This window comes from Sinohyriopsis cumingii, chromosome 9 (genome assembly GCF_028554795.1).
Source record: "Sinohyriopsis cumingii isolate HCF-2022 chromosome 9, ASM2855479v2, whole genome shotgun sequence".
NCBI classification, from domain to species: Eukaryota; Metazoa; Mollusca; class Bivalvia; order Unionida; family Unionidae; genus Sinohyriopsis; species Sinohyriopsis cumingii.
Genome location: NC_142969.1, coordinates 45,598,414 through 45,670,502, shown reverse-complemented (window position 1 = coordinate 45,670,502; position 72,089 = coordinate 45,598,414). Strand labels below are relative to the sequence as shown.

General features: G+C 37.9%; 1 protein-coding gene across 2 annotated transcripts; it reads left to right on the top strand.

Moving 5' to 3' along the window:
- Window positions 1-23,378: 23,378 nt before the first annotated feature.
- Window positions 23,379-62,292, top strand: LOC149791729 (uncharacterized). Of its 2 annotated transcripts, XM_089969245.1 has the most exons (6): window positions 23,379-23,975; window positions 24,424-24,624; window positions 26,794-26,946; window positions 32,441-32,584; window positions 59,868-59,967; window positions 60,781-62,292. In XM_089969245.1, the coding sequence occupies exons 3-6, from the start codon at window positions 26,833-26,835 to the stop codon at window positions 60,843-60,845; spliced, it is 423 nt and encodes a 140-aa protein (XP_089825371.1). In that variant the 5' UTR covers window positions 23,379-23,975; window positions 24,424-24,624; window positions 26,794-26,832; the 3' UTR covers window positions 60,846-62,292. The 2 variants fall into 2 exon arrangements, with proteins under 2 accessions (XP_089825371.1, XP_089825370.1); XM_089969244.1 differs by lacking the exon at window positions 24,424-24,624.
- The last annotated feature ends 9,797 nt before the right edge of the window (window positions 62,293-72,089 follow it).

Here is a 72,089-nt window from a genome sequence, read left to right as displayed (position 1 = left end):
CCATCCAGTTAGATCACGAAGCCCATTGGGAAGTGGCTTTAGTAGAAATGATTCACCCGACCCAAGTCCTCAATGTCCTTCCCAATCAAAATTTTTTGATGTGGAAGTTCATGACGAGCAAATGCAACAGTGGATGGATAGCAATGTCAAATATGACAAGAAAACCCGTACACAAAAGTACACCACCTATCACTTGTTCATTCCCCCAGGCTATTATTTTAGTGGTCAACATTTGGTCAGCACCATAGCCTCCAGGTTTAATGTCGTGTTTCTGAAAGCTTTGGAGCATGTCAACAAAAGTGTCACCATGGAATACCACAAAGCAGCTCGTCGCTTCTTGATGAAATTTGAACGGAGTAAAATCCTGTCCATTTTATTTTGTCCTGAATTGTTTGACATGTTGGGCGGAGACATGGACATGAGAAAGACCATGCTCAAGAAAAACGAATTACCCATCGTTTACGACAACGAGTCTTTTAGCAAGTTATTTCGTGCCCCGGTAGAACTGAACCAAGGACTGAATTTGATGCTCGTGTATTCCGATGTGGTGGAGTACAACGTGGTGGGACACACCTCCGTACCGTTACTGCGTGTCATTCCTTTCAAAGTGGATTCTGCCACGAACACTGACGAGAAAGGTGGAAACACTTACCACGTCCACCGCGAATTTGTCCATCCTCACTATTTGCCGGTCAGCAAGTTGTATTTGGACACGGTCAACATTGCTATAAAAGGAGATTTGGGACAAAATATTTCATTCACCAAAGGAAAAGTCACGGTGAAACTCCATTTTCGAAAACGGTTCTCTCACGACTCTTAAGTCATGTATCCAGTGTACCGAGGGGTTGCTCGACAGCGAGGACACGGCTTAGGAGACATGTTAAAATCGGCCTTTCGTTCGGTGGCCCCGGTGTTGAAACCGATGGTGACACGCGGATTGCACGCCTTGAAAGATGCGGCACTGACGCAAGGCAAAGAATTTCTCCAAAATGTCATCATCGACAAACAAAACCCTAAAGAAGCCTTCATGAGGGCAGGCAAAAATGTCTTGCTGCAAACGGGCAAAGACATTTTAGGCCAACGAGAAACACCTATAAATGCCCTGCACGCTACCGAGTCAGGCATTCAGCAAGGACAAGGCAGAAAGAGACGACGAAGAAAACACCATTTCACCAGACTTCAAGCGAGAAAGGCCAAGAAAAGAAGAACCGTTCGAGACTTAGACGTTTTCGATTATTGAGAAAAGAGACAAAAAAATGATGCACCGAGAATCTTGCGCTTGTTCCAAGACGGAACTGGATCTGTTTGCCATGCCCCCTACCATGATGACCATGCAAGAATCCCAGTGGGTGGAATTTCACCCCGTCTCCTCACTGACCGATTCCGCTCCCATCGAGTTTGAAATCAAAGGACAGCCCGAAGATTACATCGATCTGAATAGCAGTTACTTGTACCTGAAAGTCAAAATTCTAGATAAGACTGGAGGTGCTATAGACGATGAAGCAGTAGCTCCCGTCAACAATTTCATGCATTCCTTGTTCAGTGGAGTGGACTTGTACTTGAATAACAAACTGGTCAGTAGCAGCATGGATACTTACCCTTATCGTGCCTACCTGGAAAATCTCTTGACGTACGGAATAGATGCCAAGAACACTCATCTCAATGCCTGTGTGGTATGGGAAGCTGACGAACCTACCAAGTTTGAAATATTGGAAACTGATGAAAAGAAAGACAACAATGATGGATTTGTAGAACGAAGAAAGAGAATCACGGGAGCCGACACAAGTTTAGAACTGATGGATCGTTTGCATTTGGACATGTGGTTGCAAGAAAAGTATTTGCTGAACGGGGTGGATGTCCGCCTGAGACTGAATCGTAGCAGTGCCGCTTTCCATTTGATGGCTGATAGTGACGGTTACAAAACCAAAATCCTAGAAGCCAGACTCTACGTACGCCGTGTGGAAGTGTTACCTAAAGTGGGAAACGACATCAGTCAGACGTTGAGCAGAACGACCGCCAAGTATCCCATACGACGCGTGGAAGTGAAAACCTTCACCATTCCCAAGGGACAGCGATCCATGATCGAAGATCATCTGTTCCAAGGACAGTTACCCAAACGTTTGATCGTTGGTATCGTCGAGAATACAGCCTTCAACGGAGCTGCCGAAAAAAATCCTTTCTACTTTCAACACTTTGGCGTGTCCAAAATCGAAGTCAGTCGCGATGGCAAGACCTTGTGTACCAGACCTTTCGAACCTGACTTTACCAAGAAGAATTACTTGAGATCGTACTTGTCCCTGTACGAAGCCACCGGACAGTTAGGAACCAATACCAGTCACGGCATTACGTACGAGGATTATGCAGGAGGCTACGCTTTGTGGGCTTTCGATTTCACTCCAGACCAAGGCAGCGACGAGGGACATTTCCACCCTATAAAATCCGGCCAGATTCGTGTGGAAATTCAGTTTAAAGACCGAGACCCTGATGAAACGGTGAACGTCATCCTGTATGCAGAATTCGATAATACCATAGAAATCAACAGTTTGAGAGAAGTCATCCTAGATTACTAGAAACCATGGAAGACTGTTATCCCTCTTTACCTAGTGGAGAAACTTTTAGTGTTGCATTGTTGTTAAAAAATGTTAGAGTTGTTGTTTAGTGTTAAGTGATTTTTGAATAAAAAATGTTGTGTTTTGAAAAAATTGTTTGATGTTATATTGTTGGATTATTGTTAAAAATGTTAGAGTTGTTGTTTAGTGTTAAGTGATTTTTGAATAAAAAATGTTGTGTTTTGAAACAAATGCCTTTGTCTTTTGTTTAGCTATAAGAATGTTGGATTGATGCTCTTTCATTTCTTACTATCCCTCTCATGACACTCACTAAACGTTGCGACTCAAAAACCGTGTGGGGGATGTTTTCCTTCACGTCCGCGCTTTGACTTTAAGAACCGGGTTGTTTCCAGTCTAACTATCCATTGTCGACTCATCCTCCTAAAGAAGATGTGCTCCAAACTAGCTAAACTCAACGAAGCCTACGTGAATTTGCATAGGGTCAGACACAGTCTGATACCGAAGCCAGAAGAAATAGAGAATGTGAGAATGTTAAAAATCACTGAAGACCTGATAGAAGAGCTCTTCAGAGAAAAAATGAACAGGGAGAAAGAAGAATGGACAGAGAAGTACAGACTTCAGAGACAGCAGCAACAGCAGCAACAACAGCAGCAGCAGCAGCAACCTGAACCTGACAGAGGCTTTGTCGATTGCCGTATCGACACCAAAGAGTTCTTCTTTTCTTTCCGAAGAAGCAGACCTATCGCCAGAAAGTCTATCCTCAGAGGACATCGCATTCTTAGAAACTAAAAAAAGAATGCCATAGCAAACAAAAAAAAACAGCCCTTTTCAGGGCTACCCCAATACTCTAGAAAAGAAATAACGATCGATTTGCCAATGTGTGTAGGTAGAGTAGTGTGAAAATAAACACTAACTCTTTTTTAAAAAATGTGAGGGTATGTGTTTGTGTGTTAGTAAGTGCTTAAGTAAGTTGGTATGAATAGTAGATTAAAATCATGTTTTTTTGTGTTTGAGGTGTATATTTGGAGTTAGATTGGATTGCTTTGCGTATGTGGATTGTCTATTGAAGTGATTTATAAAAAAATTTAAAATAGTGATGGGTAGCATAAAAAAGTGAGTGAGTGTTTCTTTTAGGTCCGCGCGTTGTTGTTTTTGGTCATGATGTAGGTAACATCAATTTTATGTTTTTTTAGGGGGATGTTTTCCTTCACGTCCGCGCTTTCACTATAAATTGAAACTCGCTGGGCAGTCTAGCTACCCTTGTTGATTGATCAACACCAAAAATGAACACGAGACTGTCTAAACTGTTGGAACTTCATGTGCATCTGGAATATGCCAGGCGCCTGTTGAATGAACTGGCCGCGGAAGCCATTGTGGAGGAGGGAAGGATAAGAGAGGAGGAGGAAAGAAGAAAAAAAGAAGAGGAGGAGAGAAGATATAAAGAAGAAGAAGAGGAAAGAAGATACAAAGAGGAGGAGAGAAGAAACAAAGAAGAGGAGGAGCAGAAGGAAAAGAAGAGAAGAAGAATAAATTTCAGAATCCCAGAGAGCGAAAATTGGGATTCTGAAGCGACATATCCTGCCTCTGCTCTCTCCCCCAAAAAAGTAAAAAGTAACTGGGGGATAAGATGTGTATGTGGCGCCAGGCCTGGAAGGTGCCACCATTAACCAGGTGTCCATGAAGTTCCAAAAAAACAGCCCTTTTCAGGGATACCCAATACTCTAGAAAAGAAATAACCATCAATTTGCCAATGTGTAGGTAGAGTAGTGTGAATATAAAAAATAACTCTTTTTTAAGATAGTGTGAGGGTATGTGTTTGTGTGTTTGTGTTTGTGTGTTTGTGTTTGTACCCGCTCACGTACGATTGTGTGGATAGTAGATTATGGATTTGTTTATCGTTTCTTAGCGTATGTGTTTGTGTGTTTGTGTTTGTACCCGCTCACGTAAGATTGTGTGGATAGTAGATTATGGATTTGTTTATTGTTTCTTAGCGTATGTGTTTGTGTATTTGTGTTTGTGTGTTTGTGTTTGTGTGTTTGTGTTTGTACCCGCTCACGTACAATTGTGTGGATAGTAGATTATGGATTTGTTTATTGTTTCTTAGCGTATGTGTTTGTGTGTTTGTGTTTGTGTGTTTGTGTTTGTACCCGCTCACGTACAATTGTGTGGATAGTAGATTATGGATTTGTTTATTGTTTCTTAGCGTATGTGTTTGTGTGTTTGTGTTTGTGTGTTTGTGTTTGTACCCGCTCACGTACGATTGTGTGGATAGTAGATTATGGATTTGTTTATTGTTTCTTAGCGTATGTGTTTGTGTGTTTGTGTTTGTGTGTTTGTGTTTGTACCCGCTCACGTACGATTGTGTGGATAGTAGATTATGGATTTGTTTATTGTTTCTTAGCGTATGTGTTTGTGTGTTTGTGTTTGTGTGTTTGTGTTTGTACCCGCTCACGTACGATTGTGTGGACAGTAGATTATGGATTTGTTTATTGTTTCTTAGCGTATGTGTTTGTGTGTTTGTGTTTGTGTGTTTGTGTTTGTACCCGCTCACGTACGATTGTGTGGATAGTAGATTATGGATTTGTTTATTGTTTCTTAGCGTATGTGTTTGTGTGTTTGTGTTTGTGTGTTTGTGTTTGTACCCGCTCACGTACGATTGTGTGGATAGTAGATTATGGATTTGTTTATTGTTTCTTAGCGTATGTGTTTGTGTGTTTGTGTTTGTGTGTTTGTGTTTGTACCCGCTCACGTACGATTGTGTGGATAGTAGATTATGGATTTGTTTATTGTTTCTTAGCGTATGTGTTTGTGTATTTGTGTTTGTGTGTTTGTGTTTGTGTGTTTGTGTTTGTACCCGCTCACGTACGATTGTGTGGATAGTAGATTATGGATTTATTTATTGTTTCTTAGCGTATGTGTTTGTGTATTTGTGTTTGCGTGTTTGTGTTTGTGTGTTTGTGTTTGTGTGTTTGTGTTTGTACCCGCTCACGTACGATTGTGTGGATAGTAGATTATGGATTTGTTTATTGTTTCTTAGCGTATGTGTTTGTGTATTTGTGTTTGTGTGTTTGTGTTTGTGTGTTTGTGTTTGTACCCGCTCATTGAGTCATCCACCCTTGTGTCTTCCATGATGTTTAGGACGGACATGCTCATGTATGTCAGGTCCAAGTGGACTGTTGTTGATAGGACAGATACTAGTCAATGGATGAGGAGAGTTTACATAGAAAGACAAGGATGTCTCAAGAGGGTACTTGTGTATGGACCGGTAGTTAGAAGGAGTTTAAGAAGAAGAAGAAGAAGATGTGACAGATGCCATCTATGTTAATATTAATATTAACATAAACCCAAAGGCCCTTTTCAGGGCCAGCCATATTTCTCGAAAAGAGATAGCCTTTCCATTGCCTACCCCTTTTCTAAATTTAAATTTAAATTTAAATTTAAAAAAAACTTTTAAAAAAAAAAAAAATCCCATATTTAATTCCCCTTGTCCCTAGACAAACCCAAACTCTATTCCCATGTTAATTTCCCTTGTCCCTAGACAGACCCAAACTCTATGTTAAAATCCCATTGTCCCTAAAGTGGCCCAGCGTTTTTCTCCATGTTAAATTTCCATTGTCCCTAGAGTTGCCCAGGGGTGTTTTTAATGCTAAGTCCCATTGTCCCTATGGTGGCCCACTTAACTACTTATATATATATATATATATATATATATATATATATATATATATATATATATATATATATATATATATATATATATATATATATATATATATATATATATATATATATATATATATATATATATATATATATAAACTTGATGAAAGCCTTGAAACTGAACTTGCACCAAATCACCTACAAAAACCTTGGTCGTTGTAACGGTATATAGACTACACGTTCCATGGCATTTATCTACAGTGTTCACATACCAATGATACAAAGTTGCAGTAAGACAATCGATACTGTTCAGTACATTTTTTTTAGTGTGTTGTTCGCGTGTTTTAGATTTTTAACGTAGCTTTAACAATTTTTTACGATGTCTACAGTTAGTAGGCACACACATACTGTGTTCTATTTAGGAATGATTTTATTTTTCATTTTATATTTTAAAACCTATAATACGGTTCAAATAACATTTTTTTTTTTGCACTGCGTTGGTTGGTCAGGCAGCTGACTGATCGACCAATGGAGAAACATACGGATGGATAATATATATAATAAACTCAAGTCTCCCCAAACCCAACCAACATTCGTCTTAGCACCTCTCGATCTCGATCTCGATCTTCATCTCAGTCTCGACCATCGTAGCAAAAGTCCTTGAGGAAGCTAACGTAGTGTATTTTAGCCCATGTCAATGCGACCATCGTTCTGGACCTATGAATGATGGCATAATTTATAGACAAAGAGACCAACGGAACGGGAAGTAGCAGATTCAAGAATAGAAACAATATTGTGGTCAATAGCAATGTTACTTAAACACAATAATGATTTTGATCAAATGAAGATACATTTAAATGTTTGAATTTCATCTTGGTGGTTCTCCATTACCCTTAGTTAATATTCCTCACTCGTTTGCATATACTCGCCGGTAAATGAATGGCTGAGCGTTCAGTGTTCAAGAAGCTAACCATAATGTGTTTGTAGTGCGATATTTCATTTAAACCCTTTTTTCATAATGAAATAATAAGTGTCTTATATATATTTAATCAATACAAATAAAAAATAGACGTTCAAACAAATGAAGCAAATTATCAATTTGAAAAGAGGAAAGTAATCGCGGCAAAAAGTACATAACTATGTTTTGCAGCGGATACACTAGGCAGAGATGTGCAGAGTTCACTAACTCCAATACATAGTAGCCGATAGTCAATCTAACCACGGTTGTAAATGCTAGTATGTGTATCCGTATGTGATAAATAATATATTGTTATGCATATTTGATTTAATTAAACACAACATGTTGACCTAGATCCTGACCTTGATTTAAAATTAGTCGCAGCCACGTAAATATAAGTTTTAGTTTTATTTTAAAATGATTGGTTGTTGTCTATGTCATTATGGGACTACACTGTTTAAAATGTAAACAATTTTTTTTATTGTATTTCTTAGAGTAAAATGACTGGTTTTCGTCAAGGTCATGTTAGGCGTACGTGATATAAACACGGGATTTTCGAAATTGCGTTTTAGAATACGATATAACCTTTGTTTTAGAGAAATACTCTTAGTTGGGCATTTTAATTATTTAGATTCAAAAGGACTAATTCTTTTTTTCTGGAAAAATACGTGTGCTCATTCGAAATTCTTGAGCAAAGACAGCTCTTATAAACATTTATTCAGATTTCTAAAACCGGAGTGATATTTCGTGTTTCCACAAGGAACTGTAGACTTCAGCACTACAGGTTGCATCATACGTTATAGTCTTCCATCTTGGATTCTTCGTCGGGACTTGAACTTGAAATCATTAGAACATTTTATTATTAGGACTTCTAAAATTCGTGGATTATTCTTGGATTATTTTTGTACTCGATTCATAAACCCGTAAGTTAATATTTATTTTTCAATTTTACAGATTTTTTCCAGGGAAATAAATTATTATATTCTTCAAAGCTAGTTGTTTTTACTCTTTCGTGTGTTACTGTTTATTTGAGCCTAAACACGTCACATTATATATATATATATATATATATATATATATATATATATATATATATATATATATATATATATATATATATATATATATATATATATATATCATTTGTACCTTTTCCTTTGTGTTTAGGTCCCTAGATGATTCAGCTAAACACATTGGACCTCACTATTAATAGCTAACTGGAGACCTGGAGTCGGAATGGAAGAGTTCAGAATCAAATATATCAGCCTGGATACAGTGGTTGTCAGAATAATTATTATGCATAAAACTGCTCGCGCTTCATCTGTCATATATATATATATTATTTTATTATTAGGACTATATATATGAGAGAGAGAGAGAATTGTCATCTTGTGGAAATACAGTAAAAATAGTGGCAATGATAATTTAATTCTTTCCAATATAACTTATGCAGCAGACATATCAGCAAGGGAAAACACACAATAATATAGATTTATTAATTTACTACAGATATTTTTAATTTATTTGTGTCGACCGATACATGATAACAAAAATCAATGATAGAAAAATGTGTAATTATGACAGCTTTTTCTGCATGCTTTCCTCCCAACCAACGTCCTTCAAGTAAATCACCACTCGGACGAAATTATTATCACGTCATTTTTATCTGCCAGGAAGTATAGCTTACAATGTACTAGTAATGGCTAAATCGAAGGCAGAGATGGTGCAGTGACAACAACCGAAACTATAGTTAAATCGTTGTTATCTGCATCGAATCGTACTTTGTAACTTCCTGGTACCGGCGAACTCGACAAAGGAGATTGTAAATGTGTGAAAATCTAAATAGTACTTACATGAAGTAGACTGATATATCTCACGTTTGCTCTGCGCGATTTTTTTTTTATGCGGCGCTCGATTTTTTAATCATCACGTGATGCGAGTACCCTTTCTTCCTAGTATGTCCTATTTTTGTGTTTTATATGCATGTACAGTAACATACGTTTTAAAAAGAAACAACAAGAGAAAGGAAGCAACGCTTGCTTAGTTGATAGAGTTTCTAACTATTCATCCAAGGGTAGCGATCTCGATACCTGCCCAGGTCAGCCCTGTTCGGCTGACTCGGCGTGTCCTTGTGAAAGACTTGGTACCATTCCCATAACACGATATGGTCAATCATTTGCTTAAATGTGCCTTTGGAAACAACAAAAGCAAACCGAAGTGAGGAAAGCATTATTGCTGTCCGAATGTATAGGATATTTGACAATTTGTTATAGAATTGTGGGAGTAGAGGTTCATTGAGAGGGTTATATTAGTTCGATCGTATTTCCAGATTTTCTTTCATTTTTGACTATACCGGAAAAATCAAAGAAATACTTCAAAAGTTACATTTCAATGAAGAATTTGACAGCACTTCTCAAACAAGCCTTCTACTGTGCAATGTTGGAAACTTCACAGAGGAAGTCTTCTACATTTTAGTAAATCCCCATTATTCGCTTGGAGAGCAACCAAAACTTCACTAGTAGAAGATGTTGTTCTACATTATTGGGTATTAACAACAAGGATATAACAACGCGTCAGCACACGGTTACTAGCAAAATTAAACCTCAAACATATAATCACCAGTAGTTCAGCTTTATAACAGGAGATGAAATTACTTTAGATCCCATACAACAGGATTGTTATATATATACAATATTCATGTGGCAACGTGACCAACTAACCCATCACACCACGTTCAACAATCCCACCTCTGCATATAATATCTATCCAGTTTACACAACAATAACCGATCCAGACAGGTGTTCGACTTGACGTCTATCAATTTACATGGCATCATCAGTTTCCATTACCTGTACAAGTAGAATTAGGACGGTGGAATTCATGCATTCCCAGTAACGAAAAGTAAGGTGAAAAATAAAAGCTTGTGAAAGATCTCAAACGTTATAATGTAATGATTTTTCTATGTGCGGTGCAAGCTTGTATAAAACTTGATTAAAAATGAAGGTGAAATACGCGTAGTGAGCAGTAACATCAGACATCGGCGTAAGTTACTTTCAACCTTTGGACGCTCCATAAGCATATTGATTACTTTTGAGCCAAACTTTACAGTACTGGATGCAAAATGCAACCCCGTGTAATGATAGCTATATCTGAAAATGTGCATGCCGCTTGAAGCATATATTTAGCCTGCAAAAACTATTTCATTTCCGTTTTCCAGTTATTAACTCCCGCGTGCGATTTACTAATTGATTAAGCTATTATTTCACTTGTGCAATTGAATATTAATTCCTGCAGGCGCGTTATTTATTTTAAACGCATTTGATCCCAACGATTGCATATGACAAGGAGATTGGACTCAAAACTCTACTAGCTTAGTGAAGTAATTCCTTAAATTACACCTAACACACAAAAATGGCATCCTAATGTAATTAATGTAACATATATAAAGTTGGTATCTATCTATCTATATATCTATAGGGTGGTCGTGGGTTCTATCCCCGGCCGAATCATACCAAAGACTTACAAAATGGTACTAACAGCTGCCTCGCTAGGCGCTCAACCTAAAAGGTTATTATTAGGATTGGTCGGCCTGGTGTGAAGACTATGTGACTGGGTGGGATATCATGCTACATGTCTGCGGCATGATGCCCCAGTGCTAGACATCACTATAAACTGCCACACATATGACTGACAAATTGTTAAAGCTACGTTAGAAATCCAAGTCACACACACACACACTCACTCTCTCTCTCTCTCTCTCTCTCTCTCTCTCTCTCTCTCTCTCTCTCTATATATATATATATATATATATATATATATATATATATATATATATATATATATATATATATATATATATATATTCCGGTAACAACTATTGTGATGAAACAGGAAGTAAATGAATACATTAGTTTGTATTTATATATTGGGCACGGAAAATGATTTATTTCCGCTCTCGTGTTATCAATCTCCTCAGTGGAACTGGTACTATTTAATGCGTCATTGATTATTTGATCTATTGTTCTACTTTCGATGAACAATTATTTTTGGAATACACAAAATATTCAGGTCTTTATCTGAATCTGAGGCAGTTTAATTGCGCACGAACAAGCTGATAAAGGTCACTAAAAGCGAGACACTGGTTTGACGACTACGACATGAGAACAGCTTTATCCATGAAAATTAAATCCAGGTGCGATGGCAACTAGATCGTAAGGATTTTATCATTTCAGACTGATAATTGCAATGATGGTGAATATCAAGATTTTATATTTGAATGCACTTGTATATCGTATATTAAAATTGCATTCATATCAGCACAATATCTCCGTTTTAATAAGCTGTGACGTAGAGTTTACGTCCCTCGTGTGCAAAGTCCTGGAAAACGGCATGCTGTGTAGCACGAGAGTGATACCTTGCAACAAGGTCGTCAAATATCTTCAAAATCGTGGGCCACATGGACCAATTATGTAAAGTTCGTAGGACACATGGACCGTTCATGTAAAGTTCGAGGGCCACATGGATCATTTATGTAAAGTCCGTGGGCCACATGGACCATTCTTGTCAAGTTCGTGGGTCACATGGACCAATCATGTAAAGTTCGTGTGCCACATTGACCAATCATGTAAAGTTCGTGTGCCACATTGACCAATTATGTAAAGTTCGTGGGTCACATTGACCAATTATGTAAAGCTCGTGGGCCACATGGGCCAATTATGTAAAGTTCAGGGGCCACATGGACCATTTATGTACAGTTCGTGGGCCATATGGACCAATTATGTAAAGTTCGTGGGCCACATGGACCAATTATGTAAAGTTCGTGGGCCACATGGATCATTTATGTAAAGTTCGTGGACCACACGGACCAATTATGTAATGTTCGTGGGCCACACATGCTATATGTTATACTAATTACACCATAATTATAGAACTGACTTCATGTACGAGCTCGGGTCACACAAAAAACAATAGCCCGAAGGCCTTTAGTCGACCACTCTGCCTTACAATGATTTCTCCAGTTTAACGGTAACAGTAGATCCTAAAAGAAATTAAATTTGTTGTTGTTTACCTTTGTCAGTTCTTTTGAAGAGACAGAATTGAACACTTTTTGGTAGTGAAAAATTATCAATATCACTGACAACTAGCGTAAACTATATTGCGCGCAAATAATAAGCACGAGTCAGCCCTATTGTGTATCTACATTATATTGTCACATCTGTAGATGTATGTAACGTTTGGCATCGTTTTAACAAATTACAGTATGGCCTGTATCCAATCACAAGATTCGTACTTACCGTTATATGTTCAGGTGACTTTAACGCACATTTCCATAGAGATTACACGCTTAAAATGGCAGGTCATACGAAATATGGACCTATCCAAGCCGCAAGAACGTAACAAATTCGGTTGAAGCTCGTTATCTTGGGGCCTGGACTTACGACACACCGGGGTATCTGTTCATTGATAATCGATTCATTTAACCAATTAAATAACTGAGTACCTTTATTTTCGAGTCAATGCACTTGACACTGTCATCACTAATTCGTTTCTTCCGTGTTTCAAACTAAAGACGCAATCATATATTGCAAGCGGCAAAGGTTTGCATTTCTTTTTATTGATGAGCTGTTTTTAAGGTAAGATTTTAATTGTTGTCAATAACCTTTCCTTTAAATATGCAACACGATTTCATCAGACATTTCCTAAATTATACTTTTGGACCTATTAATGTATCTTAAAAATGCAAATACGCTGAGATGGGGTTGTGGGAGTGAGTAGTGTCAGATATTCATCACAACATCTAGGTGCTTAGTCAGACAATAACTTGGTAACTGTGCATGTCCCTCTTTCCCCCTATTGTAGAAAAAGTCAGATTTTTGTGGGGTGGGTGGTGCCAGGTAATCGTAATGACATCTCAGTTTCGGTCTCGAGTTAGGCGGTAACAGTAACTTCGTAGCTTCGTCCCTCTCCCACCCCACCCCCTTAACTGCACGTATAAATAGAGTTGTGTGGGCTAAGTGGTACTAGATAATAATCATAGTATTTATATGTAGCGTTAGAGAATGGCTGTGTAGTTGTGCTGAGCAGCTTTTGTTAAATACCACATTTCGTTGGCACTTTATACCTATAGTACATGTATCATGTAAGAAAAATACTGATAATATACGTCTTACTGTGTTATAATATCTGAAAATAGATAGAGAACTTTGGCTCATTTATACTCCAACAAATTGCACTACCTTTATTAGTAACTTACGCCTCACCGTTTTGCTTTCCTACCATGAATGCTGAATGGGACTGTTGTAGTTGTTTTAAAACAAGATGATGAAATCAAACTAAATGTAAAAATGAAATATTCATCTTTAGTATGGGAAGAAGAAAGAACTTACAATGGATGGATCGATAAGTACAGATATGGAAAATACATGGATGATTTTTAAAAAAAACACTTAAATTACAAAGAAAATATCAAATTCCGTTTACATATAGAAAACATTAACATGACACGATATCATCATCGAAACCGCACATCACTACAGCTAGGTACCAAAACAGACATCGAATAGTCAGTCCTTACTGTTGAAAATATCCTTAAAATGCAAAATATCTTTATATACGAAAGCTTTGTTATTTCCCAATTTTAAGAAATAATATTAAATTTCTGAACTAAGCAGCATGCAACTATTCATTAATCAAGCGATGATGTAACTATAAATTATAGTTATCCTATGTATTCATCCAGGGTAACCTTATATTGCTAGCAGCTGCATGCTTCTCTCTCATATTTTCTGTTTTCTCTACATACTCCATATATATATATATATATATATATATATATATATATATATATATATATATATATATATATATATATATATATATATATATATATATATATATATGTGTGTGTGTGTGTGTGTGTGTGTGTGTGTGTGTGTGTGTGTGTGTGTGAGTGTGTGTGTTTAGTATATAGACAAAATAGAGAAAATATTATATATATATATATATATATATATATATATATATATATATATATATATATATATATATATATATAACGTCATTACAATAAGTAACTTCCAAGAAACGAACAGACAAAATAAAAGACATACAGATGAACAACAAACAAAGTGATGTTGATGATGTAGTGGGGTTTAACGCCATTTTTCAGCACACGATAGGCTATGCATGGCGGCCAGTATTAATGGTGGAGGAAGAACCCGGGAAAACCCCAGGAAGAACCACCGACCCACGAGAAGCTACTGGCAGGCTTTCTCACATACCCACATTGGCCGAATCCTAGACTCGAACCCACGCAGACAGAGGTGAGATGGCATTGATCCGTAACGGAGAGCGCTTTAGACCACTCGGGGCCCCCAAACAAAGTGAAAACAGACTTTCTCTTTTTATTCAGTTATTTATTGCATCAATGAATTTGAAATACTTATATACGGATTACTTTATTCAGAACTTCAAACAATTAGGCATTTTAATGAATTGCAATCTCTTGAACTCCGAAATTGCAAACAACAATACTATTGATGTTAGTTTACAATTAACTTTAAGAGAATGTAAAGTACGTAAATACTGACTAAAGCGTTGGGCATCTTACTGTCTACGCCATTATAATAAAATATGAAATTCCATTCTCAAATACGAGAGAAACATCTATTTAGAAATATGAACCTAAATCCAGACAATCTACTGCACATACCAATTTACATACCTTTCATGTCAACTTGGTTTCCAGTGTTTCAGGGTTTTTTTCTGTATAGGATTAGTTTACCTGTGAGTAAGCATGGGCAGAATCAACCAGTCCATACACAAATTTATGTTATGTGATCTGTTCCTAAAACAAAACAATCAGTTTCTCTTGTTTTGTCGTGGGTGACTGACTAATTGACCTATTACGTCCAGGGTTAGTCTTTAGAGGTCAGTAATACAGGTTAAACAGTTGCATGTAAAAATGGTGTTCTCCATCGGGTATATACAGAATTCAATAAAAACATTTGGCAGTTATGGTTTAAGTGGTGGACAAACAGTGTAACTCCCGTGTCTCATCTTTTTGGGGGATATATCGCACAAATGGCACAAAAGTACACAGTAGATAATAAAAGTTATTCACTCAAGTGGTATTGCTGTTTAGTTTAAACCATATTTATTTGAGAAACTTTGTCGAATGCAATTAAAAACATAGGATTTGGAGGATTTAGTAGAATGCATAGGCTTATTAACACTATCTTCGTAACAAGAAAGAAAATATAACATCCGAGATCGCTATGCCGGTATCAATGGTTTTACAGAAAATTTGCATACACTTAACATACAAAGCATAACAATGAATAAAAACTAATTAAACGCAACTCAAATGGTTGTGATTGCGGTCAATTAATTATTGTTGTTCTATACTGCAATAAAACAAATTATGGTGCTTAGTCAAGGTCGACACTATAAGTGCCAAAGTTTTTACTACGATGTTGTCCCTTGCCAGCAAAATTTTTTGTTTTCTAAATTCATTGTAAAAGCATGATTAAGAAGACTTAGTTCATTCATCACTATCTCTTTAAGGCTGAACTATAAAAACATAAAGTGTATGACACAAACTAGAGATAAAATAGCTATTAAACCTGAATAATTAAAATGGAGATTTAATAATATCCACTTTTAGATGCACATTTTTTGTACCTGCTACTAAAAGAGTAAATATCAAACCTTCCTTTCAATGCGTTATTTTTTTAAAATTCTGTATAGATTTGGTGTTTAAATTTAGGGAAATCGTCAGTGAGACTTATAACCAACCATGATTATTCTTATTTTGGAAACAAAAATAAAGTCACCTTTTTTTTTTGAAAAGCTGATATTTGTTGATTTCATAGTTGCCACAAACTACCATTCAAAAGCATAATGATCTCACTGTATAAATTATAATGCACCATTATTAATACATCAATTTAAAAAGAAATCAAACCAGGAAAAGTGTGGCATTGAAAATACATAGATGATGATGATGATGATGATGATGATGATATAACCATAATGATAACGATTTGATCGATGACTACAATGAACTGAAAGGTTGAAATTTCTTAACATGAAACATCTGAGACTTCATGTACATAATAAGGTACTAAACAGGCCATGTATCTGCCTTCACTGAAGTGGAGAGTCAGAAGGGAGATGATAAAAATTCATTATCACAGACATGTAAACGCATGGCTAAATCCATGGAAGTCAAAAAGATCAGTAAAAGTGATACTTAAATCTGAAGATTGCAAATGCGGGTATCGATCGGCGCTGGATATATATATAGATTGTTTGGTAGTTTATATTTTAGCTTAGTGGTTTGGAATTTTCAACCTGCCTAACTCCTTTTTAAGACGGAATCAAAGCGGTTGAAATATTCTTATCCATCCTCACTAAGCACAAGATTCCCATTGTTAGAAACTTTAGGACATAAAACAATCAACATTAACAGTATGCGCGCTATTTATTGGCTACTCATGCATGGCCACTGAAAAATGAATTCAAAAGTATTCACACATGGATGCGTTTTGAAAGCAGCAGTATGGATATGTACCCACGGTTTCCACCAACCCAACAGCGGAAATAGGCAACACTAAAATGAAAAAGAAATAATAAGATGTACGTTATGGTGTTGGAGAAATGTGTGTGTGTGTATGTGAATATATCCATCCATTCAACAGGAATAGCGATAACACGATTTTTAAGATGGCGGCCAAGGTGGCAATACTGGATCTCAAATCATCACTATTTTCGTTTAGGACCCGCTTAAGTTAATAAGAAGTGTTTTGGTAAAAACCATATGTCGATATTACCTAGCATTTTGGGAGCAGTAGTTTTAAGATGGCTACTGTGTCGCCTTCACTAGATGTCGAAATGGAACCATTTTAATGTAAGACCAATTTGACATGCGAAGAAGCCTCTGATAAAATCGATATGACGATACAACTGTCCGTTCCTGAGAAGTAGAGGTAAAACGATTTTCAAGATGTATGTAGGTCAGGAAGGTTTTCATTAAGAAAACATCACAATCAATGAGAAAAAGGAGAGAGTGTTAGAGAATTGAATGATTTTCCTTGCTTGAAAACACATCTCTCCGTCTCTGTCTGTCTACGTGATTCTCTAACTCTCTCGTTCTCTTATATGTTATACAGATATGTGGCAAACTTGATATCATTGTGGTTAAAATCCAATATCGATATGGCTACCCATCTTGGAAGCATTGCACATATAAGATTTTCAAAATGGCCTCATGGTGGCCATATTTTAGACAATATTAGTATCTTTTTATACTACAACTTCCATAGGTCTTGTATGTGCCCTAAGTAACTTTTTGCAGCTATATGTGTCATTTTGGATAATCTGATTACACATACCTCCTAATGGCGTCTATTCGCTTTATTTCGCACCTTGTCCATCCGATTTCCAATGAAGATTATTGTATATATGCCTCGAGAAATGCTTAACGGCAAATTCAGTGATAACGTACATCGAAATATTCTGACGCAATCACTAAGCAGGGTGGTCCTGTTTAATCCGGTTTCTGGCGCGCTGTGATGTAAAGGGGAACGCGCCTGTCACTGTCGAGAAGTTGTACTATAAATATAAACAGAGATGTTACAAAGCTTGTGGAAAACCCCAGCAGGAAACAGACGACACACGTCCAATAAATTGTAGGTAATTAAGTAACTTCTATCATATCGTATGTATGTAATGTCCTGTTGTATTTCAATTCGTACATAATGCTTATTTTTTTCCCTGCACAAATATCTTCCTTCATACACGTAGTTAGCGGCTGTCAATATAGATTTATTTTAGTTAAATTTTGAATAATGCTCAATTATAATTTTGAAGATATGTCATATGCACAGTTCAAACCTTAAACGTACTTACAAACAAACTGAGTGTTACACCTTTGTCCCATTCATAGCTGAACATCCATCAAGGAGATGAATGAAAATGTGAGTGACTTCTTGCTTACATGCCCCACCTTGATTCCCCCTTACTAGTTCAATCCCACATCAACTTTTTTGACCTAGTCTGCCATTGTAAAAGTCCCTAGAGATCGATAATTTTCGTCTAGTAATTTTGTTATGACAATTATTGAGGGGATAAATAAAAAATCATGATTGAATAAACTTTGTTATAACTATGTTATTATTGAATTTTAAAACTAAAATTAATTTTTACATTTATGCCAGTAAATGAGCTTACATGACCCGTGTGGCGTTTACTATAATTTAGGACCAACTCAACGTCATGTGTACAAGTCAAAACTCCCACAAGCTCTTCTAGATCGCTGCCATGGAAACTGTACAGAAATTGATGGAAGAAGGTCCAGATCCTAAGTATTTTTATCCTAAACCAACTGTAGAGAAATTTGTTAAGTTGAAGGAAACGATTAATGTAGTATTATGAAATGTTGCTTAAAAATGAATTGAAAAATATTGAATGAAATATAATAATTTGTTTCTTCTTCCAGTGTCGCAGTAAATTTATCGACTTGGAATGGAACTAAACAGAAAACAAAGTGTAATCTCTTCCTTATCGCGTTGAATCCTTTTCTGGCCCGAAATTGGGCAGTTCATTTGATAGAGAGTCATCCTCACCTCGTAGTAGACATGAAAGGGATAAAACATTTGCTCTTCCGCTGATAACCTGATAACCCTGTTGTTTCAGGCGTTGAATGAGCGGGCATCAGTTAAATGTGAACTCGAATGCTGCTACCAGTGGTCGTTTACTTTTTTTGCTGGAAAATCATTTCATTGTCTGCATTCCATGAGCTCCAGTGATTGTGTACCGATTTTGTTTCAACATAGGGCAGAGCTCGTTTTCAAACATGTCGATGAATGTGTCGTTCCTGAATGAGATGTCATCCCACACGTACAGGGTTGAGCAACATCTCTCTCTCTCTCTCTCTCTCTCTCTCTCTCTCTCTTATTGCGCTACACTATTAAAGCTATGTGCCAGCGCTCGCGATATCAAATAAATGTAGCATTCACCAATTATCTAGTGGCTCTATGACCGATGATATGCATCAACCCAATTACCAGCGTGAGATTACTTTATTATTTCAATTGGTTTGCAGGCTGTGGAGGAAAGCAAGCGCATCACATTCTTGATGGGCATTGCGACGTAGATACTATCGAACAAAACAGTACAGGCTTACACACCTAACTTTACCCTATACTATAATGTGGCAGCTTGGAATATTATCAACACATGTATTGCAGATCCTTCAGGGTTCGTTCCCTGTTTCATTGTTCCTTCTCTGGGGTTAGTCAAAACTGGACTTTTGATCAACATATGAACATTGCGCACAATCAGCCATTATTCATCAACATCCCGCTTCCATGTGTCCATGCAATCAAATAAAATATTAAGATATTAAAGAAACTTACTTGTTTTTTTTTCAAGGGACTAAACGCTTTTGCTGTTGGATCAAAATCCAACAGAAACGAGCCCAGGTGTGGGTGGTCGCGGTTATTACAATAGTGATGGTATGGTATATGACGATACATCCTTGGCGACAACTTTATCTTCGGGGTATGCAGCGACCTTTGGGACAGCATTCTTTCACCTCAAAGCCTCAAAAAGTGTGATCTATGTTATGTATATTTGATTTAATTTAGTTGTCTGTATGTAAGTTTTAATTTTTTCTTTATTTCATTGCATGTTAGAGTAATGTAACTTTGTGTACTGGAATTTGACATTTTCCAGAAATTAGTTTGATCTGAACTTTCGTCGTAAACCCTAAAGCTGACCTAGTTCCCGACCTTGATTCAGAAACCAGTGAGTCGAGTAAACAATGTTCTATTTGTATCTTATTCTTAGAGTAAAATGATTGGTTTTTGTCAAGGTTTTACTGGGAATACATGACTTTAAATGTAAACAGCCTCTTTTTCGAAATTCTGGTTTTACCGGAATTGCTCAGTAGTCATGTTTAATACCGATATTATAGATAATTTAGTCAGTTTTGGGCTTAAAAACACTTGATGTCAAGGTGTTTGTTCTATTGTGACGAGTTTGGAGTTACATTTTAATTTGTATTCAAATTATTCGGATTCTAAAAGAATACTTCTTTTTTTCTGAAAATGTTTGAGTGCTCATACAGAATTCTTGGACAAAGACATTTCTTTAAATTTTATTCGGAATTCAAATACCGGAATATATTGTATGTGGAAAAACAAAGAACTGTAGACACAACAGCACTATATTAGCTAAAGTATATGTCATCGCCTTCCAGTTTGGATTTTCGTCGGAACTCGAAGTCAAATTTATTATTAGAAATTTTAATTTAATAATTCTTTGATTATTTTTTGATTATTTTTGGATTTGATTCTTAAAACCGTAAGTTCTTTTCCTCAATTTTGCATTGTTTTTCCGGCTGGGGGAATTATTTATTAAATTTTACAAAGCTTGTAGTATTTTTTTTTTCTTTGTTACTGTTTATGAGAGCCTAAACACGTGACATTTCTAAAACAAGATGTGCTCTGCTGCGTCTAGTAGTCGGCTAAGAAAACAATCAGTAGGCAGAACGATGAACAGACGTCACGTATGGTTGTGGTTCTTGGCAAGCATATAGCCAACGTGTTGAAGGCTGTGTAATGTTAGCTAAATATATTAAAGAAACTAGCATTATATTTTCAAATCATTGCCTTCTTTCCATTACATCACGGTGACATGTCAAAAGTCTTTTCTTTCAGAGAAACTAACATACACCGTACTGAACAATTAAGCTATTATATCACGCTCCTAATAAAGGAAATGTTATGTTCTTAATGCCAAAGAGTGCTTTTCCAGTTTCCCATCGGAATCATAATATTTCGTCCAACAATGATCTGTGAAACAGAAATGTCCTTACTGTCTTGTCCAAGCAGTGTCGCTCGCTATTCAAAAGTCAATGTCTTGTGTCAACGCGGTGGCTGACGTTGACACCACATCGACGGCTGTATCTGTGGACACTAGCGTGGTGGTGATAAGCATAGTGTCGATCATCATGGTTTCCACTGAGATCACAGCTTTGGACTACAGGCTGGTTTCCTTGACTGGAAGTTTGATTAAATGACGATCAACCATAACAGCTACGAAGAACGATGAAATTCTTGTCTTGGCCGAAATAAAATTCAGTTAATCTCTGACCATGTGTCAAAGGCGTTTCGTGTTAAATGCTTCTCTGAGAAACGTGGAAGTATATGTGGCCGAAAAATTATGTGATGTGATGTGATTTTGATTTTTAACGTAGCTTTAACAATTTTTCAGTCATATCGCTACGATGTCTGCAATGTGGCAGTTTATAGTGATGTCTAGCACTGGGGCATCATGCCGCAGACATGTAGCATGATGTCCCACCCAGTCACATTATACTGACACCAGGCCGACCAGTCCTAACACTAACCTCTTAATGCTGAACGCCAAGCGAGGCAGCTGTTAGTACCATTTTTTAAGTCTCTGGTATGGCCGAAAAATGAAATAATGGCTGTGTTGCATAATGCATACACGTCGACTGTAATTTGCAAAGTGGCAAGAAGCAAGCTGTCTTACTGGAAACTGTATGCAACTGCAAGCTGCGTGGTGTCAGCTGAAGCGGAAAGAACAGAACAGTGGTAATGACAGAAAAAGAAACGCCGACACAGACTGAGTAGCGACCAATTTCAAACGCTCATCCAACCTAGGATATTTAACAGGCACACATGCACAACAAATATACCACACTCGTCTGCTTTTAGGCTCACGTCACTTTTATACGCTATAGGCTGCTAAGTCAATAGCAGACGCTCGTGAAATTACAGTGTCAATATTTGTTGGAGCAGCTACCTGCTTTAAAGTATAAATTCAAAATCGAACCTCATCTAAGGATATTGTAGTTGACATTAATAATAGTACAAAGACCTCAAAAAGAAAGCAAGCCGTACACAATTTAGCTAATGTACATTAAATACCGTTGGGGCCCCGTGCGGCCGAGTGGTCTAAAGCGCTCACCATTACGGATCACTGCTATCTCACCTCTGTCTGCGTGTGTTCGAGTCTCAGCCTCGGCTAACGTTGGTACGTGAGAAAGCCTGCCAGTAGCTTCTCGTGGGTCGATGGTTCTTCCCGGGGGTTTTCCAGGGTTCTTCCTCCACCAATTATACTGGCCGCCATGTATAGCCTATCTTGTGATGAAAAATGGCGTTAAACCCTACAATAACAACAAAAATTAAATACCGTTAAATGAACGTCGCTAAAATCATAATATAAAGATACCAAAAGGACATCTGGTAACCTGTATATATCAAGCCTAGGGCTGTCCCACTGGTTAACGCACTTAGACCGTCCTGAAACAGAAATCATTCCTTTTCTTACAATTTAGGTGTTTGTTACTACCTCTGGTTATATACATGTTTGAATTATCTCCCATGGAGGTCCTATGGTGAAACCTTGACATTCTGGAAGTAATTCAAACTTAAACGCAATAGCACGTGTTAGAACTGAATCCCCACTAACCTCTTGGGTCGAAATTAAACCTAGAACCTTTAGAGATGTACTCAAGCTATACTTTGAAATGATACCCCCAGAGAACAAAATGCACTGGTATGCATGTATGTATGTATGTATGTATGTATGTATGTTTTGAAGTCAAGGCTAGCACGCAATCAACTTTCATGCTGTAAAATGGATTAAGAAGGACTCTCTAAGTCGCCTCTGTGAAATACAAAGAAAGAAACATTTCGGCCTACCGCGGTTCTGGGCCACATCGTAAATTGCCTAAAAGGATTACTGCTAAGGGTCTCACTTACGAACTATTGTTTTAACATTGACAAAAGTTATTGCGACTAACAAGCCACATTTCTTTACAATATAAGATTAAATTAAAGCCGTCCAGCATATAAGACACTTCAATTTTACATGCAAAAAGAAATTTTGAACCAAATTTGTCTGCAATATCATTTATTAGTCCCGATATTTATTCATTTATTGTTGTGGGGTGGGCAAACCTAAAACACAAGATGTGTTTTCCCCAAATACCAGGGTGAATATCTATATATATTTATATTGAACAAGTGCAATATATATGTGAAATACCTTTGATGTGTACAATTCAACACGATGTATTGCACATACTCACCGTTCTGAATTGACGTAATGATACGGCAGCTCCAAAATTATCTAGTAATAACTTTTCTTATGAACAGTCTTATATGACACTGCCATTGAAATTGTCTACGCTATGAGGCTTCGTCGAAATTCTTTTTAATCATATTGCTTTTATATTGCATCACGTATAAATGCTTCAATACTTTCCTGTAATAATAATACATTGTTTTCAATTAGTCGCGGGGCCCCGAGTGGCCGAGTAGTCTAAGCGCTCACCGTTACGGATCACTGCAATCTCACCTGTCTTCGTGGGTTCGAGTCTCGGGCTCGGCGATGTGGGTACGTGAGAAAGCTTGCCATTAGATTCTCGTGTGTCGGTGATTCTTTCCAGGGTTTTCCCGAGTTTTTCTCCGCCATGTATAGCCTGTCTTGTGCTGAAAAATTGTGTTTAATCCTATAACAACAACATCATTATCAGTTTGTCGCTCTTTATAGGCTAAGCTTATTTATCTACCTTTGAGTGCAGTGAACCAAATATGGTTTATTGACATTTGCGAAATTCAGATACATGTACAGGCCTGGTGAATGTAAGTGCTTTTCCCAGCCTACTATCGTGAGGAGTTTAAACGGGTTCTGGAGATCGGAATATTTTTGGGTCTAGCCTGGCCCTCTGGAGTGGAGTTGGAAATAAGGTAAGAGGGTTCATAACCGTCGAACTCTTGGTCTCTTCGCTTTCCTTCGCGTAGCTGATGTGAACTTAATTTGTTAGAATATAAATATTGTGTAATTTTTTTTATATGGCTCTTTATGCCGTAGACAATTCATATCCATTCGTAAGCTTTACGTAATACCTGCTATCTGTTTAGTATTGCCCAAAACATCACTTTAAATTCGATGGCTTTTTTATGCAATAAATTCCTGCCAATACTGGTTTCCTGTCATTTTCTAGATCAGGGGTGGGCAAACTACGGCCCGCGGGTTTTCATGCGGCCTAGGAACAAGTCGTCATTCGCACTGACTCTGTTTATGTTACTCTGTTTATCAAATAAATGTGCTTCTTTTGAAGTTTAAGTTTTCAAATATTAACAACATATTAACAACTGAAAATTAATTAGATGTTATTTTTTTTTGCTATTTCAGATATTAATTATTTTACCTAATGAACTATGCGGCCCGCGACAAGGTGTAAATTTGTGTATGCGGCACTTGCACTGAAAAGTTTGCCCACCTCTGGTCTAGATGTATAGAAAGAAAAGTTGGAAAATTTATACGTAGCTCCTATTCACACGCACGAGTATCTAGCTGACTCAACATTCCTCTGAAAGAGAGGCGGCACCTGAGGTATTGATTTCTTTAGAAATAGTGCAGCAATCTCCCTTACTGTTGTTTACATAAGCCAAATTACTCGTTCTATAAGTATTATCATATTATAATATGTTTTATGAAAACAACATGAACAATTTTCAGTTGGTACATTGACGATTGTCCGGAATAGAACAATGAGTCACATTTAAATATGATAGTAACTTCTATCTCAGAGTCAGAATTCTTAAGTATCATTAGGATCAAAGTGGATATGAGAAAGCGACGATTTTCATCCGGTAAATGCAAAAAAGGAAACTATTTCACATAAACAGCATTAATATTTTATACTTCGATGAAGGATTGAGAGCATTGAACATTTCTGAGATTAAAATTCCCAAACAAATATATATCTATATCTCGTTATCTATTTATATATCTCTCATTATCTATCTATCTACATACCTACCCTCCTTTCTATCTATCGATCTATCTACATACCTACCCTCCTATCTATCTATCGATCTATCTATCTATATATCGATCTATCTATCTATCGATCGATCTATCTATCTATCTATCCATCTATCTATCTATATATATATATATATATATATATATATATATATATATATATATATATATATATATATATATATACCTACCCTCCTATCTATCTATCTAATTACAGTGTATCCCCTAGGGGTGTAAAATTGAGGGTACAAAAAAACCCTTTGGTGTCAAAACTGGGAGTCAAATAAAAAATGTGGGGGTCAAAAATGTACTGACACATTTTCATACGATTCACTGCACTACTCTCTCTCTCTCTCTCTCTCTCTCTCTCTCTCTCAGAACATACAAATACACCAACATGCACACTTAACAAACAAATGCATTGTCCATTCAAAGAACAATTTTATTAGTTCATTTTTCTTTTAAAGTCGTACTTTTAACAGACTCCTCAACAACATTATAGCCAAACACATTACATATAAGCCAATACAAAAAGTCAAATAAATATTTTTAACCAAATGGGAGTTAATTTGCTGCCTTTAATCAAATGTGTACTATCATAGGTCTCATCGTACTTCGTCCTAGAACACATTTAACCAAAGATCAAGGAGGATACTGATTCATCTTCTTTCTAATAAGTTACACTTGAACTTCAAGATCTTTCTCAGTAAAAGTTAAAAACCAACCAAATCTGCAATGACCCGCTGACTTTGTAATCCAAATAAAGCATTTGTCTCTGCAAGTTTACTGATTTCTATGTTGTGAAATAATGTCTTAGGTTATAATGTGTTCTCCAGATATCTTATGGCAAACGAGGGCCTATTTTTAAAAACTCTAAAATCCTGTCACGAAAGGATTACTCACTTTTGCAGTCTTTGCAATCACGCGATCAGAAGTCACACCGGTAATCATAATGAATATTCCAGTCAAGGGAATAATTTTCTCAATTTTTCATTAAAGTTAGATCCACGGTTACTCTTTTGTGTTCTGCTTCGTTCACTTTCTTCGCTAATGCTTTTTAGTGCATGACGTTTTAATCTGGCGATCACTTTCTAGTGCAACGAGCCTTGATGTTAAATATCTAGAACAGCTTGCTGAGCTCGATGAAAATCGCGAGAAGCTCGCGAGATTAGGGGAAGCTACTCCGTCATAACATTCGCTATGCTAGTCTGATTCATTGTTTTGTATGTTCCCTTTGCTATACGAATAGGGGAGAGCAAGGCAGGGAGCAAGCAAAGCGGGAAACCAGTCATTGCCTATACGCGAAGTATATACAATGTCATTCATCGACCAATGCATTGGGTATTAAATAAATCCTGATCATACTATGAAAATCCTTTGCGTCACAAAAACGCACGGTAACAAAATGTGTGCGTCAATTTTCTCCAGCGTGCGTCCCTGACGCACAAATGTGGGTAAAGGGAAACACTGATTTAATTAATAATATTATCTATCTATCTAATCTATCTATTTCTCTATATCTCTATCTATCTATCGTTCTATCTATCTATCTATATATCTATCTACCTCTCGATTTCCATCTATCTATCTCTCGCTCTCTATCTATCTATATATATATATATATATATATATATATATATATATATATATATATATATATATATATATATATATATATATATATATATATATATATATATATCTGTCTATCTGTCTATCTATCTATCACTTTAGATTGATCAGACAGGAGACGCTCTTGACAAACAACAATTTATGGCTGGGACTGACCAAGATTCCAGTAAAAAGCTTAAACTTTATGATATCCGCCGACAGTCTGATTTAGGAACAACTCTTCGCAGGAAAACAACAGAAGAAAGAAATGATAAGGTAATAATGAGACAGAAAGAGAGCAGCCAGTACCCATTTAGGTAATTACGTTTCATTAGGGATGACTGTATCATTTATGTCTATTGCTATATGCATTAACACTTTTCAGTGATGGTCGTTGCTTTCATGCGCCAATCTGTTACAGAATCTAACTAAAATCTGTACACTGCATTAAGTGTTTATACATAGTTGCAAGTACATCTTGTGTAGTCTTCAATCTCTCCGGAATTATAAAGCATACAATATATTTTCAAGAAAGTGTAGGTAAGCAGTAAAACTAAATATACTGAAAATCTCGTTACTTACTCTGTGTGTGTGTGTGTGTGTGTGTGTGTGTGTGTGTGTGTGTGATTTGGATTTTTAACGTAGCTTTAACAATTTTTCAGTCATATCGCTACGATGTCTGCAGAGTGGCAGTTTATAGCGATATCTAAGCACAAGGGCATCAACCCGCAGACATGTAGCATGATGTCCCACCCAGTCACATTATCCTGACACCAGGATTAGCTATCCTAACACCAACGTCTTAATGCTGAGCGCCAAGCGAGGCAGATGCTATTACCATTTTTATAAGTCTTTGGTATGACTCGGCCAGGGTTCGAACCCACGACCTCGTGCATCTGAGCCGGACGCTCAAACCACTTAGGCCACCGGAATGGTTAGTTATTGTAGAGAGATGCTTTGTTCCTTATCTAGTGTTGTGATCACGTTGGCAGGGGTCATCGGAAGTGTTGATAGGTAGGATAGGGACAGTCATTAAGCGCAAGACGATGCATATATTTCAACGAGGAACGATTGGATTCAGTTTCCAAGCGGAATATCTGTCATAGGCTGGAAGTATGGGGTTTTATACACGTTACAACTCCATATGGTTATTACTGGTGCAACGTCTTCAAGTTCTTATTTATTAACACGCTATCTTAATTTTTTCTTTTATTTATGACAAGAAGTACTACGCATTTTTCAATTCTGTTTTCTACATCACAATAATAAAGACTCTGCTTTCTTCTCCTTTTAACGGTACGTATTTAAAGTTGAGGACACAGGGAGAATTTGACACATTGGTCATGGGGAAATGGAAATTTAAAATTGGGGACTCTCTGGGAACCTCTGGTAATTTAGCACTGAATGGACACTTTGAGGAATTTTACAACTTTTAACATTGTCGGCCACTCAGGGAATCTATGGGAATTTAACATTTAATCTAACACACGTTCTTACTGACCATCACCTTCACCAACCGACCACAGCCACATATCATGAGAAACAGACTCTTCTTTACCAAACCCCATACACTGACAAAATGGGGAATTGCTGATGGCTATTGACATATAGTCATACTGTCCAGAAGACAAACATAGGCGTGGTAACATCCGAACATACTGCCCAACACTCACAAATACTGCCTAATGCAGTCTTCCTAACTCTTCATAAGTAACACTGAATTTCCGAACCTGACTACATTCAGAGACAAAACAAGCCCTATATACAGTGCTAAAATGTTCGAGATAAAATCCAACAATGAAATTACAAAGTTGAACCGGAAATTAGTGCGAATAAAATGGAGCCACCAAATAATTATTAAAATGGCCTAGACTAAAGGACATCCTAGAATAACGAAACAGACGATGGATTTTATGTAAGACTAAATCATGATAGAAAAGTTTCAATTCAATAATATCGGAAAATTGCAAAACCATTAAAAATACTAAACGCCATTAAAATTGTAATAATGTTAACAATTTTAAAAATGAAATGGAAACGTTTCTAAAGTGTAATAAAATTTTTTAAATAATTTAAGAAATCTTTAAAAAGTTAAATATTTAAATTAAGAGATACAAAATGGTAATAACTAAGACATCTTTCAGCAAAAACTCAAAAGATGAAAGGTTCCATAAATATATTTGCAAAATTGCAAATGTTATCTTTTTCAAAAGTCAGGATTTAATAAACAGATATGATTAATAGGAACATCCACCTTCAAAAGAAGATAAAAAGCGAAAATAAAAAACCATTATAGAATTAAAACTATGATTCATAAAACCAGACGTATAAACTAAAACAAGATTTATACACAAATTATTTAGAAGAAAAGATAAAAAGTAAAACCAAAAACCCAAAAAGTTAAAAATAAATTTAAAAAAGTAAACATAAAATTTAAAAATTACAGAACAAATTCAACCAAATAATGATAAAGAAGATGTTAGGTAAAGAAACGAGCATTTACATACATACATACATACATACATACATACATACATACATACATACATGCGTGATGCGTGCGTGCGTGCGTATTACAGGATTTAAAAATGAATGACAAAAAATTAAAAACAAAGTGTAATTCAATTTTTAACATAGAAGATTTAGTTAAAGACAATATAAATCAAAAATTATAACACAATTTAAGTAAATAAGAACAAATCTGAAAAAATAATAAAAACCAAGCAAAACTTTCAACAATGCAAACAAAATTTAAAATCATTCGTGAAAAATTGGGGGGGTCTTAAAAAAACAAAACTTACTAACGAATAAGCATCCTTGCCGACCGACATGGTCTTATTAACCAAATACACGGCTTCACTCGCAACATCACCATTACCGACCAACACACAGCCTTACTTACCAACACTCAGAAGCATATTGTCTCATCTAACGCACAACCTAACTGACGAATACTCAGTCATACTGACCAACACTCATACACCTACAATATCAATTTTTAAGGGCAATGTATAGCATGTGTATAGTTATGCTTATTAACAACAATTCTTACAGACATAAATCATTCCTGAAACAATCACTGATATATACAAAGAAACTGATGAGGAAAGGAAGGGTTATGTGATGGTCACTAACACGCGTAATTACATCCAACACCCACCTTTACCATCTAATACTTCTTATATACAAAACGGACGCAGAAGTTGAGAGTTTTCTAATGATATGATTAATAACACACGAAATAACAATTCATCACCCATCATAACTTTCCAATACACACGTTTAAGAAAAACGACGATTGAAAGAGAAATAAAATTGGAAGAGTGGTAAATGATAGTTAAGGTCACTAATAATTCTATTAACCATTCAATATAAACGTATGCAAAGGAAATAAAAGAGAAAACGAGGATTAATATGATGAGTACTAATTCACATAATTACAACCCATCACCAACCCTTACAAATCGAAGGATGATAAATGAGGGTATCTCACACCTACCTATCGACAAAAAAGTCATTATTATTAACAAGCAAACAAGTGTATATTCTTACTAGCAAAGAAATAGACCACTCCGGTGGCCTGGTAGTTAGAGCGTCCACCTCAGATGCGGGAGGTCGTGGGTTCGATCCCCGGCCGAGTCATACCAAAGACTTACAAACATTTTACCAACAGCTGCCTCGCTTGGCGCTCAGCATTAAGAGGTTAGTGTTAAGACTGGACGGCCTGGTGTCGGGATAATGTGACTGGGTGGGACATCATGCTACATGTCTGCGGCATGATGCCCCAGTGCTAGACATCACTATAAACTGTCACACTGCAGGCATCGTAGCCATATGACTGAAACATTGTTAAAGCTACGTTAAAAATCCAAATCACACACGCACAAAAAAATAACTAAAAACAAACACACACCCTTATGAACAATCAAAAACTAACCCTTACATTCAAAACCGACAAGGGCTAGTTTCTTAGTTCGTGTTTGTTTTTGTTTTGCTTTGTTTCGTATTTCCTTTGTTTTCTTTCTATAATCCATACATATATGCAAACACTTTTTTATATTAAACGGTGTAAACGAGCAGGTATGGGCACTAACGCATGCATGCACACACCCATATATATACAGACATGCATATACAAGCCATTTGAGGGAACTAAGTCAATGGATGAAATATGGATTTTTTAAAGAAATTTTGGAATTCTAAACGTATACTATCTTTCAAGAAATCATCAAAAGTAATGAAGAAATACAGTTTGATAAGCAATACATCCTTATTACTAAAATAGGTTACTGTGGCCTATATTTCATTTTTCAATCACAATGTCCAACTGATGCTTCAAAGATTATTTTATTTGTACTATGTTTACATCTTACAATCAATGCTTTACTATCACAGGTTCAGTTTCCCTATTAAGTACTATATATTGTATATGGTGACAGGATATCAGCTGGCTAAGTGTATATTATTCGTGTGAAAGAGTAGTGGACTTTATAATCATGTGATACTTCAGCTATAGTGGTTAATCAAGGTAATTACTGATGCATCAACTATGTTTCTAAAAGTGATGATACCTTCTGTCACTCTAATGTTACCCATAAGTCGTAACTTCCTTGGAATACAATCTGGCTTCTATAATTAGTCAATAATGATATTCTAAAGTAAACTGTAAGATTACCAATAAGAAAAAGTATTCTGTTGTTTTATGAAATAAGTATAGAACATCTATTTCGAAAATATATATTTTTGAAAAAAATTCTCTTTCATTGTTTTATTCTTTTATGTCCCTTCACAGTTCCAGCATGTCGCAGGTAAATATTATTTCAATCTGCATGTATTTTCTGCGTCATGATCAATGTTTACCCTAGCTACCAGAGACTTAAATGTTTTGTAAAGGTGAGTAATGTAACCATTGATTATGTTCTAATTTGTTCTGTTTTAAAACTGAGTGATCACTATAAATAGTATTGCACGTCCACTTGAAAAGAAAACTACGTGATCAAGAAAGTAAATTCGCAGAAGTTTTTTAAAAGTTAAACTCACAAATGCAAAATCACATATCGTACTAGTCTGACCTGTCCAGACTGTGTACCGATCAAACCCAAAGCCGCATAACCCTGGCTAACATAATGCTTGAGGCATCTCATTATTGCAGAAATGTTGGTCACTGTATAACAATGAAGCAAAGCCGATATGTTCGTTATTCCATCCTCAAACCGAAAGGAGATTTAGAACTTCAAAGTTACGACAGTTGAACATAAGTTCATCTTCCTTCTTTTCGTTTGCTTTGTTTTGTTTGTTTTGTTTTTAGCGGTTATTTTGTTGTTTTTAGGGTGGGTGGGTTCGTCTCTTTTGTGTATTTCCTAAGACAGTTTCATGACTAGGGGGTTAATTACCTACTTTCACGTGGGATTCTGTTCTTAATAAGGAAATATTTTACCTCATTACTGAATGTCACATGCATTTTTTCTGTTCTTGTCTTTTTTGCTTTGTAATACGGTTGACTGAATAAACAATGAACTTGAAAAGGAAAGCGGTAACTCGCTTTCATTACGCCTCATTGATTTTGAATTAGATCACATGTTCGGACAACAAACAAAATTAATTTCAACATCTTTTAATTCCATATTTCGACACTTTCTTTCCATATGAAAATACGTTGAATTCTGTTTCATTAAACTTGCCACTCAATTCCCTTTCAGCAAAAGCATTCCTGTTAGCTGACGGAAAATTTTGTTAAACGTAAAGCCTTTTGTTTTATTTTTCTTTTCAGGGATTTACTGGACTGTCCTCGTCTGAATCTGAAAGCAGTGTTCAAGAGAAAAGTGACCGCCTGAGTACAGGCGTTCCTAAGATATACTCAGTTCAAAGAAATAGGATCAGCACTTTATATCCACAACAACTGGATAATACACAGGTAGACAGATAGCAATAAGTTGTTTTAATGTTGTATATATGTATACATAACTGTAAAAGTAACCCCAGTATGCAAATGATACAAGCAGGCATGAGACTAAATATTTTCTTGTTCGTTTTGTCTTTCCGACTTCCTTCCATCTCTGTGTGAATAAGTTGGTTCTGTTTTTTTTACTTGTGTCAATTGTGTAGGTGGGGGCTGTGCCAATAAATGAGTAAATATCCAGTAATTGTCACATTTATTGAAGCTTAAATCTTCCGTTCATTACCGATAGTTTCCAGTGATTATTGATCGTGTAGAATGAAAAGATTGTAAAGTGTGTTCATTGATTTATTCATGGAAATACATTTTAAACTGAATTACGCTTGACCTTTTATTCATTGAACTCAGCTAGCGAATAGATATGGCCATTCAAAATTTCACGAAGAACGTCATAATAATGCACTTTCTAAAATATTACCTAACCTTTTTAGAGACGATAACGTGCTTAAGAGCCCAAATAAAGACAAGTAACTCCTCATATGTGATAACTTAATAAAAAGTTTTCTCGTTTTTATTGTCTCTGATGTATCAAAGTCTTGCTCAAAATATGTATTCATTATAATCACGTTCTTCATCATCATCGTCATTTCTTTCCGTAGAAGATTACATGATATGATAATGTGACTGGGTGGGACATGCTGTCACATGTCTTCGGCATGATGCCTCAGTGGTAGACATCACTGTAAAGTGCCACACTGCATACAATGTTGCAGAATAGAAACCGAGTGGGTTTTGGATTAAATGAATAACACAAACACAATGTGTGAAAAATGGAAATTTATAAAATGAATTAATAAAGAAAAATATATGGTGCATAAATACACTGATACAATGATTCTCTCACGCTCTCAACATACGATTGATCCAATCACTCTACACAAACATTCACACATTGAAAATAAACCAAAAGTATGAATTCAATATGAAATACAGATTCAAGAAACCTCATGGACTGCAGATACGTTTCAAATAATAGTATGCACTGTAAGAGAGATTCACATAATCTCACGTATGGACTTATTAAGATTCAAATAATCTTAAGGAATTCAAATGTGTTTCAAATAATAGTATGCACTGTAAGTAAGATTCACATAATCTCCTGGAATACAACTAAGATTCAAAATAATCTCATGAACATGAAAATGTACCCAACTGAAACAACGATTGGAACAAACGTATGCTTCTTGACCCTTTTACAGTCGTACGATTCATAAACTGATGAACCGCCCAGTTTCACCGAGTCCTTGGGTTGGCCCACACTTTAATCGGCCGCTCGCACCCTTCACGGATCCACCACATGTACAGTCATACGTATACACACGTACAGACAGCATCCAGCACCCTTGAATTAGCTACGTCTACATTCGTGGCTCCACCACATGTACATACATACTTACATACATACATACGTATCAAAAGCACGCAGCCCTAAATACTCTGGAAACTCCAGACAGCTCTAATCAGCTCGAGTCAAGCTCTAGTCAGCTCCAGTCAAGCTCTAGTCAGCTACAATAAAACCAAACTGGTCATAATAATGGGTTCTGAAAAATCTCTTGATATATGCTGATACGTTTAACTCGTATAGCAACTTGTAATTCATAGTTCACAACGTTTCAAATCTGCGTTGTAATAAATGCATCATTACACGATATGACATTACACACTGAATAAGCTTCGAATATCAAATGAAATATAAATTTAATACTTACCCCTATGGCTGGAGAACACAATGGAGAGCGTACACTCCTTGACGAGATCCAAAACGACCAGTGTGTCGGTTAGAAATTGATCTTCCTTAAATCCATTGGAGAGTGAATAATAGTCAGGGTAAAATACCCGTACATATCATGTTTTTAATGTCCCTCGTCGCAAGTAATTTCCGGCGAGGTACATGTTAGTACAGTCGCTTACCTGGAAAAACACTTATTCACCCTAGATAACGTTGTACGCATGTACAACGAAAAATAGTCAATTAGTTCTATGGCAAAACCAAGTTATTTTTATGCCTAATTCTGTGACAGACATCGTAGCGACATGACAGAAACATTGTTAAAACTACGTCAGAAATCCAAATCACACACACACGCACACACAAAATCATTAAACTTTAATGAGGTTACAAACTAAATTAATAAATTAACAATTAATTAAATAATCATTTTTCAAAACTGCCATTTTAAAGCCTCTGCTGATTTAAATAACTACCGCCCAGTTTCTAATCTCCCATTCATGTTAAAAATCTTAGAAAAGGTTGTTCTATCCCAGCTTGTATATCATCTGAATTCAAACAGTCTTTGTAGCCATATACAATCTGCATATCGCCCTTGCCACAGTAATGAAACTATTCTTCTAAAAGTAGTTAATGACATTCTTTCTGCGATGGATAGCGGAAGGACTACAATCCTCACCTTCCTTGATTTGTCTGCAGCATTTGAAACAATAGACCATGACATATCACTTCACCGTCTCCAGCATGTATTTGGCATTCATGATACAGCCTTATGTGGTTCAAGTCATACTTGGTCAACAGGAAACAAATTGTATCTGCAAATGGAATACAGTCCAGCTCAGTTGATCTATATTGTGGTGTTCCACAGGTGTCTGTTCTTGGACCTGTTCTCTTCATTCTGTACACTCAGTCGCTCTCAAGTGTCATAGATCATCATCCAGTGTCTCACCAACTGTACGCTGATGACACCCAAATATACAAATCTAGCCACCCAACTGAAGTTGATGCTACCATCCATGGTGTAGAGAGGTGCAGTTCTGATGTGAAATCATTGATGACATGTAACAAGCTGCAGATGAATGATGATAAACCTGAGGCCATTCCGATCACAACACAAAGACTTTCTCAGTCACATCCTTTACCTAAAATAATAAATATCTGTAACACCAACATTAAATTCACACAGTCAGTACGAAACATAGGTGTTATTCTGGACAGTACTCTCACGTTGCAGCAACATATCATAAACATATACAAGGCTGCATATCTTGAGCTGAGACGCATCAGATCCATTCGCAAGTACCTTTCAGTTGATGCCACTAAAACACTTGTATGTTCATTAGTACTTTCAAGACTGGACTATTGTAACTCAGTTATGTCTGGTTCATCTCAATATCTACTTCAGAATCTTCAAAAAGTTCAAAACACAGCTGCTCGGATCATACTTAGAGTACCACGATCAGAGCACACCTCCCCGCTGCTCTGTACCCTACACTGGCTATCCATTCGATCCGAAATCAAACACAAAATGTGTTCTCCATGCTACGTTTCCCTGACGGACTCCAATCCAACATTCCTATCCGACCTCACCCCCTGTGTACACAGCAGCAAGATACTTACGCTCCTCTTCTGACGATCGTATACTCATTATTCTCACTACGAAAATGAAGTCATATGGACAACGTTCGTTTGCATACCAGGGTCCAGCAACGTGGAATGAATTGCCCACTGAACTTAGACACAAAGACACGGTGATCCCATTCAAGAGTGCTCTTAAAACTCACTTATTTCTACTGCAAGAACAAACTTAAAGACCTAATAATGTTCCCTACCTTAAATATTTTCAGCATGTTTTTTATGTTTTTTAATTTCATGGTGTGTTTTTTGTTGTTGTTGTTGTTGTAATAATATCATTATATATGGGTTTTTTTTGTTATGTGTGTTGTCTAATTTGTAAAGCGCTTAGAGCTTCTAAAGATTAGGCGCTATATAAAGTCCTCATTATTATTATTATTATTATTATTATTATTATTATTATTATTATTATTAAACACTTGTAAATACATTCAGCGAAAGATGGAGGAAAACTGCAACCAAACCTCGTATGGAGAAAAACAATAATAGGCCATAGGAGCGAGAGAAAACATTTCGTGCATACAAAAATGTAAAGAGACATTTAGTACGAGTTTCATAAGATGCCTTTGCTGTTATATAGAATAACATCTTTCAAAATGATCGCATTATATCCATCATTAAATGTTCATGATCTGCAGCAGCTGCAGGTTACAAAACGTTTAAATATACTGCATACTGTATGATAAAGTAAGCTGCGTACTAGACGAAAACGTTAGAGCTTTATTTGCCAATTACAAACGCTGGTAAACTTTCACCAATGAGATACTGCAGTTGCAGCTCATCTTCTTCGTTAAATAATGTAACATTTAGGCTTAGTGGAAATCTATCAGTAAAGACGTTCCAGAAAGAGTTTTTCTGAAACTCGACGTACAAGGCGTATCAAGTGTGTATAAATATTCTCATGTCGAATACACCTACTGAGTTTTGTTTGAGAAACAGCAGCCCATAGTCTAGCTATATAATCAAATGCTTTACTGGATTGGATTAGTTTAGCCCTTTGACATAATGACCCAGGTCTCAAGAATTAATACATTAAAGAGCACCTGCTTTATTAGACATTCGAACTCTTCATAGATTATTTTCAAATCCAGCATTTTCGACCTTTCAATTTTTTACCTATTAGTAGTGAATGGGGATACCCGAGCGACAATGGGAATTAGCATTACAGACCCCTCCCCCCGGGACAATCTGGCGACAATGGAAAATTAACATGGAGAAAAATCGTGGGACTATTGAGCGACAAGGGAAATTAACATGGAGAAAAATCGTGGGACTGTTGAGCGACAAGGGAAATTAACATGGAGAAAAATCGTGGGACTGTTGAGCGACAAAGGAATTTAAACAGGGTGGGACTGTATAGCGTCAAGGGAAATTGAACATGGGATTTTTTTTTTTTTAAAATTTAAAAAAAAAAGGGGTAGGCAATCGAAAGTCATTCTCTTTTCGAGACCTATGAGTGGCCCTGAAAAGGGCCTTTGGGTTTTTTTCTTCTTCTAACTCCTTAACTTCTTCCACCATCCTCTTATTTTTTCCATCATTCCTTTCTTCTTCTTTTCTGTTTCCGGCATCCAGTCCGGGTGACCCATGGCTCGGAACTTCTCTTGGATTTTCATCCAGTTAGCGTTTAGTTTCTCTAGTTCTTCCTTTTTTCTATTTTCTTCTTCTTTTCTTTCCTTTGACCACTTTTCTTTGATCTTCTTGACCTCTTCGGTCAGCACATTCCTCATTACTTCTTCCGCTTTCTTAAGCTTGTCAAAGCCCCACTTCATAAAAGACCAATCTGTCCATTCTACAATGTCTTCTAAAAAACACCTTACACTCGTCACATAAACTATGGCTTCTTTCAACTTGCCCACTTTCACATACGGTGGGTTAATTAAACCTCTGATTCTCTTCTCCTCATCCTCCATCATTTCTTTCACAATATCGATGGCTAAGTGGAGGCTGGTTACTTGTCTTGAGACGAAGTCTTTTGTCACTGCATGCCTCCATTCCTGTTCAAGCCTTTCTGCTACATTCAATCCATCCACCATCCAATACCAACTTCCCATAAGGTTGTTATACAAAGCTGAAGCTGCTGGCATCTTCTTGTTTGCTTATTCCGTAGAATGGGCTCCAATGGCAAAACTGTTAGTTTTATAGTTAAAGCGCGGACGTGATGGAAAACATCCCCCAAGACATAAAATTGATATTACCTAGATCATGACCAAACAACGCGCGGACGTGAAGGAAAACATCCCCCTACTTTTCTCATTTCATATAATATACTATCCACATACGCGAACCATCAATAAACGAACCCCAAATCTACTATTTACACACGCAAGTCATTAAAACGAAATCCATAATCTACTATCCACACAATCGTACGTGATCGGTTACAAAACCCTAACTATACTTTCCACATACTCTAAGAAACAATAAACTAACTCATAATCTACTATTCACACAAACGTACATGAGCTCTTGCAAACACAAACACATGCACAAACACATACCCTCACACCAAAAAAAAAAGAAAGAGTCAGTGTTTATATTCACACTACTCTACCTACACACATTGGCAAATCGATTGTTATTTCTTTTCTAGAGTATTGGGTAGCCCTGAAAAGGGCTGTTGGTTTTTAACTCCAGATGCACCTATCTAATGCTGGCACATTCCTGGCCTGGCGCCACACACACATCTTCTTCCCCAGTCTCTTTTCACTCTTTCTGGGGGAAGAGCAGAGGCGGGATATGTGGCTTCAGAATCCCAAGTTTCTGTCTCTGGGATTCTGAAATTTCCTCTCTCCTTTTCCTCCTCTTCTTTTTTTCTTCTTTCCTCCTCCTCTTTCATCCTTGCTTCTTCGACAATGGCCTCCGCGGTCAGTTCATTTAGTATGCGCCTGGCATATTCCAGGTGCATCTGGAGTTCTAGCAGTTTCACAATTCTGGTATTCATTGTTTTGTCAACGAATGAACAGGGCAGCTAGACTGCCCAGCGAGTTTCAATTTATAGTGAAAGCGCGGACGTGAAGGAAAACATCCCCCTAAAAAACATAAAATTGATCTTGCCTAGATCATAACCAAACAAACGCGCGGACCTAAAAGAAACACTCACTCACTTTTTTTATACTGCCCATCACTATTCTAAAAATATTTTTCATTAATCACTTCAATATACTATCCACATACTCAAAGCAATCAAACCCCAAATCTACTCTCCCCACACCTCAAACAGCAAAAAAAAACACGATCTTAATCTACTATCCACACCAACGTACGTGAGCACTTACAAACACACAATCCTATACACAAATACATACCCTCACACTATAAAAAAGAGTTAGTGTTTATATTCACACTACTCTACCTACACACATTGGCAAATCGATTGTTATTTCTTTTCTAGAGTATTGGGGTAGCCCTGAAAAGGGCTGGTTTTTTTTGTTTGCTTTGGCAATCTTTTAGTTTCTAAGAATGCGATGTCCTCTGAGGATAGACTTTCTGGCGATAGGTCTGCTTCTTCGGAAAGAGAAGAAGAACTCTTTGGTGTCGATACGACAATCGACAAAGCCTCTGTCAGGTTCAGGTTGCTGCTGCTGCTGCTGCTGTTGTTGTTGCTGCTGTTGCTGCTGTCTCTGAAGTCTGTATTTCTCTGTCCATTCTTCTTTCTCCCTGTTCACTTCTTCTCTGAAGAGCTCTTCTATCAGGTCTTCAGTGACTTTTAACATTCTCACATTCTCTATCTCTTCTGGCTTCGGTATCAGACTGTGTCTGACCCTATGCAAATTCACGTAGGCTTCGTTGAGCTTAGCTAGTTTGGAGCACATCTTCGTAGGAGGATGAGTCGACAATGGATGGTTAGACTGGAAACTACCCCGGTTCCTAAAGTCAAAGCGCGGACGTGAAGGAAAACATCCCTCCACGGTTTTCGAGTCGCAACGTTCAATGAGTGTCATGAGAGGGATAGTAAGAAGTCAAAGAGCATGAATCAAACATTCTTATAGCCAAACAAAAGACAAAGGCATTTTTTTTCAAAACACAACATTTTTTATTCAAAATCACTTAACACTAACCAACAACTCTAACATTTTTAACAATAATCTAACCATATAACATCAAACATTTTTTTTCAATTCACACTCTACTTTAAACAGGGCTGACAAAGTTGTGAATGAAATTGTGATTTCCACTGTTGGAAGTCATTAGGCCATTGATGGACACTACGTTTCCTAGCTTGAGACAAAAGATAAGCATAATGGTCACAAAACCATCGATCTACTTTCACATCATTTCTTGAAGAAGAACGAGGATCAAAATGAGTCACTAAATGTTCTAAGGAATAGCCCAGGCTGCGATGATGCAGAAAATACACACAATATTGTCCACATACCAAGGAATCTGTGCCTTGTAATTTCACATTACTGAATCGGGTGGTCTGAGCATTTCTTCTCATAAAGTCGATGATATCGTCTTCCAAAGGGGGCAATCCGTACGAATCGAAATATTCCACACATCCTTCTTGAGGAAAGTAGACGGCTACCCAGTGGGTTCCTGGGAGATGACTGTCGTCCGTGTTGATCACATAAGCTAGATGGTCTTGAGGTTTGCGATGAGGGAGTTCATCTTTAGCACAGACGACAGGATTCCAAGAAGCCGTATACGAACTGTGGTTCAAAAGGTAATAAAGTTCCCAGGTATCCATGTTTTGTGTGGGTTTTTTTTCTTCTTCACAGGTAATAATAAGTCATCAATTCGATCCTGACTTTTTGCTTGAAAATGTCTGACAAATAACCGTTTCTTCGTTTCGTCTCCTCACTTTGATTCAGGAGAGCTTCGATACGATCGATCTCTTGAGTGGTTAATGGTGGACAAGAATGTTCACGCAAGTCTTTATACCACTGATGCAACACGTCTTCGTCCAAGATGAGACTCCAAGCTTCGTCCAGATACTCGTCCAATTTTTTTTCTTGACTCAACATCAGGCATTTATCGTGTTGAATTTGACTGGGATGATCGTTTTGACATCCATAGCAATTTTTCTTGATCAATTCCGTCATTTTTGCGACCAAGTGTTTGGCAAAACAGGAGACTAAATGGGCTTCTTGTTCTGGCCATCTCGACTTCATCATGACAACTTCTTCGTCTTTGTCTTTGGATTCTCCTTCCACGGTCTCCTCACATTCCATGTCCAAAGTTTCTCCACTAGGTAAAGAGGGATAACAGTCTTCCATGGCTTCTAATAATCTAGAATGACCTCTCTCAAACTGTTGATTTCTATCGTATTATCGAATTCTGCATACAGGATGACGTTCACTGTCTTGTCCAGTGGTTCTGCAAACTGAAGTTCCACACGAATCTGGCCGGATTTTATAGGGTGAAAATGTCCCTCGTCGCTGCCTGGGTCTGGAGTGAAATCGAAAGCCTACAAAGCATAGCCTCCTGCGTAATCTTCGTACGTAATGCCGTGACTGGTGTTGGTCCCTATCTGGCCAGTGGCTTCGTACAAGGACAAGTACGATCTCAAGTAATTCATCTTCGTGTCACTAAAGTCAGGTTCGAAAGGTGGGGTACACAAGGTCTTGCCATCGCGACTGACTTCGATTTTCTTCACCTTAAAGTGTTGAAAGTTGAAAGGATTTTGATGGAAGGCTCCGTTGAAAGCTGAATTCAGGACCATACCAAGGATTAAACGTTTGGGTAACTGTCCTTGAAACAGATGATCTTCGATCATGGAATGATGGCTAGCGGGAATGGTGAACGTTTTCACTTCCACGCGTCGTATGGGATACTTGGCGGTCGTTCTGCTCAACGTTTGACTGATGTCATTTCCCACTTTGGGTAACACTTCCACGCGTCGTACGTAGAGTTTGACGTCCTCGATTTTGCTTTTAGGATTGCCAGCAGTAGTATCAGCCAACAAATGGAAAGCGGCACTGCTACGATTCAGTCTCAAGTGGACATTTACCCCGTTCAGCAAATATTTCTCTTGCAACCACATGTCCAAATGCAAACGATCCATCAGTTCTAAACTCTTCTTATTTAAGATTTTGCTTCGTCTTTCCTCAAAGCCGTCATTGTCTTTATCTATTTCGTCAAACTTGGTCGCTTCGTCAGGTTCCCATAGCACACAAGCATTGAGATGAGTATTCTTGGCATCTATTCCATACGTCAAGAGATTTTCCAGGTAGGCACGGTAAGGATAAGTATCCATGCTGCTGCTGACCAGTTTGTTATTCAACTACAAGTCTACTGAGCTGAACAAGGAATGCATGAAATTGTTGACGGGAGCTATATTCTCAGTGTCTTCTACTGCACCATCATCCTTATCTAGAACTTTGATTTTCAAGTACAAGTAACTGCTATTCAGATCGATGTAATCTTCGGGCTGTCCCTTGATTTCAAACTCGATGGGAGCGGAATCTGTCAGTGAGGAGACGGGATGAAATTCCACCCATTGGGATTCTTGCATGGTCATCATGGTGGAGGGCATGGCAAACAGATCCAGTTCCGACTTGGAACAGGGGCAAGACTCTCGGTGCATCATTTTTTTTTTTGTTGCTGTGTCTCAATAATCGAAAACGTCTAAGTCTCGAACGGTTCTTCTTTTCTTGGCCTTTCTCGCTTTAGACGTGTGAAGTCTGGTGAAAGGATGTTTTCTTCGTCGTCTCTTTCTGCCTTGTCCTTGCTGAATGCCTGACTCGGTAGTGTGCAGGGCATTTATAGGTGTGTCTCGTCGGCCCAAAAGGTCTTTACCCGTTTGCAGCAAGACATTTTTGCCTGCCCTCATGAAGGCTTCTTTGGGGTTTTGTTTGTCGATGATGACATTTTGGAGAAATTCTTTGCCTTGTGTCAGTGCCGCATCTTTCAAGGCGTGCAATCCGCGTGTCACCATCGGTTTCAACACCGGAGCCACCGAACGAAAGGCGGATTTTAACATATCTCCTAAGCCGTGTCCTCGCTGTCGTGCAACCCCTCGGTACACTGGATACATGACTTACGAGTCGTGAGAGAACCGTTCTCGAAAATGGAGTTTCACCGTGACTTTTCCTTTGGTGAATGGAATATTTTGTCCCAGATCTCCTTTTATAGCAATGTTGACCGTGTCCTAATACGACTTGCTGACAGGCAAATAGTGAGGATGGACAAATTCGCGGTGAACGTGGTAACTGTTTCCACCTTCCTCGTCAGTAGCCGTGGCAGAATTTACTTGAAAGGAATGACACGCAGTAACGGCACGGAGGTGTGTCCCACCACGTTGTACTCCACCACATCGGAGTACACAAAGATCAAATTCAGTCCCTGGTTCAGTTCTACCGGGAAACGAAAATACCTTGCAAAATGCCCGTTGTTGTCAATGTCTGCGATGTGAATCCTTTTGGTCTGCTTATCCGTGACCATATTGAGGTCTCCACCCAAAATGTCATACAATCCAGGGCAAAATTTAATACGTATACTTTTTTCCTCACTTTCAAATCTGATGAGTAGACGGTGAGACAGTTTGTGGTACTAAATGGTGACACGTTTTTTTAGTCCGGTCTGAACTTTGTCAAATGCTACATAGAATTTGTCAGCGATGGCCTCCACCAGATGTTGACCACTAAAATAATGGCCTGAGTTAATTTTAAAGTGATAAACATAAAGAGGAGGAGAAGTGTCACTGCTGAGTATTGGGGCCTTGGGAAGTGATTTATGTTAAGAAGTGGCCGTCCTGGTTTGCTGCACTGTTGGGTCCAGAATTTCGACGTCAAAAGTGTTTTGATTTTCAGTGATGTTTTTGATTTGTGTTGGGTAAATCATTTCTACCAAAGCCACTTCCCAATGGGCTTCGTGATCTAAGGGGATGGCCTGAGGTAATTTGGCCGTGTAACAGCACAACGTGTTGTGGGGAAACACCTCCATGGAACTGTCACTGGGTAAGGTTAAGTAAAATTGGTTTTGGTGACTCATAATTCCAGAGTTCTGTGGCTGTCCGAGGGGTTACTGGACGTCAGAGGCGTGTCTCCGCCCAAAATAGGGTTCTGGTTGTGGTTGTTGTTGGAGTGGTGACTGGCACTGGACACAAGGTTCCCGTGGTTCCCGTTGGAAGAGAATTTCAGGGAGGGATTGGGAAGCAGGTAACCGATGCAACTGCTCAATAAAATGGTCCAGAATTGTTTGTCTCCTTGTTGCAAACTCAAATTGGCAATGGCTGCCCCGATGACACAATACACCACGAAGATTTGGCAGAAAAAGACGATATGCGTTTTAGGCACACGTTCTCCACACCACACCCACAAAGGTTGTTTTTGTAAATCTTGCACAGAAGAACTAGGTGAAGGAGTGGTCGACGGAGCTGCGTCTGTGTGAAAGGGCATGATGGTCACTTCTTTTTATAGTCGATGACTTGCGAAGCGTCGATCTAAGAATCAAAACTGGGTGGATATCCTTTCCAACGTACTTTGACTTCTTTGACACGTCGTTTGCCTACTTTACGGGTTCTGCGTTCGAGAATGCTTTCGATGTCGTACACGTCGTCTTCTTTTTTGGTCACACGTTGTAACTCGGGCAAATAAAACGTTCCTTTGAGCACTTCTCCGTTCATGTCTTCCAATTTATAGACGGTAGGATGACGGCCATGCACTCGTCCAGTGACACGAAACAATTCGGTCGTCCAGTTAGGTAAGTAACCTTTGTCGAAAGTGCGTTTGGTTTTGCCAATGCGCACCCAATCTCCTACGGCCAACACTCCACTTTTCTTGGGGACAGCCCTCGTCGGGAACGTACCAAACAGGCGCTCAAACACCAACACTTCGTTGTCGGGAGTCACTTCTTCCGGGGCACGTCCGATGCTTCGATGGTAAGATTGGTTGTAAGCTTGCACCAGGTGCGGTAAGATGTCGATGTACTTCAGAGTGTGGTGATGCGTAAAATATTTCCACATGCGTTCTTTCAAAGTGCGTTGAAAACGTTCCACGATGCTGGCTTTGGTTTCGGGATTCTCGGTGGTAAAAAAATGAATGTCACGTTTCTTTAATTCTTTTTGGAAAGCTTGGTTCAGAAAATCGGTACCTTTGTCCGTTTGCCATCGAAGAGGGTGACGACCGCTTTGTTTCAACACCCGTTGCAGGGCTCGCACTAACTCGCTGCTCGATTTGGAAGTCAAGGGTACGACCCAGGCACATTTGGAAAAGACGTCGATGACACAAAACAAATATTTGTAGCCACGATTGTAGCTGGCCAAATGAGAGACATCGGCTAAATCGGCTTGCCATTGATGATCGATGCCTTCCACTCGGGTGCGACTTCTGGCAAACTTGCGTCGAATGGGTTTGTGTAAAGTGTAGGTAGCTTGTTCTTGTAACCATCGTTGCACTTGAGGTAAACGGAGACTTTTCAGTCGAGTTTTGGCAGCACGATACAATTTTTGAACTCCTGCGTAACCTGCAGGATGCGAGGGATCGTAGTAAATGCTGGCTAAGACTTTTTCCATTTTTTTTGTGTTTGTGTGTTAATAAGGCACCCACTCTTGGAAGATGCTACTCTTTTTCTCTTGGGGTACTTTCTTGGATTGCAATGCTTTGCGTGTGCGACCGGCAATAGGTGTCGAGGAGGATGTCGGAACAGGGAATATTTTTTCTTCTTTCACTTCTGTCTTCACTTTCTTTTTCTCGTGTGATGAAGAAGGGGTGGTCATCATCTTTTTAATCCATCCAATTCTGGAGGTAGGTGGTGTTGTTAACTTGCGTACTTTTTCTGGTGGAGTTTGAAACCCTTCTTCTTCTTCTTCTTCTTCTCCTTTTTCTGTCTTGGTCACTGGTAGTGGTGGTACTGGTACTGGTGATGGTGCTGGACGTTTCATCAAGGTCTTAAAATCTTTCAGAGTGGGTAGAGCTGTTTCGTCTAAAGCTTTCTGGTGAAAGAGTTGCAGCCGTTGCAAGAGTTGACCGTACTTTTGCGATTTTTCTGTTTCGGACAAATCTTGGCGATCCATCAAGGACTGCAATTCGTGTTGCAACTGGGACATCTCGCTCAAATGGGGATTGGGAGGTAAATGCGGGGTGCGTTGTTCTTGCCAACGATTGTATTCCATCCATCGTTTGTAAGGCACTAAAGCTAGTTTTCGTCCTTCCATGGGAGTTGTCAGGGGTCGATTCTGAGATCTTGGGACTTCCGAGGGCCTTTTTATCTTGCTCCCACCAGTCCTCCCAACATGGTTCCCAAGACTCTTTTCAGCAAGGGACCTAACAAGAGGGGTAAAATGCCTCCACGTTGGACCAACATCTTCTTCTTTTGACGAATGGGAATTTTCTTTTGAACCATTTGGCGAAGAACGTGACGATGTTTGCTTAAGCATTGTTTTTGGTGTTTGGACAAAGGGATCGTGCCTTTCAAGACGTTCAAACAACATTCGCACACGGTATCGATGACCTCTTTGGAGGCCGATTGAATGAGTTTTTTTCGTAGAGGTGGAGAAGCTTTGGACAGGACAGATAACATGTCCCCATGTTTGACTAAACGAGGAGGCAGTCCTTTTCTTTTCTTTCCTTGGGGTTGTTTAGAAGAGGGATGTTTTCTGGAGGGTGACATCTTCAGGAGCACCAAAACACTGATGTCCCCGACTTGGTCACAGGCCTTTTTTATACTGGAACGCGTCGCCACTGATTGGCTTTACGTCGTATCAGTTTGAGGACAGGCATGACACGTCGTGCAGGGGTACGTAACGGACTAAATCGAGCCAGTTCTTGCTTGGACAAATCCAGTAAACTTTGTAACATGCCCGATCTTTCTTGGACTTTGATTTTGGGAGAAGGTACTTTGTGAGCAGCAGCCACTGCCACTAAATTGGAGGGTCCTGCCACTGGGGAAGTTCTTTTTGGGGTCATCAACGGAGAAGTTCTTGATGTGATCAACGTCTCCAAGTACTCTTCAGTTCTTGGTGTCATCAACGGAGAAGTGGATGAACGTGAGGCTGCCGAAGACGCAGTCACCGCCGTGGCAGGTCGTGGTTTGCGAGTGTAAGGTTGCGTCCTGGCCGAAGAAGTGCCTCTCTTGCGAGTAGTTTTCTTCTGTGGGCTTTTCTTTTTCTGGGGACTTTTTCTCTGTTTCTTTTTCTGGGGGCTTCTTTTCTTTTTCCGGGGTGGTGGTGTCTGGTAAGAGGAGGGTCCCGCCACTGGAGAAGTTCTCCTTGGGGGTCTGGTCTTTTTCTTCTTCTTGGAGCTGCGTTGGACTTTTTTCTTGGGGAGAAGTTTGGGGGCATTAGGATCCCATCTTAAGAGAGAGCGAATGATGACCCCTCCTAGAGTACCACTCCCTCCAGGTTTCAAAATGATTTGTTTTTTGGTTTGAGTGTCCATGCGGGGATCGGCCAGTTGGGTCAAAGCGACTTTGTTTCGATCAAAAAAGCGTTTGGTTTGATGAGGAATCTGAATGATTCCTTGGAGTAATTGACGTGCCGTCACCGTGAACCATCGTAAGACTTCTTTGAGACTAGCTTCTAAGACACGAGCTCGTATTTGTGGATTTTTTTCTCGACTGATGCCATGCAAGGCACGAATCGATTTGACGGGAAGATGCGACTGAAGGGACGTCATGTTCAAAATGTGTGTGAGACAGACGAAAAGGGTCTGAGGTTTTTATAGATTTTTTTTGTGGAGTGAAATTAAGTCGAGGACGGAGACGTGTACAGGACAGGCCCTCCGTCTTAGCACCAGTGGTGAAACAAGTGGGTACGAAATCGCAAATCATCGGGGGTCGTAGATTTCAAATCGACGAGTAAATAGGCGTGTGGAGTTTGAGTGGCATCGTCGTACGCCTGAGTCAGCCAAGGTGTTCCTAACTATTTGGCTAAGACTTGCACTTGCGATTTATCTCGAGGGCTTTTAAACAAGACCACGTAATGTGCATTGAGACTGATGGTGCGATGGGCTTTACTTTGTTGAAACAAATTTTGGGTGATGTAAACGACACTGGCATTACGGTGATGCCCTTTGCGCGTGAACCACAGTTTAATTTCTTCTTCGTCTTCTCCTAACATGTCGTCGAAAATGACCAAATGGGTTAGACGGGAGTCAGAGACGATGCCGTCGTGTTCTTTAGGAATGCCTTCCACAAACACAATGGAATCGCCTTGACTTTCTCGCAAGAGGCTGTACGCCGATTGCCACTCTTTGTAACACCACACGATCCGTTGAGGTGGCCGATCGATCAAATGATGTTTATGTTCGATCAAATGTTTGACGAATTCGGTTTTGCCTGAACCGCTAGGTCCAGCAATGAGCATGTTAAAAGGATGGCGAAGATACAAAGCCTCCCAACTGGCACGATCTAAGTGTTCGTCGATGACTTTGACAGTAGAGGAAGAGGGAGCAGAGACAGCAGAGGTAGCCATAGTGTGAGAAATGTCACTTGTGACACGAAAACAAACAAGACAAGAGTTTATGTACTTTTTTCAGAACACGCTTATTGAATGTTTCAAACATGAATACGAAAGACAAAAATACATAAAAGCCAAAGGTTTAAGTACAAGGATAAAAGGCACATGATAACCATTAACGTGGAATAAAAACAAGTGTCTGTACAACATGTTTTGGGTAATGTTCTAACCAGTTCTATAGTGGGGGTAAGGTCACACAAGTGTCCTCCCGAAAGGGTCTTTCAGGCCTGTCCACGACAGTCCTGTCCTGGGTGACGGGTTCTTCTGGCACCGTCACTAACACGGGTTGAAAAGTAACTTTTTTCCTTGAACAACTCTCGTGCATACTGGGCCACTTCTTTGGTCCAAGCCTCAAAATCCCATTCTTTCCAGGCACGGACATCTGTCCAATGGGGATGTAAGTCACAAGCTACACACACATCGTCATACACGTCTTGGGTAGCTAAAAGCTGACGAATCTTTTTTTCCTGTTGAGGTCGAGAAGTATCCAGATGAAAACGCAAGGCTTTGAGCAAAAGGAGTTTTTCGTGGCCATTTAAGGCCATGGGGGATCTGGTAAGTACTGATCGTAAAGAGTCCACAAAGAATCGGCTGGTAAACGAAATCCCACAAAACAAGTCACTAAGACACACACCACTTGTCGACCCAAATTGAATGGATACAGTTCTTGTAATAATCGATGGTAATGATCCACGGTTTGAATATGGTCATTGAGTTCCTTCCACGGAATCTGTTCAATAATATGTGACATAATCCGTGGCATGGCAGCCTGATTTTTTAGTCTCTTTGTTTCGGAAACAATAAAGGTAATTTCTAACTAGACATGTTTGTTCTCCAGTAGGGAATTTAAATGTTACATACTGTAACCGAAACGTCAGAGTTTGTCTAGATGTTTCGTCTTCCGCTAAGCAGATTCCACATAACAAATGTTGGTAATCCTTTAACTCGTCTTCCTCAATACGTTGCAGTAGGTGAATCTCGAAGTAACCAAAATTACGAACGTCTAGTTCATCATTCACAAACTGAAAGTGTTCAACAAGGTCTGACCACTCAAAGAATTTCTGACGAATCAGTCCTCTTATACCATTCAGGTACCAGTGGTTAAAGATCTGGTGACGTAACGGATGCAATTGTTCTTTACGTTTGACTTGTATTTTCACCAGCTCTCGGTAAATCCTTTCTCTCAACTCCTCAGGCAAGCCCAAAATGTTCTCTTGTAAAGTATCCATTTTGTTTTTGGAATCCTTGGGTGGTGGCCAATAGCCTCGTTTACCTTTGTGCCTGATGTAATATCCACTCATAATCAGTCTTCTTATACTTTGGAACAGAGCATAATTTAAAAACGGTTCAATAACTTTGCGTTTGCGTTTCACTTGTATTTTGATCAGTTCTCGGTAAATGCGTTCTCTCAACTCCACAGGCAAGGCACGAATGTTCTCTAGCAAAGTATCCATGAATAGGTCATACTAAATCCTCTTTTGTCTGACACAAGAAATGTATCGTTTCCACAGACATGGTTTTACTTCAGTGTCGAATTTAAATCGTTTAGTTTCTAATTTACACATTACAATTCGTTCAGAAGTTTCCTCTTTCACTAAGTTGACATTGTGAACAAGATGTTGGTAATTCGTTAACTCTTCCTCTGGAATTCGATGCAGTAAGTTTACAATGTAGTAGATAGAATCATCCAGAGCAAACCAATCCTTTTTAAAACTAGGGGATCGTTGATCAATGTCTGTCCAATGGAACACTTTCAATTGAATCAGTCCTTGTATAGCATTCAGGTACCAGTGGTTCAAACACCGGTGACGTAACGGATGCAATTGTTCTTTACGTTTCACTTGTATTTTCACCAGCTCTCGGTAAATGCGTTCTCTCAACTCCACAGGCAAAGCACGAATGTTCTCGTGTAAAGTATCCATGAACAGATTATGGTAAGTTACTTCAATGTCTCGGTCCCACTAAGGGTAAGTAATGACAATTCGGTGACCATCGAGCATGTTCTACGTAGGCCGAATCTTGCGGTTCCCACTGGTGAAGTGACACACCGCAACTGAAGCACTTGACTTTATCTCCTTCGCCCAAGTAGAAAAATCCGGCTCTGGCTAATTCTTCGGGGGTCGGTCCTCCCAGATACTTAGGCCATTTTCCTTTGAACGATTGAAGACGATTTTCAAAGTCGCAGTATTCCGACAAACGCACAGGAAACGAATATTCGTCTTTCACAGGTTCGTTTCGATGAGGGTTGGGTGACATGAACAGGAGTTTGCTCAGGGCTGGATGACATCCGTAGGGGGGTAGACGTAATGGTGAACATTCCCCTTTAAAACGAAACCCAGTAAAATGTCCAAGAGGACGAGCGGCATCACTTTCGCATCCCTCAGGTTTGACACGCACAACATCACTTTCCATGATAGGGGTAGTGACACTAAAGTTCCCATGATGCTTTACGGCATCGCTAAGGTCACAACGTACAGCATCGTACCCATCGCAAGGCTCACAATCGCATTCCACTTCAGAAGCCCCACACTTGAATTGTGCCTTTCTAAACAACTTGTTTTGTGTTTCTCTGAAAGTATTCATCTTGTTCGCTCGGTCTTGGTAGTCACAATAAACTATCGATCTTGCCTAGGGTTCCTTTTTATATACAGACCAATACCGACGTGTCCATACGGTAAGGTGAAATGATTGGGAAGTCGAACTCGCTTCTGGTACACGATTTGATAGACTTTTTCCAAGGGCCGACTGACGATGTGGTGAGTGGGTAAACGTACAATCTTGTTCGGTTGATAGGTGGTCACTTTAAAGTTTGCATCCTCTCCCGATTGCAAGGCTTCTTTCAATACCCCAAAGTTGACCACACGACTGGTACGATAATTCAGAGTCAGTCCTTTCACTTTGCACGTCGTGTGCACTTCTCCTTGTGCGTCCCGTTATTCGTAGCCGTAATTTTTGGGACCGCCACTGACGAAACTTAGAATCTTGTTGTCGAGATGCTCGTCTGTCCAGGCTCCTAAACGGTCTCCTTCGATGTCAGGGTGCTGTTGAGTCGGGTGATGGATGTAAATGCAACTGTCCGTGTCAAAGTACAGGACGCGTTCCCCTAACAGTTCTAAAGCTTCGTACAATTTTAAGCGAGCATGAGCTGTCACGTAAACCGCAATGATGACATTTCCAAAAGGGTCGTCTTGTACAAAGTCCAGATCTTCTTCGTAATTGACCAAGATCAAATCCTCGCGAACGACGTCCACGTGTTTCATGAATTTGGTTTTGTTGTGAATCATCTGGAAGTAGCGGGAAGGTTCTGTCAAATATTCCGTCTTGGGTAAACACGGTCGTTGTGCCATTTTACCCCACAAGCAATTTAACATCACTTTGGCAAACGATCGCCTGCCTTCGTTTTTCTCGATGTGGTCTAAAGTGATGCCTTCTTGTTCATAGTATTTCTCTTAATTGTATTTGGTCTTCGGGAGTGTGACACCAGGACGGATAGCCGCTGGCTTCTTGCTTCAGTTTCAAAAAGGCATCCACGTAGTCAGCGAAAATGCCTTTCTGACTCGGGATCGGTTTTCAAACGGTGATCGTATTCGTGTTCCCACATTTCCACCACTTGGTATCCTTCCTGTTCCAACTTTAGGCGCCGCTGGCAAGTGTCCTGGTACAAGTCTTCCATGGTTCGTTGTAAAAACTGATTTTTAGTGCCACGGTCAGGGTAACAGACGGGACATCCGTGAAATAAGCAACCGTTAAACTCGTACACGATCTTGGGGTTTTCTAAGTCCCAGCCATCGACCGAATGCGTTCCGATGGTCTTTTCGCCCCCTCCGTTGCGGGCAAGCGGAATCCACTTGTCTTCCTTGTCGCACAAGTAATGTAACCAGTGTAAGGCTTTGACCGGGTATTGACGTTTGACATAGTGGGTCGTTTGAGGACTGATGACAGCTACGGTGTTTTCAGGCATGAATCGTTCCCGGTACACTAAGGAACACGCTTTGACAATGGTGCAAGCTTCTTTCAAAGGATCGACCCCTCCGTGTTCCATGAACAGTTCTCGAAATTTTCCACAGCAACGTCGTAAAATGTCCACGTCGGAACGACAATACTTTAACATTTCTTCCTGAAAGTCGAAAGGGTCGGAGGCGTGAGCCTGGTACCAAGCGTAGAAAGCTTCTCGTTGTTCGGTACGCATGTTGTCGGGGTCGTAATAGTGAGCCTCAGGTAAATGGGGCAGAACGGTGTGTTGATTGGCTTCCGTATTGAAAAAGTGTGGAAAGTACCCTTTAGTCATTTCTGTCATTCCAAACGTTTTAGGCATTCGGCTCAAAGGCATGGCCAAATAGCTCATCGAATCTTTAAACTGTACTTGTCCCACTTGCATGAAAATGATTTTGGCTCCGTTCAAAGTCACTTTAGGATGCTCGGTGCCTTGTTCCGTATAGTATCTCAAAGGAAACTGTCCATCGTATCCGGAGAAATTGTGAGCCATCACCGTGGCATGACGATGACAATCTCCGTAACGTTCGATGTCCTCTTGGCTCCACTTCTTGTCGATGGGGTCTAAAACCCATTGGGCAAAATCGGCTAACGTGTTCGGTCCCCGAAAGATTTTTTCACGCCCTCCAGGAATCTTGCTGCAGTGAGGGCAATGACTGAAGATAGGTTCCTGAATGCACTTCTCGCACGCTCGATGAGCCACACAGAAATTGGGAATGTGAATGCCGGTCTCTTGCATGCATTCGAAATCGAAAAAGATGAAATTGCCTTTCTTCTTGTGACCGTCCTCTTTCTCTGGTGGGGGTTGGCATTTTTGCACGTAGCATTGGTGTTCCAAGTCCACGATGTCATGACAAATGTGACATTTTTTATTTCTTGAACATACGTGTGCCTTGGCACTGTTGGTATGTATGCCTTGTCCACACGTAGGGCACAATCTCAGCAGTTGACAAGCACATTTCTGCTGTGAACCTTGCATCTTCAAATGTTGTTGGTAACAGGTAGGGCTGACAAACGTGCGCAGACAAGTTGAACAAGGCATTGGTCCTTCGCTCAGACAGGGTGGAGAGGCCAAACATCCTGAGCATTTCAATCCACAATGCTTGTGTTGCTCTCGATTATTATAACCATGGTCACATTTCTCACAGTAATAACCGTATCCTAGGAATCCGGTGATACTGGTAATGGTATCGAAATGGTCATCGTGATAATAGACATGAATGTATTTTCCGTCCTTAAAGTCTTTCCCTCGAAACAACAGAGGTCCGCGCATTTCTTGAGGGTACACTTTCAAGGTGTATCGTGGAGCTAGGGCATCTTGCAATTTTTGCATCTCAGGAATGCCACAGGGTGTGTCTTTGGACAGTCCGGCTTGTTGTAACAGTAGTTCTGCTTCATTTCGTTGTTTGGCTCGGTCGGATCGTTCAATAGTTTTCCAGGTTCTTTTCCATTCTACCGTGTCGTTCTTGTTGGCATAGGTTCGTCCCACCACGATGGCACGGGCTAAACACATCTGGTCTTGAGGGTTGTTAATTCGGACGAGACTTGTTTTGGTGTTGCGAAGGTAGTCCACCAATAACATCTTTTTGCGTCCAGTCCCTTGAGGAGGAGAGACGTGGGTCATGTCTAGTGTGGCTTTTCCATCGGTGATGTCAAACTGGTCATTAGATTGTTGCACGTGTTGAATCTTGTCCATGACTTTGAAAGCGGTCAATTCTGCAGGGGTGCTAAACTCGATCCAAACAGGGGATTTCAAACAGTCGTGTTGTATGGAAAGTCTCAAGCGATCGTCTTCTTTGGGTTGACATTGTCGCTTGAGTGAGGTGAGCAAAGAATCCCACACCCCAGTGATGAACCCTTCTGCTTTCTCTAACGGTACTTCATCCTTGAAATCTTTAAACTTCACCGTGTATTTGTAAGCCGTGGTTCTAAATTTTCTAGAGGAGCGCTTTTCCGTCTCTCGAATGGAATAGTACTTTTCAGGGTTGACTAAGGGTGGTGAACTTGGTTTAGAGGGTTCGGATTCTGGTTCACACATGTCCTCTTCAAAATCACTGGCATGAATTTGTGCCAAGACTTCAGCCCTGGTACGAGGCGATAGATCACGTTTCTGCCTCTTACTTTCTTCTTCTTTCTTCTCGAATGAATAGGATCGTTTCATCTTGAGTAAAAAACGTCAAATGACTCAAGTTTAAACACCATGGACTAATTTATAGTCATGGCAGACCAGCGTATATAAAAGGGTGTGTGTCTTGTCCTTTCACTATTCATTTCACTCTCTAACCGAGCACAACGATGGAAGAGACTAGCCAAATCGAACGTTTCATCAGAGCTTTGCGAGGAGTCATTTGAAAATTCTCTTCAGACCAGCCTACGGACTACTCTCCTTCCTTTCGAGATAAAAGTGAAGATACTTGCTATATCTGTCAGAAGAAAGGGCATTGGTCTTCAGAGTGTCCAGACCGTCAAAAAAGAAAAAAAGGGGCTAAAAAAGACAGAAGTCAAGATACCTGTTATTATTGTCAAGAAAAAGGACATTGGTCTCCAGATTGCCCAAAAAAGAAACAAGAGGAGTCAGAAGAAAAGAGGGATTCTTCAGAAGAAGAGAGGGATTCTTCGGAAGAAGAGAGGGATTTTTCAGAGGAAGAAAGCAGACAGGTGAAGAAAAAAAAAACAGGAGTAGAAAAGAAGAAGGGAAGGAAGCGAGGAGGAAGAAGAGGAAAAGAGTGTGACGGTGAAGAAATTTAAAAAACAGAGAGACTAAACAAGGAGACAGAAGAAGTGAATGAACGTTTTGAAGTGATCTGTTGTGAATTGTGAATTGGATTGTAACTATGAATAAAAGAATAAATTAATTACATAAGGTAAGTGTCTTTGAGTTGTGATTTTAAAATAAGAAGCTACACTCACGCACTCATATACACGTACTATAGGGGTAAAATGGGTTGTTTTTTTTTTGTTTTTTTTGAGTTATTGGCAATTGAAATTGTATTTCTTTTCGAGAAATGTGGGTGGCCCTGAAAAGGGCCTTTTTTGGTGTAGGGGTGAGTTTAAGCAATCAACTTTAACTGCCTTAAGCCTTTGCCACGGCCAAGGCCTACTTCTGGACTGCGTACTGTTGATGATGATGATGATGATTGGGTTGAAATCACTAAGGGTGGTACGACAGGCTTAGTCACAGGGTTGAGGTGTTTAGCTCGGGAAGGTCGTATTCTCTTCGGTCGTAATAAAGAAGTCTGATACATTTGTTTCAGACTCCTTAACTCCGCTAAAATGTCCAACAGTACCGTGACCGTTTGATTTTCACCCTCTTGTTTCTTTGCTGCTACTTCTTCTTGTTGTTGTTGTTTTTTTCTTACCTCTTCTTCTTGCTGCTGTTGCTGTAGGAGAAAAGCTTGTTCCGCTTCCTTTTGTCGTTGTATAAATTTCTCCAATTCTTCTTTCTGTCTCTGTCTAAAATTCTCCACTTGCGGTAATGAAGAAGGTAAGGAAGGTTCCGGAACAAATTCTTGCGAGGTAAGAAAATCCACAAAATCCCAATTTACCTCTTCTGAAAGTAAGTCCGGGTTCCCTTGGGCGGTCTCCACTGCTGGTGCACCCCAATGGATCGTTTTCTGAGTTTCCGTCATGTTGAATCACTGTCGCATGGATTGACAGCACACAGGCGCTAGCGAATCTATATAGACCACGTGACGTCACAGACTGCTCTCTTCGGATTGGATGCGGGCTGACTGAATTTTGTAACGCGTGTTCGGATTGGTGAATGAACTCAATCCGTTTCAATCCTTCCTTTACCTATAAATAAGCGCAGTTCACTGCATTGATTCACCTGTTCTCGTCGCCTCAAGATGTGGACCACAGTTGAATCATCCACCCTTGTGTCTTCAATGATGTTTAGGACGGACATGCTCATGTATGTCCGGTCCAAGTGGACTGTTGTTGATAGGACAGATACTAGTCTATGGATGAGAAGAGTTTACATAGAAAGACAAGGATGCCTCAAGAGGGTACTTGTGTATGGACCTGCAGTTAGAAGGAGTTTAAGAAGAAGAAGAAGATGTGACAGATGCCATCTATGTTAATATTAACATAAACCCAAAGGTCCTTTTCAGGGCCACTCATAGGTCTCGAAAAGAGAATGACTTTCGATTGCCTATCCCCTCTTTTTTTTAAATTTTTTTTTTAAAAAAATCCCATGTTCAATTTCCCTTGACGCTATACAGTCCCACCCTGTTTAAATTCCTTTGTCGCTCAACAGTCCCACGATTTTGCTCCATGTTAATTTCCCTTGTCGCTCAACAGTCCCACGATTTTTCTCCATGTTAATTTCCCTTGTCGCCAGATTGTCCCACGATTTTTCTCCATGTTAATTTTCCATTGTCGCCAGATTGTCCCGGGGGGGGGGTCTGTAATGCTAATTCCCATTGTCGCTAGGGTATCCCCATTCACTACTCCTATTCTTACCAAGCTTGTTTTTCGGCAATGTCGGAATGCTGAAAAAATATGCTTGATACTGAAGCAAATCAAATTTCTTTAAACCATTTTAAATATTTGAAATTACCCTGTGACCTGATTTGCATCCGCTCAAAATAAATTGAAATAGCGCAGTGGTGTCCAAAGGTTTGCATGGACATCATTACATTTCAAACATAATCTGTTTAAAAACATTGGTCGTCTCTTTTCAATATCGGACTCTGCTTCGATCCAACCTAGCATTCTATCATCATGTCGGATTTTGTATTTGTCTGAAAGCTTTGTAAATGTTTGACAAAATACGTCAGATTTTTGTCAAATGAAGAATTAAATTTTATGAAACGTTGCACCATAATTCACTACCATAAAACACGGAAGTAAACTTTACCTTTCTGGACCACATTTTCAGCAAACAAAGGTTGTAAACCATTCTGTTTCATTCCTATACCAAAGGATCTAAAAAGATATTTCCCTTTCTTTCAATGTCTCGAGTGTTATATTATTGGACGGAGAGTTAATACGGTGTCCCAGATTTTATGCAGAAACGACAACAGAAAAACAAAACGACCGAAGGTACCATTTCATACTGACACAATTCCTGTGTTTTAAATTTCGTAACACTTTGTGACTCTAAGCTCAAATTGGCATTTGTTAATGTAAACGTAAGTGATATCTGCCAGCTTATACATATTCTTTGGATAAGTAGTCAGAAGGGAAATATCATCCGTTAAAGTTGTATTTCCTACCGGTTTGTATCCTAGCTTTCTTCAAATTCTACTATTCTCTAACTGTAGCAGTAAATCATTTATAAATGTTGTATATATGAAGGTTCACAAAAGGCCTCCTTGTCTCACTCCCCTGGCAAACTGGAAACTAGTCCGAAACAATGTACATTGACAAGAACGTTTCTCTGTAAATATATTAGCGTGTTTACAAATTAAATATAAGGGGTTTATCCGTAATTCCCAATGGTAAAGGTTCTGCCTTAAGTCTCCACAGTACAGTTGGTGCAAAATTTAAGAACATACAGGAATATGAAAAAGTTATCACTCATTTGCACATTTTCATCAAACGATGAGAGCGAAAGGACGATCAGTCATTTCTTCTCTACAGCGTGATGCAAACTGCAGTACAAGGAAAGTCTGTAGTGCAATTTGAGCGAGAATAATAGTATCAGGTTTTACTAAATCTAGGTCTGGACATATACTCACTCTACTTGACTAAATGAATGAATGAATTATTGGATTAATCATGAAATTCAATTATTCATTAATTCATTCGTTAATTCAATATTTCATTCATTCATCAATTCATTCATACATTCATTCGTTCATTCATTCTTTCATTCCTTAATTAATTGAGTAATTGATTCTTTATTTAATTAATCAATTTATGGATTATTTAATTAATTAGTTAGTTAAATTATTAACAGCTGTACACGAAGACACACGGACTAACAAGACTGCATAACTGCTAACATTACCTTACAAAGAAAAAGCACAAGTGCAATCATTTTCTGCAAAATAGAACACAATTTAATTTACTGATGAAAGCGACATTTTACCTCTGAAAATAAAAGATTAATCGGAGGAAGATGTCGAACTGGAAACAGTATGGGATATTTCTGTCACACAGTCTCAAGGTATGCATCAAACAGTTGTCAGACACTCTCTGAGGTAATCGTGGCAAATTCTATTGTGGCTTCTTGGTTTGGATTTCATGAGATTAATGCATGTTCCAGTTGCGTTGGAAAGTTTCGAGCGATCAGCATCCAAGCTATGCTATTTCTATTCACAAACTGTCTAAAGTCTTTCCCACAGGAAACTAAGAAGGAACATAATTAAAGGACGGTGGTCAGATGCCAATTGCTTTTCGTTATCTGAAAAATATGCACACTTCGTAGGTTGCACATTCATTGATCCGAAAGTACAAAATGATCAGTCATAGTTTTCAGTAGAATGAATGAATAATTGGGGACCAGTGCATATTGTTAAATGACCAGAACTTCTTACTAGATTAGTATCTCTAAAGAACTTGTTAAATACCTTATTCTTGTAATCCTCAATATATTTGGTTCAGCTACTGCATTGGAATCTCCAATAAAATATAGGTTAGCCAGCTGTGAGTACTTTGGATAATCTCAATTTGCGCCCTACACAAACTTATGCAGTATATATATATATATATATATATATATATATATATATATATATATATATATATATATATATATATATATATATATATATATATATATATATATATGATGTGTCTGTTATAGCTCCTAGTGTGTTGATGTGCCAAAAGTCTTTTGTTCAATCACATAAATAGATTTCCAGGTCTGAACACACTATAACTTCCAGTAAATGTCTCTATCCAAGAATTGTATCAGACCACTATGGTATTTCAAGAGAAATTAATCATTTGAATTCAATAATTTGAAAAAAAATAAAATTCAGCACAACTGGACACAACATGATACAGCCTGAAAGTGCTACATCTTAAAGCACGAATGATAAAATCCTCTTAGTTACTATATACATAGTTCTCTACTCGACCTCAAGTCACAATTAAATTAGCATTTTCTATTATTTTTTTAAAAAAAACATTACCGCAATGGAAAATAAAATTCTAGAATGATCCTGATGTTTACAAAATAAAAGCAATAACCTGCAAAATTCACTTAGGAATTTAAAATACCTTGACCCAAATAAACTTATTTACTTCCTCTATTAATAATAATATTAGTTCTTTACAATGAATAAAATTAAAAAGTCAATTTGCGTCAAGCAGAAATGAACTAAAATTTGGACAAGATCATGTCAAACATACAATGTTACATTAGAATAGCATGTAATGAAATAAAAAAATAAAAAAAATAAAACTAACAAACAATTAAAGATAGATAGATAGATAGATAGATAGATAGATAGATAGATAGATAGATAGATAGATAGATAGATGTATTCGAATGAGATCATTGGACAAGTTCATTTACTTTCAATTTGTTACAGACTGTTTCTACATCAGTAACGGAAGCAAGTGACCATCAGGGAGCTGCGCGTGCTTATAGAGATTCCAGTCAAGGAGAAGACAACCACCAACAATATGAAAGTAAGATGAATAATGTGTAAGATAAATCAAAATTATGTTCTAAAAAATGCGAGCATTTTGCATGTAGCAATTTACTATATAAAGAGATATGAGAGCTTTGAATCTATCCAGGACATAAACAAAAGTGGCAAGAAAACAAAACGAGCCACCTGGATCCTAAATGAAGGAAACTATAACCAGACGGATTTTGCAAATTTATTAGCGTGTATCTTTGATACATATCCGTATCAACTTGACCTGTTATATCTTGTTTACACTAAAGTTATAAAAACAGATCATACTGTCATGCTTAATTACTAATCCATTGCTAAGCTGGAACATTTATTTTACATACAGTGGTTGCATTCGGACAAACAGAGAACAAAGTATGATCAAAAAAACTTCCATTTTCCTTCTGTGTTCTTAATATTTATATTTTCTTAATTTTTTCTCTCTCTTGTTGGATGGTTCACCTTATATTACCTATTTCTACTGTTTCTTTTGCCGAGCCTCATATATGTACATATAAAAAGCAAAGGAGAATCAAATGAAGTATGATATGATCGATCTCGATCTCGCTATCTCTCGCGATCTCTCTCTCTCTCTCTCTCTTTCTTTCTCTCTCTCTCTCTCTCCCTCTCTCTCTCGCTCTCGTGGACACTTATTTATTCATTACCAGACTCTTTTGGCGAACGGGCCTTGATTATATATATGTAGACCCAGCTGAAATCTCTGTCCTTCAATCAGTATATGTTTATGCAATATTTACATAGCTTACGAGCCAGTTATCATCATTTCCTTAGACTCTTCTCTCTCTCACTTTCTCTATTGTAGTGGCTGACGTCACTCCAGCGAGCACTACTCCATGCAAAGGGTCATGCTGTTGTCTTTTACTTTAATGTAATACCATATCAGAACTCAGTATATTTTATCGAGAATAAAACAAGACTAAAAGGGCGTTAGATACTGTTCTTAATGATAGAAATAACAGTTAGGATGTCCGCTCAATGTGAGTTTGACTACGTTTGAACGATAACGTGGGGATAATTCCCTAGCACACATAATCCTGTATGTGTACGAATGTATGCGTACGGATTGAAAAGTGTGTTTACTTTTTGTTTACAAAAAAATATATTTGTACTTTAGAGTGATGAAGTTCTTGAAAACATTTTGTATCACGGAACAATTGTCGTTCAATGGTTGTTGTATCGCATTTTCATATTTGCATTGTAAGTTAAGTAATTGCATGATAATCATTGTAATTGGTCCTCATAATTTCTCTTTTCCACATATTCTTTTCGTCTATGTACAGAGTTCAAGCAACTGAACTTTGCATTATAAAAAGGGAAAAACAAAAAACAAAAGAAAAGAACAAAATTGGAGAAGCGATCAGCTATACCGTAATAATAAATACACATCCGCATTTTCCTTTGAAAGATTTCTCCATTACTCTTGACAATATCGTTAATAATCAATATCCCGTTTTAATCCATTGCTATGGCAAAATAAAGACCATCCTCCGACTTAAATATCTTCGTTATACATTAGAGCACCAGTAAGTAAATCTGAAAAACTCTTTCGACTTTTAAAAAAGTATAGCATCAACATCTCTTATGTTTGTTTACACAGAATTCATACCAAGCTTGTCAAATATCGTCAACAAAATTAAACGAATGAAACATTAGTTGATTCCATTTTATATTCCTGATAAATATTCTTCTGACAATGGATAATTTAAAAGAAAATATAAAATTGTTTCATTCAAATATTGCGATTACTCTATCTTCATAACTTATGTTTCTTTTTTTCCTTTCAACTGTCGATTTCCAGAAGTGCTTGTAGAATAAAGTATTGACATTTTAATTGACCATTCTTGGTAAACTTATCAATATGTAATTTAATTTAATAAAACAAGCGACTTTATCATAGTAATTTTCCCATAAGGCTAAGAATCTCTTTGATCAATGAGTCAATAGTACTTTCATTTCATTTAATTGACATTCATAACTAAGATTTTATGTGATTTAATTTTTTAGAAAAAAATATTGCCTTACATTGTGAAACTATGACCTATCCAATATACATTATAAACTATTTACAAACGGTTATGGCTCCTTTTCATTCTTTCTATCCATATTTGTTTTTATGCCTACATTAAGGCCGAAGATCTTTATATAACATTTTTATGTCAGCATTATCTTTATAATAGATGTTTTCGATTAATCCAAACACAATGTTGTATTATCAGCTTTCTGAGATAATAGACATTCGTTTCCCTCTGTAGTGATACCATTAATATTTTCATTCCTTTTAACAATTAATGACAGTATCTCTGCACAGGGTAACAAGAAATAATGTCAAAGGAGATCACCTTATATATATATATATATATATATATATATATATATATATATATATATATATATATATATATATATATATATATATATATATATAACAATATTTAGTATATCCATTCACAGTCAACAAGTTTTTTATACTGTGATAAAATATTTCATGCCATTTAATTATTGAAATATTGAAGTCGAAGAAAGTTAGTACTTCAAATAAAGACTTTCCTTCCATAGAATCATAGCATTTTTTCAAACTTAGTCTATAGTAACATACTTGGTAAACAGGGTAAAACAGTATATCATATAATGCTTTATATCTTTCCAAATGGAACTACCAGCTATAAACCAGTTTAAGCAATATTAATCAGGTATGGTAATGAGTTTTAATCTTATTAGCAATACATGCTTCGACCACTTTATAGTTAGTAATAATGAGAAATAATATTCTCCGATTCATTAGATAATTCCTATCTTTAATCTTTATTACCTTAAGGAATGCATGTAATAACTCCTTTCTTCTGATTGCTGAGAGACTGTTTATTTCATAACCATAACTAAGCGGCCCAACTAGAAAATATTACACATCATTAACAAAATTATTAACAGTTCAGTAATGTAGAAAACCCATCGGAACTTTTAGACTTTTGCATGTTCGTAAGGGAGCTAAAGTTTCAGGATACGATATCTTACTCATATAACTTTTCTCCTTTTCCAGTTAGTTTTGAATGTTAGTGTCATCATTTATTAAATATAATTATTGCTTTCAACTTCTCTTGAGGCTTATAGACTTTCATGCTATGATTGTGTCTCCTTGATTATTCCTATTGGTTGGTAATGAGAGTGTATCCACTTTTTATGATACTTCTCATGACTTTCCAAACATAATTACGGTCAGGCCCGGCCCTATGGCAAGGCGAACGAAACAACCGCCTTGGGCCCCGCGCTTTCAGGGGCACCACGCTGCTGGCTATACATTTCTTTTACTGTAGTGAGCTTGAACAGATTTGTTTTTGCCTTTGGCCCCGCTCATCGCTTGCTGCCTTAGGCCCCAAACATTCTAGGTCCGGGCCTGGTTTCGGTTTTCTAACCTGCAAAAATATTTAGCCATTTTCCCACCTTCTTGAATCCATCCAACTGGAGACCTTTTCACTGAAGTGTTTGCTGATGCAATGATTGTAACGTATTTTGTTTTTCTCTTATCAAATCGTCATTAATTGTTTCATTAACATTTGATAAAATATTAATCTTTTGAATTAAATAGTTTTGTTCTAATCTCTCTTTGCCTTTTCTTGAAGGAAGAATAAGATGTTGCTTGGGCTCTGATCTTCATTAAACGAGCTTCAAAATATAACTGATCATTTCGGAACGAAGAAAGCAAGCAATATTCAAATCACATAGCATGAATACATAAAATGTTTCGCAAGAAAGGAAACCCTGAAGTAATAAATATATTTTGCAGCAAATAAAGCAAGCCAAATATTATGCAGATCATGCAGACCACATAGCATGAAAAAAAATGCTGGAACATATTTAAATTTAAGAAAAAGAATCAAGACAAAGACACAAATTTTATATTAAATAGTTTTGCATATTGGTATTGCTTTAGTAAAATGAAAAGGTTTCCCTGCTATAAAATGTTATATTTAATTTAAGATTCTTAACTCTTTTGACTATTTAACAATGAGTAGTAAAAAGGAAGGTCATTTACATTTCATTATTCTTTTTCTTTCAATAAAACAGATATAAATGATCAAAACCATACAAAATATGTTTTTTAAAAAAGGATTGGGCTGGCCTTATAAATGAAATGGTTCCGAGAAAATTCTAACAATTCAGAACAAAAGAAGCATGGAAAACGTCTTACAAGTTGCATGGCACGTTCATGACAGTACAGAAAATAAAATAAAATAAGAAATGCACGTCCATGCAACAATAGCAGATTCACTGCAAGGAGACAAAAACCAGGGCCCAGTTCTGTATTTAGCCCTCTTTTCAATGTACATTAATACTGTATAGTTGTCTATATAGTTAGTTGGTGCAATATGTTTTTCATCATTTAAGTCTGATATGAAGTTTTTATATAGTATTTTTCTCACTTTTGATAGATTTAACCGAAATCAAATTTATTAAAAACCGTATTTATATATATATGAAAATGTTTGACTCTGTCGAAGGCTTTTTTCTGATCAAGCAAAATCACTACCCCGTTTTCTCCCTTCCAATTTATTATACTCTAAATATTTATTATATTATTTTTCAGTCTCCACGCAGTTTTGATTGATAATTATTATTTCATCCACGCGGCCTTTGATTCCGTTTGCTAATTGTTTGCTTATAATTGCATAGTCTGTATTTAGCTACGATATTGATCTACAATTCTTAAATTCCATTATATCTCCATTCCATTTATATCTTGTAGTTATTCTGTCTTCTTTCATCAAAGATGGTATTTCTCCCTATAAGTAAATAGCATTACATGATATGTCTAAAACTGGCATTTGTTCTTTCTTCTTTTTTTTTTGTCATAGAAATCTGGTGCAAGATCATTAAAGCCAGGAAATTTACGTTTAGTTTATAATTTACCTTCTTTGATTTCTTATTTGTTTTAAGAATGTCAGAAGACTTCTTAGCTAGCTCTGTTATTTGTTTTACCTCGATACGGTCACAATATACATTGATAGTTTCTTGTGCTATGTTTTATATAGTACATTAGATTTGTATAATATTCGCGGATTTCCTAGTTAATTTGCTTACTATCAGTTATTTTCTCACCTACTATTACATTTTATAGGGTTCTTTCTTTTATTCGCCCACTGATTCTTCTTTTCTATATATACCTTTTGCTTTAACATATATATTTCCAAATTTACCAAATCTTCTTTCTGGCTACATTTAGTTTATGTTGTTCCATATTTTTTTATTCTTGTAAATTTGGCATCCTCCTTGTAAATATTATTTGAATTAGCGCTCTTTGTTATATTTATAATTTTTTTGTCTTAACTATTTATTCTGCCTTTTCATGTATCTAAATATATATTTAGTTAATGTTTTCATCTTTAATTTTAACTCTTATGAATTTTTGAATATGGTCATTATTCCAACGTTCCTATTATTCTGTTTGCAATTATCTTGTTTGTATACAATTGTATTCCTTTTCTAATATCTAATAATTTTACATGACCCCTGCACCCTATTTTTGCGGATGTAACACTTATGTTTCTGAAGTTATTGGGAAATGGTCTAGAATCAGTAATCTGTTTTACCTTTTAATCCATATTACCTTTCTTACAATGTATTGTTGTATAAAATCTGTTATTTCTTGCATAAATCGTTTTGTTTGTATGTGTGCTTATATATATATATATATATATATATATATATATATATATATAGAGAGAGAGAGAGAGAGAGAGAGAGAGAGAGAGAGAGAGAGACAAAAGATATTACAGACAATTAATAAAAAAGTATGTTATTTATAATGTTATAAATAAAATTAAAATGGATGTTTTACATTTTATTGTGTTCTCCTTTTTCTCTTCTTTGTGTTGTCATAATTTCAACTAGACAGAACAATGTAGATTTTAATCATTTTCAAGCTTCACAAAGCATGATTTTCACAATACTCCACAATTGTTCGTATACTTAAGAACAACAGAGTTTTATCGTAAATATTTTTAACTAACTTAAATTTTGTAAAGTTTATAATATTGCTTATATCATCTTGTGGTAATCCATTAGATGGAGACATGTACAGTCTACTTACATAAAAGATATGTAAAAATAAACTCACACGAAAACCTGGAAAAAGCCGAAAGTGAATTAGACAAAATCTTAGCGAATCAGAAATTTGGAAGAACTCGAAACCTGGGTAAATGAACATAAAGGCCAAATAGGATATTTGGATAAGACAAATTCTGGGAAAACCCAATATCCGGGTAAACCAAAAATTTGGCATTATAATAAAGTAACAGTTTCGAGATGAGTTTACCTCAATACAATTAGGGTTTTTTAAAATTTCCCAAACAGTAACAATTTTAATAGCGAATTTTGGAATTTAGACAGACGACTGAGAGCGTAATTGCCATCTGTCTGAAATATGGACGACTAAACCTTATTTATACTCTCTGCATCCTACCGGAACCTTGGATGTTTATACAAATATCTTCAACAGGGACAACCAAGGTTCCCCGATTCAGGTGAAAGAAAAAGAAACGCTACCAATTGGACTCAAGTAACAGATATTTTTCCTGTATAACCTCTATTTGTATTTCATAGTACTGACGTTCCACTGTGTCCAGTGATAATAAATCACATGTTAATCTAAAATACCTTCAAATATGAATTCACGGTGAAGTTCGTGTCATAGATCATTTCTTTGACAGGCTGGACTATATACAAAGCAACGTGCAATGGGTCACAAATTTAATTTCCGGATCAGTATCAATGTCTCATTACTTACTGTACACTGTCTCTTAAATAAACACAGATAACCACAAAATAATGCTTATATTCTAAAGAATAAATAATTACCTTTAAATCAATCCAAAGAATGCCTAAATCTCTTATATCAGCGCCAAAAATGAGAGAAAAAAACTTTTCTAAAAACGAGAATAGGACAACATTTGTGAGTGCTGAACCGGAAATAATAATTATGACCCGATTCCACATCGCTCTCAGTAAGATAGAATGCTGAGAACAATGATGCAACTACAAACATAGCGAACCACGTTCCAGGAGGCAGTGACAGACGAAGAAAATATATATTAAACGAACAATGCAGCATAAAATATCATCATCCGGTAAGAAATAACCACCTTATAGTTTATCGCAAACATAGTGACGAGTTAAAATAACAACAAAAATGGATTAAATGAATTCAGATTAAACTCGTCAAAAGCAGCCATTTGCTTTGGACAAGGGACCGTCTCAAAACTACGTAATCAATGGAAACAAAGTACATGTACAACAAATTCATAATAAAACGTGTATATGTGTTTTAGTTTTATATGCCTTAATATGAGCTTATCATCCACATTGAAACTTGTAATTCTATTATTTCTTTTACAATTAAAATTGACTCTTTTTTTCCACAGAGTTTTGTTGTGAATAATTATTCAGATCATTATTTGTATATTAAACTTGAAGATTTCTTTATCTAAATGATACTCTCACATTTATAAAATAATAGTTTGGGGGTTTTGGCATAATCTCCCTTTGAACATTTCTTCATTATGTATAAATTGGCATTGTGATTTGTTCTAATTAATTTTTCTATAAATATTCTTACTCCTCGTTTTATTTTTCCCTCTATATTTATTTTTAATTCATTTTACTTATGAATGGTATCGACAATTTTCATTATGTCTATATAATTAATATTTACACAAATTAGTTCTATCTTTCCTCTTTCTTTTGTATAATGGATAAGCTTATAATGATCGTGTCATACGACTAGCATTCTTTTGCTATTTGTCTTAGTTGTCAAGAGTGACATGTTTTTGTCTTCTGGGGTGAGGGGGTGTTTTTGTTTTTGCATTTTTTGTTCTATAGCTATACTATTCATCTTTCTAATGTGAAACCCTTGTATTTTATTTTCTTATTTTGTTCTGCCTATTCTTGATTATCCAGGTTATCTCGACTATTCTGCATCAAGCGAGAGATTTTTCATATAACCTTCGTTTTTAAATGGTTTTCTTTTCATGTTCCTCGTTTATCCTAAAAAGATATGTTCACTAATTGGACTGCTTTCTTCCAAATCACCAAGTTAGGGGTTTTTACTCTCTGGCTCTATTTCTGAGTCTGGTGGACTAAGGTTGTGTGTTTTTGTCTTTGTCTTTTGGTTTCTCTTTTCCATTTTCTTGCTTTTTTTCTTTATCACCTTTCTGCATTATGGCTTCCGTTTATTATTCACTTCTTCCTACTTTTTTACAGATACGAAATTAACTATGAAGTTAACAAAACGTGGGGATCGAGTTTCCCACATGGTCTCTATCAACATCCTCCTGAACTAAGTCTTTTTGCATGATGGCCTCTTCTCCTATTTCCTCATCATCATCCTCTGAGATCTTTTCTAAAATGTCATTTTCGATCACCGCTTCCACATCACTAGATATCGACGGTGTCTTGCCTACCTCAGCAGCTCAATTTCGAACCATATTATCTGTCTTTATGCACCTTCTGCAGGGAATGTACAGAATACAAAGACACGGTATTATATTTTGAGGCGGAAGCCCATAAAGTATAAAAATATAAGTACCTTCTGCGTTTTCTCCTTTGCGATCCTGAAAATGCTTACCCATGTAAGGACATTATGGAACCCCTTTGTGTCGTCATCATTTTGCTTTAAACACCTATCTGTAGTCCGGTTTGTAATGTGTTATTTCCTTACTAGGGATTTCTTGGTGAAGATAAAGATTAGGTTACCGATGCTTTTCAGTTCTTTTACTTGGTCAAAGGTGACCCCTTTTGCAACAAAATTCGAAAGTATTTCTGCTGGTCTTGATCTGCTGTTGTACGCTACCTATGCGCCTAATTTTCGATGTACTTGCAGAATCTCACGCACCCTCCCCTCCCCTCCCCTTCCCCACATCATCCATGTATTTGTCACAAACTGTGCAATGATGTAGGATTTCAACACACTTCCTTCAGTGCTGGTTAGTATTTGACTGTAATAACGAATTTATTCATCCTGATGCATACTACTATGCTACAGTGCTGAATATACATTGTTATATCAATAATTAAAGTTTCCACAAGTAATATTCACAAATGACATTACGAATTCAAGATGTGAGTAATGGGAAACCTTCTCAAGAATAAGATTGCAAAATCCGTCAACAATGAGAAATATTCTTATCAAGTATTCAAAATTTTGCGAATGATAAAACAAACCGCAAACAAAGTACTAGTTTTGGCATGAGGAGACATCTCTTCAGGAACCAAGTTGCAGGATTATATTTATGTATAATCTGGTCCCTTGCAACATGAAAATATTCTATGAGAAATATTACCACGGAATGAGCTTCACGAAAACGGTACTCAAGATGTGAAATATTATTTCTTGGACAAATCAAGTATTTCAGTAAATGAAAAAAATATATATTCCATAAGTATTCAGAAAACTTCTCACAGAATATTGGATGTTAAATAATATAAGAAGAAAAAGAGAAGAAAAAAACGAAGAAGCACAGGCATAATGTCCTACCAAACGTAAGAAATCTCCTATGATGTAACAACTTAAAGATAGGAGAAATTCACAAACCAAAATGCTGACTGTTCTAATTCACTCATGCTTCACTACTCTAAATGTGGAGTTGTGAAAAGACAATTTCTTAATCACGCTGCATGCAGTTTTACACCTTGATCCTGGCATTCGAGCTCTTGCTTGCTTTGGTGACATTTCACATACAGAAAGTCAATAATGAAATAGCATATCATTAACTTAACCGGCATATTATCAAAATGAATTGTGATGTGTCCCATTCCTGTCTATAAAACCAGTGATATCATGGACAACGAGTATGATTGTCACATGCCCCCTAAGGACGTATTACCAACACCGGAGAAGGACGGACATTTAAGATTAAATAGCTCCGAGCCCCCAGTCAGCAAGGCCGACGGTCTAGATGTATAAAGTATAAAAAATAATAAGGTGAAAGGTATAACAATTTAATAAACTATCTCAAGGTATTCAACAATTGCAGGACAATTTTTCAATGTAATTGCTTCCAATCAATACAAGACCTATTCAAATTGGCAATTATTTCATCATGCGAAATTAAAAGTGAGAGTGTTTCCTTCCCGTGTCGCTTCTATGTTACTCATCTGCAACTTCTGCCTTGTCGGTACTTCCGGTACCCTTGTTTCCGTTCTCCAGGCCCTGTGACTTCGCACTACTGCCTATTCTCACGCGCTCTCCACATCTTCTTCTCTCTCTAATCTTCGCGTAGCGTCCTATCCCACCCGGAAAGCTTCCTAAGAAGCCTTTGTTCCACATCTCATCCGAATTCCCTAGAACTCCTTTTTCCAGCTCTTTTCCAAAATGAATGTAACAGGAAAATGTCTGGCTGCGTGAGAAACCCACCCAAACATTTGACTTAGTTCTGATTGGATACCGGTGGTCTCTTTGAAAATTGTCTGTGGTAGTGGTACTGATATGTTATAATGTCGGGTTTTCCAGACTCTAAGCCTAAGCCGACCGATGACATCAATGGATGATTGCAAAACAAACCGTGTTTCTCACCACCACGGCAAAGTTCTCTTTGAATTAACCGCGAACTCGACTGTGACGCAATGACTAAGTCACGGACATAACCAGCCATCGGTAGGTTCCGTCTGGGTAGCAAACGGAAGTTTGGACCTATCCTCTTCTCTCACGAGGATTTGCCAATAGCCCTTGTACAAATCCATCTTCGAAATATATAGCGCCCTTAACACGGAGGCGAAAATATGTTCTGCGTCAGGTTGTATTTCGACCTGAAATTTCGTCAACTGACTCAGTTTCTTGTATTCAAAGCGAAAAAGAACGGGTGCCATCTTTCTTCTGTACTAGGAAAACTGGGGAACTATACGGGGAGTCGTCCGGTTCGATTACTCCCAGAGCAATAATTTCTTCAATTTTTTCCTTACCACTTGTTGCTTAGTGTGGGCGAAGGGTAGGGTTTCCATTGAACTGGATGGTCGTCCTCTAGCTTTAAACTTAACTCGACGAGTGACGTGCTCCTTGGTAGCTCTGTAAGTCCATCCGAATACTCTGTCAGCAACGTCTGTATCTCCTTCCGCTGCTCCCTAGACAGCACAGGGTCGCACTCTACGTCCGACGATGTCTCTTCCTTCGTCAATGGACAGCTCGGAACGGTGTTCGCGTTTTCCGGGTCACCTCCGGTGTCCTTGGTGACGATCGTGGCAACAACTAAATCGCTAGTGGGCTCTCGTTCTCTATATTTCATAAGGAGATTGGCATTGTAGTTTCTCCTTAGATGGTAGCCGTATCCGGTAGGTCTGTCCCTCAACCTTCTCGGTTAAGACGTAGGGCCATCTCCACGACACTTGTAGATTGTTGTGTTCTTGGGGAAACAGCAGCAACACCTAATCTACTACTGGCGTGTTTAGTGCATTTGTTGTAGCATCCCGCCTGACGAGCCTCTGCTTGATTAAGATTCCCCTTTGCTAACGTTCAAACCTATTCCAGTTTGGTACGTAAGTCAGTGAGGTACTAACAGGTAGTGCGTACCTCCTCAACAGCGTAGTCGTCAGTCCACAACTGCCTCAGTACGGCTATGAGTCATCGTCCAGTCCTCTCTTATAGGAGTTCAAAGGAGGAAAACACTAAGCTCGCTTGCGGAACTTCACGATATACAAATAGCATGGCAGTAATATACCGATCTCAATCTTTAAGAAGTCCTTCACACAATTTATTAAGGATGTTCTTCAGAGTCCCATTAAACCGCTCGAACAGTTCGTTGTACTGTGGGTGATACGGAGTGTTAGTGATATTTTTAATCGACATCATTCGGTTAATCTCCTCTATTACGTGACTCATGAATTGCGTCCTCTGATCGGTCAAGATCTCGTCGGCCACTCCGACTCGTGAAAACATCCAGAGCAAAGCTCTTTTGACTGTTTGCGAATCGATATTGCGTAAAGCGACAGTCTCCAGATAGCGTGTAGAGTAATCAGCAACCGTTAAATTATAACGATTTCCTTGTGCGGACCCGGGTTTTATCCGTACAATTAAATCTATCGTGGCACGGAGGGATGGTGCATCGATAAGTGGTGTTTTACGCAAGA

What these genes read in the sequence shown, in the direction of transcription:
- LOC149791729 (XM_089969244.1), top strand. Translation starts at nt 26,833, where the DNA reads ATGGCTGGGACTGACCAAGATTCCAGTAAAAAGCTTAAACTTTATGAT. An exon ending in CAGAAGAAAGAAATGATAAG is followed by an intron (nt 26,947 to 32,440) that starts GTAATAATGAGA and finishes TTTTCTTTTCAG; the next exon opens with GGATTTACTGGACTGTCCTC. An exon ending in CAACCACCAACAATATGAAA is followed by an intron (nt 59,968 to 60,780) that starts GTAAGATGAATA and finishes TCTCTATTGTAG; the next exon opens with TGGCTGACGTCACTCCAGCG.